A 72,089-nucleotide genomic window follows, 5' to 3' on the forward strand; every position below is an offset into this window, starting at 1 on the left:
TGGAGAAAAGGGGGGAGGGGGTGACACGCCCAGCAGGAGGAGTAGGTGGAGGCTGCAGCAGGAAAGACTGAGTGGAGGCAGGCATCTGATCGAACCTATTGAAAAAGAGATTCAGCTCATTTGCCCACTGCAGGTCCCCCCCAATCCGGGTCTTGGGTTGTCCGTGGCCTGAGATGGTCTTCAGGCCCCTCCAGATTCCCCTGGCGTTATTCTGCAGCAGCTGCTCCTCCATCCTCTTCCTGTCTGACCTTTTCCCCTCTCTGATCCTCCTACTCAGCTGGCGCTGCACAGTCTTCCGCTCCTCTATGTTGCCTGATGCAAAAGCCCTCCTCTTCTCCTTCAGGAGAGCTTTTATGTCTGGTGTGATCCAGGGTTTGTTGTTGGAGAAACACCTTACTGTCCTGGTGGGTATGGTGTTCTCCATGCAGAAATTTATATAGTCTGTAACAGTGTCCGTTAGACTACTAATGTCTTCCCCGTGAGCCTCGCTGAATACTTCCCACACAGTTGTGCTGAAGCAGTCCTTTAAGGCCTCCTCGGCCTCTCCAGACCATCTCTGAACCGTGCGGGTCACAGCTGGCTGCCTGCCAGACCAGAGGTTTGTACACCGACTGGAGAGCCACCAGGTTGTGATCAGCTTTGCCCAGCGGGGGCAGGGGCAGTGATGTGTATGCCTCCTTGGTGTTGGCATAGAAAAGGTCCAGTGTTTTATTGTCTCTGGTGTGGCAGGTGACATACTGTGTGAATGAAGGCTGAGAGGAGGAAGGGGAGGCATGATTGAAGTCACCAGAGATGAGTACCAGGGCATTTGGGTGCTGTGTTTGTAGCCTGCTCACTGCTGCAGTCAAGACATCACAGGCTGTGTCGCCGCTGGCAGCTGGTGGGACGTAGACGGTCACCGCGATCACATGACTAAACTCTCGCGGGATGTAGAATGGCCTCATGCCAACAGCTAGCAGCTCAATATCCCTGCTGCAAAGCTGCTCCTTAATCGTGATGTGCCCAGGATTACACCATCTATCGTTCACAAACACAGCCAGCCCTCCTCCTTTCCTCTTTCCACTCTGCAGCGTCCTGTCCGCGCGTATGATTTGGAAGCCGTCCAATTCTATGACCGTGTTCGGCGTTAGCGCTGTTAGCCACGACTCCGTGAATAGCATCAGGCTAGCCTCCCGGAAGTCCCTCTCGTGCCGGGTAAGCGCCGCTAGCTCGTCCATCTTGTTGGGGAGCGATCTAACATTCCCCATGATAACAGACGGGAGGACGGGATGGTATCGTCTCCTCCTTTCCCGGTGTTTAACCCCCGCACGAGATCCCCGTCTCTTCCTCCTCAGCTCACGGGGGATATCGGGTCTCGCTCCGGGAGCCAGCGCATGATTAGCACGGAGTGCCAACAGCTGATTCCGGCTGTAAACAATGGGGGCTCGGCTCCGAGCCAAGTCACCGGACACGATCGCGCAAAAAATAGCCATCAGCAGCAGCAAGAATACCGCAGTTTGGGTGTCCAGTGCTACGCAAGTTACGACTATCAACTATATGAAAAATATATGAGGTAGAGTAATATTAAAGAACAAAAACACACGAAAAGGCTCACCGATGAGCCGTAGCTACTGTAGCGGGCTGATGCTACCCTGTATTTACTTGGTATCGGCTCGATACCAAAATTCCCAGTATCACCCACCCCTACTGCGGTGGCATCACGCACGCTTTTTTGGGGGGGGAAGCGGACCGGGGCGGGGGGGGTGATAATTTTTATGATTAAGGGCGGGGGGTCGAGGCCAGAAGGAATGAATATAAGAGGTCTATGTGATATTACTAATACAATATTTTTAGTTGTTAGGAACTGCAACACGGACATAATACTCCTACAAGAAGCTCACTCAAGTAAGGAAGATGAACGGTTTTGGAAATCACAATGGCGTGATAATTTTTCTTTTCTCATGGCTAAAATCATTCTGGTGGTGTTGCAATATTGTTTAACAGATTTGAATGGGATATTTTGGAATCTATAATCTCAGAGGACGTACGTTTTATTCTTTTTGTTTTAAAAGTGGACAATTCGATCTTTATAATTGGTAATGTTTATGGTCCAAATAATATTCTCCAAAATCATTTCTCCAAGCTCTCTGTAACCCTGGACTCTTTAAGGTCTAAATATAATGTCTCTCTCATCGTTATAGGAGGTGATGCTTCTGATGATGAAAAGGACAGACACCCTCCACGATTCTCATCGCTATCAGGTTTCAAAACCGCAATGTTTATCAGTAATAATTTTCATCTGAATGGTGTATGGTGATTTATGAACCCAGACGGTATAGAGCAGGGGTGTCAAAGCCAAATGGATGGAGGGCCAGATAAAAAATTTTACGACAAGCCGAGGGCCGGACTGATTGGATCGGGTCCTTCGCGCCTGCTGATGATGTCACGCTTTATATTTCTGTAATATATTTATTTACCTTTATGTTTGTCACCCCCCTGGCTGTTGTGTTTTTATGTTCGGAGTTACTAAATAAAAAATAAAATAAAATACATTACTGCTACTTTTGCGAGGCAGCCTGTACGTTACTTCCGCTTATGACCCGAAAAGAAGCCGCTGCCCTTCTTGTGAAACAAGATCAGTGGAACGTTTGCGTTTGTCCTGCCAAACTGGAAACAATTTTATAGTTGACTCGGGCTGCAAGATTGTATGAACTGTACATAATTTGAAGTAAAACGGAGAGGATCATATGATTGGTATGATGTCTCCAGCTGACTCTATTTTAGAGAGGCAAGGTATGAATGTGGGTGATCTTGTCAGAAAACACAGGCCCATATTCCACTGGACACGTCTAATTATTGTGGTGTGCAACAACACAGACAAAGAATAACCTAGGAACATCATCCAATGCATATCCGTTAGTTAACAATATGCCTAAACATTACAATTCACTGTATTAAGCAATTAAACAGCCAAACAATACATACAATACACATTCACACGTTTCATCACTAGAATAGTAAGCATACTAGCCGAAATAACTCACTAGTGTTCATCAACGTGACATCACTCACAAGAACATATCTATCTATTATGTACAGCAGTTACCTGACACGACCCTAAATGATTAAACTCACCTTTTAACATTTACACACAATAACAAACGTGGTGAAACACAGGAAATCTGCAACTACTGAGTTTGCTGGCACGAACAAACTACTAGCTAGCTGTGTCGAAGGAGGAGAAAGAAAAGAAACCACGTCTCTCGCTATCGACACTTAGCGCTCGAGGAGCGTTCAATGCCTGCTCACAGTATGGGACATCTCAGCACTACTTCGAAACTCAATGAAAATATCAAATGTCAACAATTACTAATAATAAAACGTGAGATTTCTAACATGAAGTATTTCTTAATAAAGCGTGTTTTACTCCGAATAACGTTCCACCACAATCCGATTCTGAAAGCCACGAAAAGTGACGTGAAGTCTTGAGTCGGCATGTAGACGACCGATGGACGATCCTCGTAAAAGTAGCGTAGTAGTATAACAACAGCCAGGAGGTGGTAAACATAGATGCAAAGAAATATATTAGGGAAATAGTGTAGCATATTGGGTTATCTGTGTTGTGGTCGAATTTGTGTCTTTGTGTCCAAGTTGTGTTGTTTCCGAGGTTAATGAATGCATCTTGCGGCTCGCTTGATGGGAGGGTATGCGAGTGACAATAGCGGAGGAGAAAGAGGAGAGCATTCTCATGCCCCATTGTCTGACCATAAATTAATAACCCTAAAATTGAATGGACAAAGGAGTAAATCAAGCTTGAGAGGTTATTGGAAATTAAATCACAATTTGTTAGAAGATAAAAAATGTAAGGAAAATATAGCTCTACTTGCGAAAGTATTATTTGACGATAACGAGATGGATTCAATCCAAAAATGGAAATTCTTTCAATTTAAAGTGAGACAAGTAGCAATAAATAAAGTAAATAAATAAAAAAACAAAATTCCAAGAACTTGAACTCTTATCTTGTAATGAATGCATCACAGCCATTGATTTTGAAGTGTGATTTATCAGAAGAGGAATTAAAAACATTTAACAATCTCAAAGATGACTTTGATAAATTTTATGTAAATTTAGCAAAAGGAGCATTCATCAGGTCAAGGGTGAAATGGTTGGAAAATTGAGAAAAAAAATTCCAGTTACTTTTTTTGTCTTAGAGAAAAGAAATAGAAAGCGTAATAATATTACCTCTATTAATATCAATGGTGACGTAAAATCATATTCTAACATTATTTCAGATTATATTACCTAATTTCATAGCAATCTATATTCATCTAAATTTAATCAGGCTAAGAGTGAATCGTTTATAAACCACATTAAAGAGTTCACACCTAAAATTACTCAAAGTTTTAAGGATGCTTGTGATGCTGAGCTCTCATATCTAGAATTATCTGAAGCTGTACATTCATGGCCTTGAAGAAATCCCCTGGAAATTATGGTTTGACAGTGGAGTTTTATCTCTGCTACTGGGACCTGATTAAGGGTCATCTCTTATTTATGTTTAAATATTGTATTACAAGACAAGAGATGACGGCAACAATGAAACAAGGTTTATTAACCTTGATCCCCAAGCCTGGTAAAGACCATTTATTCATTGAAAATTGGAGACCCATTTCTCTTTTAAATGTAGATTATAAGATTATTGCACAGGTTTATGATAAACGTCTGAAAAATAATCTGGAAGAACAATTAAGTGAATGTCACAATGGCTTCATGGTTTAGCGTCATATTAGTTCTAATATTAGATTAGTGTTGGATCTAATTGATTATTCAGATTTTATAAACACAAATGCATTATTGCTTTTTCTCGATTTTTACAATGTGTTTGAATCAATAGAACATCCCTTTGTCATAAAAACCATGCAAGTTTTAGGTTTTGGAAATAGTTTCATCAACGTTATTGCCATGTTCTATCAAGACATAACTAGTTCCGTAATTTTATACCCTACAGTGTCTAAAAGATTTTCTGTATCAAGAGATGTACGCCAAGGCTGTCCTATTTCATGTTTTCTATTCATTATTGTTGCTGAACTGTTATCCTTAAACATTTGACAAAATTCCAATATTCATGGTTTAACTATCTTTGACAAGAATTAAAAAATTCTCAACTAGCAGATGATACAGTTTTATTTCTCAGGGATAAATCTCAAATTAAATCTGCGCTCCAAACTCCTCAAGAATTTTCTGATGCTTCTGGTCACAAACTTAATATCAACAAATGTGCGATATTATGTCTTTATAACACTGATGAGCAATATGTTTGATATTCCAGTCAAGCAAACTGTTAAATATTTTGGAATTCATATTTCAAAAAAAACTTCAAAGAGACAGCATCTAAATTTTTCTTCTAAAATGCAAAAAGCAAAATGAATTTTTAATATGTGGTTACAGAGAGACCTTTCAATATTTGGGAGAGTGTTACTCTCAAAAGCTGAAGGCGTGTCGAGATTCATTTATCCTGCTCTTTCGCTTTTTATCAATGATTCACTTTGTAAAGTCATGAACAACTTGTTTGTACAGTTTGTTTGGAAAAACAGACATCACCATCTCAAAAAAGAAATTCTTAAACTACAGAGAGCAGAAGGAGGGTTAGAAGTCCTAGATTTTTTTCATTCGAACTCTACCTTCAAAATCAAATGGCTTAAAAAATCCATGGAACAACCAACGTCACTCTGGAACTTTATTCCTCATAACATATTTAAAGCAGTTGGTGGTTTAAAATTCTTATTAAGTTGCATTTTTTCTATTATAAAATTACCACTTAAACTTTCAAAATTTCATCAACAGGCTTTACTAGCATGGAAATTATGCCATGTGCATAATCTTTCTCCTCATAAAGAAATAATTTGGAACAATTGTAACATTACCATAAATTTTAAAACTTTATATAATAAAGCCTGGATTGAAAAGGGTATAATTCATGTTTCAGATCTGTTTGAAAGTAATAGCAATATTTACACTTATGAAATTTTTTGGAAAACAAAATCCTTCCCAGTTAAGTACAAAGAGTTTAAGTCGATTGGAAATGCTCTTTCTCAGAGTATTCTTCAAATGATGAAATGTCATCTGTCATATCAACGTATAAAGACTCAAACTCTTATATTTAGTAAAAATTGCACAAATAAACATATTAGAAATACGCTTTGTAGCTATAATAAAATATCTCCACAAGGTAAATTCTACTGGAATACAGAATTAAATAACATAAAATGGCGTAGAACATGGTTATGTCCTCTTCAATTTTGCATCTCAAACTTCAGTTTAAAATACTGCACAACATTTATTCATCCATCCATCCATTATCTCCCGCTTATCCGAAGTCGGGTCACAGAGTCAGCAGCTTCAGCAGGGAAGCCCAGACTTCCCTCTCCCCAGCAACATCTTCCAGCTCTTCCGGAGGGATCCCAAGGCGTTTCAGGCAAGCCGGCAGGCATAGTCTCTTCTGGGTCGTTCCATCTTACCCTCACTCGTGAACAAGACCCCAAGATACTTGAACTCCTCCATTTGGGGCAGAATCCCATCCGGCCTGGAGAGGGCACGCCACCCTTTTCCGACTGAGGACTGCACAATATTTATACTTGCAATAATTCTCTTTCCAAATTCACAAATGTAGATGATAAATGTAACTTCTGTGGAAGTGAGTCAGAGACAATTCTGCATTAATTTGGTAATTGCCATGTGTCGTCAAAATTTTAATTGGAGAGATTTTGAAAGATATATATGTGAAAAAAATGGTCATACTATTGCAATTGCTGTAAAAGATATTGTTACAAGTTTTATAAATAATGACAGATCTTTGTCCTTTGTAATCAATCCTATCTTGCTACTTGGCAAGTTTTATTTACACAAGAGGAGGATATCCAAATCCCATCCAAATTATCAAGTATTCCTAACTCAGTTTCGACGATATGTAGATACCTTAAAATGAACGAAAAATAAGAAAAGTGTTTGTACATTAGAGTTCCTTCGTGAATTATCTAATGGATCTCGAATGAATGTTTATTGTGCCTTCCCTATAATTGTTATTTTTATTTTATTTTTTATTTTATTTTTTTATGTTGGTTGTCTGTGTGTGTTGCATTACATCTTTCAGTCATTAAAATATTCATTCAGTCGTTTCAATAAGTAATAAAATAATAAATAAATAATCTACCTCTGTGTTATCAAACACAAGCTGTTTTATTACCAAGAAGATACAAATTCAGTATCATAAAAATCAGTATAAATTCATAACTTTTTTGATAGTAAATGGTTTATAGATAATCCATCAAAATGTGATGATAATGTGGTCAATTGATGAGAAGAAAATAATAATTATCAGCATACACCTTAAATTTTATTCTGGATGGGATGTTTTTAACTCCAGCCACTGTTCATATTTTGCTTCTCCGTGAGTGTGTTACCTGTGTTCTCTGGGGCTCCAGGTTCCCTCTCCCTCCCTTTCCACTCCTCTCTCTCCTAGTGTTGACAACCATATGCAAATAAATTCGGAAGAGGTTTTGCGCATTTCTTTATAGTTACTGTGGGTAATAGACTCTCACCTGAACATGGTGCTTTTTTACAGAAAAAAATGTGAATGTCCATGCTGGTGCTGGGAGGATGACCACACACACGCAACAATTAAGCTAGGCTGATCATTGTTGCATTCGATCCAATGCAGCTAAAATGAGGAGTAATATCTGTTGATGATAACAAAGTCATGGTATTGGGTGGTTAAATAGTTGTTCAACATAACCACTGTATAACATACTCTCACTGTAATACACCGGAGCCTCCACAGACTCCACGGCTGTGCCGCATCAATTGCCAAGTGAAGGAGGAGGTGGGGTGGGGGTTGGGGGGGGGGGGGGGGGCGAATGCAGTGCTGGGAATCAAATTGACTGAACGTTGCGTTGTTCACATTTTTGTTTTGTTTTATTTTTTATCTAGCGTTTTTCATCATATTTAAGCATATCCTGTCATTTATTAGGAGAAAGAGAGTTTTAAAAATGCTATAATTTTTTGGGGTGCTTGGGTTGAATTTGGGGGTAGCACCCCCAAAAACGGGCTGGTTCTGCCCATGTTTTAAAGTTTCATTTTTATTTGTGTGTATCTGGAATTTCATTGTAAAATAAAAAATTTGTAAAACAATAAAATGATATTTAACTGTGAAAAAAAAAGTTAAGATTCGTAGTCGTAGAAATGAGAGTTGTATTCACAAAACAATACACTCACAGTTTTTATTCGTACTCACAAGAAAAGAAGTTAAACCCTCACAAATTTGATTCATACTCACAAGAAAAAAATTAAAACCCTCACAATTGTGATTCGTACTCTCAAGAAAAGAAGTCAAACTCTCACAATTTTGATTTGGACTCACAAATTATTACTATATTGTGATACAAATGTTAATCACGGTTATGCCTTTTTGACAGCTATCTTACTCCATATCCTGTCAGCGTCTTGTCGACCAATGAGAAGGATCCAACACCACACGGGGTGAGGGACGCGCAGTGGGTCTTCGTGATCCATATTGGTGACTTCAATCAAACTGCTATATCAACAGTTAGTCAAAAATGACTGACAATGCCCCTTGTTCTGTGTGGTTTTATATTTGATTTTATTTTTTTGGTTTGTTTTTTGTATTTGTACCTGTCAATTGATTGTAACACTGCGGTGCTTTATTTGTTTGTATTTGAGATTTGTTGAAACATGATAATAATAAAAATAAAAATATACCATAAAAACCCAGTAAAAAAAATGTGGTGAATCGACAAAGCATCTTGTCAGTACGTAAATAATTATTTCAACAACACTGACTGTATTATAAGCATTATATTCACATAATATGTGACCACCCACAGACACGCTCTGCCCACCAAAGAAAACTGGATGTAGTTCTGATGAATGGGATGTAAAAAATCAAAATCAAATCAACTTTTATTTGTTTAGCCCTAATCACAACATCAGTTATCTCAATTAAGGAGAAAACAAAACACGTTTTAAGGTGCAGTAGACCTACGCTGGATTTCGACCTACTTGAGCATTGTAGCACTTTTTTGCCCCTTGGGGATAATAAAGTTCACCATGACCTTGTTTTGACAGCATTCAGATTAAAAACAAGTGAAATTATCTGCCAGTACAGTAAGATAATTACACTTAGTAAGATTTCTTGAAATAAAAAAAAGTATCTTGGCTTTTGAAAACAGTGAAATGCCTTAAAATAAGTGGCGAAACACTCATTTCAAGCAGTATATTAGGTAAAATAAAGTTGAAACTAATGTATCATGTATGTTTTTGGAATGGGGGTAGCAGAGTACCCAGAGAAAACTCAACGCAGGCACAGGGAGAACATGCAAATTCCACGCAGGAGGGCCAGGGCTGGATTCAAACCCACAACTTTTTAACTGTGAGGCAGACGTGCTTACCACTTAGCATGCCACCCTGGAGCACATCACAACAAAAAGTGTCAATGAATTGTGTTGATGTTTGTACAACCAATTACTAGGAGGTTCTTGAAACAAGTTTTTACAGCTAAATGTTCTTTGAAAACATAAACTATAGCATCAAACTGAGACTTTGACAGTAATTTAGCTTATTTTGCATGTAAATGAAAGAATTTTAAGATCTACAAAACAAGTAAGAAATAAAAGACAATCTTAAAACAATATTTATAATCTTACAAATTCTGCTCTTGCATAGCATATTATTCTCAAAACAAGATCAAAAAATCTTTACGGCTTGATATTAGATTCTAAGTCTAGGTTAGGTAGCTGATTTTTGCAGTGAGGCCCAATCCACTCTCACCCAACAGAAAGCCCAGCGCACCCTTTTACACCGCAAGCCATAATGGATTACCTGACCCCTATCGAGGCCACACTAGAAACCATGTGACGGACCGGTCCACCTATCTGCCCATGTTGGACACCTGTTTTGCAGGTGATAAATGATAGACGGGAAACTTAAAAAATAGTCGGACTAAGCATAGACTGAAGCCCATTTTCCCCCCATTTATGTAATCGTCTATTCGACATCTATCTGTAATGTCCATCGACATTACAGCTGAACGTCACCTATGTGATTGAAGATGTCTGCCTGAAATGGTAAAATATTCTGTTTGTTTTTACTTTGTAATTCCCTTTTCATGTTAAATGGCTAGTCGTATTGCCTTATTCACATAGTGTCACTATAGTGTGTGTTTTTGTAATGTTCCCACAATGTTCAAAAGTAAATCATTTGAGAGTAGCCTACTGTATGACTGTATGTCTTCATTGAAAACAAGAATGTGAAACCTTGGTGTCAAATAGCCTTGTGTATAGAGCTGCCATAAAGTGTTCAGTAAGTGGGTAACGGCACAATGTCCTAGATATTAATTATTTAAATCAGACATTTAAAAAAAAGACATTCTCTTACTCAGGAATGCAATGTTATCCAATTCACACTTAGTTGACTGAAAATCACATTCCAAATTATATGTTTGGAGGACATGGTGTGCATTTTTAAGCCTGGGTCCAAATGACTACATATGCCGATCCTGTACATGCACATTAAACGTTTTTTAAAGTTGCTTTTCTGAAGAGCTTTGGCCATCATATGGTGAAGCTAAAACGTTATACAGTATAACTTCACTCTATTACTAACTCTCAATACGTGAACTGTATCTAAAAAACCTAGGCGTTTTGGAAACTTAATACTGGAGAACAGGCGTCTTCCTGCTGGAGTGACGTCGCCCTTGAGGTGAGGGGGTGTTCCCGTTCTCAGAACGGGGTATTTCCGTCAAACACGGGAACGCCCAATTGTGGCTGCAGTGATGACCACTTTGACATCATCATCATTTGATTGGCTGTATTAAATTCGTGAGCGGAAGTTTGTCATCCAGGGCGGGAAAATATCCTCGTCTTCCGCATGTAAAACATCAGCATCCAGTCTAAAGCTTTGTGGCGTATTTAAACCAATACATACTTTAGATAAAAATAAGACGTTTGACTAATTCAATCCGAAAACGGGATTTGAACAGCGTCGTTTACAGGTAAGCGAAATTGTGTGCGTATGAAATGTTAACATGAGGATAATGCTGATATGGTAAGCAACAGGCAAGTATGTTTTGTGATCGTTCCACTTAAAGTTGTATTTTTGGGGGGTCATTTTACAACTGTTCTTGAGCATAATATGTTATTAATTGCGTGAAGGGCAGCAGAGTGTAATTCTAAAAACTAAAAGGTAAATGGTTAATTGCAATGGTTATTTTGCCGTGACCGATTTAACTCCTCGAGCTCTATTTTGCCGTGAACGGCTGTGATTGGCCAATCGCCGGAGGGAGGACTACTCGGCCTGTCACGAATCTGCTATTTTCCCGTGATTCCAGTAGGTCGGCCGTGAATAGGTTATTTTAGCGTGGTGTGTATGCTGCCGGTGTGGGGGCCAGATATGATCGGGTGCATGATTGTATCGGTGGCCTCCGCGCGTGCTGATGGCGTCACGCTCTATAACGTATTTCTACAGTATATAATTCTTTGCCACAATGTTTGTTACTCATAGCTGTTGTATTTGTATATTCTGTGTTAATAATTCCCAAAAAATATATACAAAATTGCTTCGTGCCACATTGGGGAAACAGCTCCTACGTCACTAAAGCTTATGCCCCGAGAAGAAGCCGCTACCTGTTTAATGAAACGTTTGCGTTTCTCCTGCCGAACTGGCAACGATTTCGTGGTTGACTCAGGCTGCAAGATTCTATGTATATAATGTGAAGTATTTCTTAATAAAACCCGATTCCCAAAGCCACAAATTGACGTGACGTCCTCAGTGGGCACGTTTTATTTTATTTTTTTAATTCTTCAGAAAATCCACATACAAACCAAAAAGGCACATAATGATCTAGAAATTTGAACAGTTGAAACGGCAAATAAGAACATAAAATATATATTTTTTAAAATACAATCATTGGGCATGTTTTTTTTTTTTTTAATTCTTCAGAAAATCCACATACAGACGAATAAGGCACATAATGATCTAGAAATTTGAACAGTTGAAACGTTAAATAAGAACATAAAATATATAAACAAATACAAAATAAAATTAAGCAAGATAAATAAAAAGATAAATAAAAATGAGGGTCTCAGTCAAGAAGAGCAAAAAGGTCCATCAAAGAAAATAGTCTGGGCATTTTTGTTTGACATGTAATACAAGGATTTTTGTTTTTGAAGTCAGATCATTCCTCCAACTGTTGATGTGAGGCTTCACTTTGATGAATTTACACCTGTGGATATAATGTTTTGCAAGAGAAAACAAATTGTTCACCAAACATTCCAAGTCCTTCTTTAACTGAACTCCCAATTTAATGGACATCCAGTTTAAAGGGACACTTGGGTGATCTTAACATTGGCACTTATATAATAGGTTTGCATGTAAAAATGACATTAGTACTAAAATGCCCACCTCAAAAGACTCTGTAGTGATTTAAAGGCTTTTTTTTTGTGATTAGGTTTTCGACGAATTTCCCCGCCCAAAAAAGACTTATGTTATGTTTTCGGTCTCAGCGGTCTACGTCACGCGAGGAAGGCATGCGTGGTAATATTGCTCGCTTTGACAGTTCTGTTGTCTAAAACGGCGACCGATCGCCACCAAAATGCAAATGCACATTACTACTCTTGTCCACTTCAACCTGTGAAAGTATAAAAGTGTTCTGCACAAAGTTTGGATTTATTGACATAAAACGTGATCTCATCATGATCTCCGCATTGGAACATGCCATTTCGGCTGTTACCTTCCAAATTGGACGGCGTGTTGTAAGTCGAAAATCTGGGGCCATTCCTCATCCAAATAAATGTTCACGTCTCATTTCCACTTCAGTCTCTGTAAATATCCTGACAGGTGTTTAATGCCTCGCCCGTCCTAACCGTGATCAGCAACGAAGCAGTGTTTTTTTTTTTTTTTTTGGTTGTTTTTTTTTTTTTTTGGTTGTTTTTTTAAGCAAAGAAGCAGAAGTGAATTGTGAGGAGTAAAATCTGTTTATATAACAAGTTCCTTTATATAACAAGTTCCAGAAAAGAAGAACTTGCCGGTGATAGTCTGACAGTACAGGCAATTCATCATAATCAGAAAAAGAAAGTTAATTCCACCCATTTTCTGAAAAATTGCGTTTGCTATGGTAAACCAAAAGGAATCTTTGTGTCTAATCAATGCATTGAGCCATTTTAATTTTAGAACACCATTCATGACTGAGAAATCTATAGCATTTAAACCACCCTCTTCAACACTCTTAACCATATCAGCTCTTCTGATATAGTCACATTTGTATTTCCAGATGAATTTGAAGTTTATGCTATTTATGCATTTTGTCATTTTGCTGAACTTTCAAGTGAAAAAGCAGGATAGATAGCTCTTGAGACTTTCCATTTTAGACAGCAGCACCCTACCAAATATAGTAATATCCTATAATATATTTATCTACATTTTTGCAAATATTTTCTTTTTCTCTGAATTCATGGTCTTTGGTAATAACAATTCCCAAATATTTGACTTGAGTTTTAACAGCAATATTACATATGGCGGATGCCGGCTGATCAAGGTAAAACAATTCACATTTATCAATATTTAGTTTTAGGCCTGATGCTTTGGAAAATTGATTAATGGAAACTAATTCTTTGTCAATTTGCAATTCATTTTTTTTAAATAGTGGTGTATTATCCGCAAATTGACTAAGATATTTTTCTCCAAAATGTTTATTCCTTCAGTACCATTATTTTTTTGTCATAAAAGCCAGAATCTCTGCTACTAGGATAAATAATAAGGGCAAGCTGTTACAAGCCTGTCTAATACCCCTAGAAACTTGAAATCTTTGGCAGGTACTGTGTTCTAAAGTCATAGAACTGTTAATGTCCCTGTATAACATACCAATCAGGTTAGTACATTGCTGACCAAAACCAAAATAGTTCAGGGTACTTAAAATGAAGGGGTGCTCAACTGAGTCGAAAGTCTTGTAAAAGTCGAGAATGTGGAAAAGGAAGAGAATGAACCCCTCCTGTGACAATACATGACTGTAACCCACCAGATCTAAAACCAGTCGTATGTTGTTGTGAATTGAACGTGTGTTTCTTCAAAAAGCTGCCTTGCTTCATTCTCGCTGCTATACATCCAGAAAGCAGTTTATAATTGGTGTTAAGAAGTGTTATAGGTCTTAACTTATCTAATAATCTTTTATCTTTGTTGTGCTTGGGAATTAGTGTTATCAGACCTTGTTTCATACTAGGCATCCGTTCTTGTTTCGCTACGCATTCTAGTATTGCCTTAAACAGAAAACATCTGACATCTTTCCAGAAGAAATGGTAAATGTTGGCCGTGAGCCCATCTGAGCCAGGGGATTTGCTTAGAGGCAATCTCAAACTGACTGCATCTAGTTCCTCTATTTTCAAATTAGAATCACACATTTCTTTCACTGTAACGTCAATGATAGGTTGGAGATTTGGTCAAAGAAATTGGTTGAATCACCAGAAGAGTACGCAGATGAATAGAGCTTACTATAAAATGTAAAAACTTCTTTCTCAATACTTTTGTTGTCTTTGTATTCTCTTCCATTTATTAATAAGCTTGTTCTCGCCTTATATTCCTGTCTTCTTTTTCCAACCTGGTAAAATAATTTGAATTATTTTCTCCCTCCTCCATCCATTTTGATCTTGATCTTACAAAAGCACCCTGGGCTTTCTTCAGAAAGATGTTATCAAGTTTGGATTGAAGCAGCAATAATGTATCCTTTTCTTCATTTGTCAGATCAGGTTTGCTACAGCACTGACTGCTCTCCCAAAACAAATTGCTTTCTTCTTTTCTTTTTTCTCTATTTAATCTTTTGCTAGTTGTATAGAGAATTCTCTCACTTTGTATTTAACAAATTCCCACTTATTACAAAAACTAACTATACTGCTTTCATTTTCAATGTCCGTTATTTCTTTTATTTTGGAACAAAATTCTTCATTTTTTAGTAGGTTAGAATTAAATTTCCAGTAACTTTTGTTTTTGTTTTCCTTGTAAATTGAGCTCAGTTATTTTAATTATACAGTGATCAGTTAAAGGAGCCTTAGGAATCAAAGTTTCCGAAATAAATTCTTCAAGCTTACCTGAAAGAAGCCAGTAATCAATTCTTGATCTAGCAGTACCATCAGGTTTAAACCAAGAGTAGTGTTTCTTCCCATGGTTTTGATTTCTCCAAATGTCAACCAAGCTGTTATCGCTTAAAAAAATTTCCATGAGGGGATTAAAATGATGTGTTTCAAATTTGGAGGGCCAACCATCTTCCCAACTATCATCTGGAACCATATTCCATTCACCACCTATTAAATTCAGGTCCATTGGAAAATGTGTTTTAAGCTCTGTAATCACAACAGTAACACTGTCTAACAATTGTTTTGGGCCACAGATTTGTAACCATATATATTAGCCAGAATCAAAAAATGACTTTCGACTTCCAAAACTGCAATTAGCCAGTGACCTTCTAAATCTGCTCTGTGAGTGGTTATAACCCCTGGAAAACACCAGCTGACCTGTTACTATACAATGGCTAAACAAAATTCGGTCCCCCCACATATTAGTCCAAAAGTTCACATCGGTGTCAGAAGAATGCGTTTCTTGTAATAACAGACAGTTTGATTTCTGCCCTTTGCAAAATAGAAATAAAGCTTTCCTTTTAACAGGATCTCTTAGGCTAGGTTCACACCGCAGGTCTTAATGCTCAATTCGGATTTTTTCAAAAAAATATTTTTTTTTTTGGTGTAAGCGTTCATATTACATTATAAATGCGACCTCGGTCTTGTCTGCTGTATGAACACATGCGTCGTCAAAGTGGCCTGCATGCGCAGAAGAGACGACGTCACACCTGACGTTGTGTTTGCGGAAGTAAATGTGGTCCAGCGTGTCGGGGCTTTTATACAGTCAAGCGATTAGGTAGCAGCTAAATACAGTATTTGGGGGAAATTACACATAAATCGCTCCAGACCGGCCAAACTATGAAGAAAAAAAAAACGCAAGTTATAGTCCGGAAAATACGGCACACCATAAATACAGATACATCCATACAGACAATGAAGGGGCTTTGGGGCTTTTCTCAGCAATTTTTTAGTGATATAAAAAAAATAGATTAATTAGATCAATTATTTCCAGATCATAATTAATTAATCTCTCAATTTTTTTTAATCTATTGACAACCATAATTTTATTGTTGATAATTTTAACAGGAATCTAAAATCATCATTAGATTCAGCAGCTCTTCTAAAAGTCGAGATATCAAAAAGAAAATGCAGGAGTGCAGAGAGGAGGTGGAGAAAAAGTAAACTTACAGTGCACTATGAAATATTATGTGAACAACTCAAATTGTACAATAAAATATTCAAACAGGCAAGAACTTCCTATTTCTCAAACCTCATCACAGTTAATAAAAGCAACCCCAGATTTCTCTTCCCCGTCTTTGATCTCTTAACCAGCTCCAATTTTAAGAAGACCAACAGACTGTGAGGAGTTTGCAGACCACTTCAGAAGTAAAATCGATGACATAAGATCCAGTCTTTTAGCCCGTCAAAATGTAAGTTCTAATAAACTTGGACAGTCCTGAAGAAACACTGGAAAGTTTTGCCCTGGTTGATGCAAGGAAACTTGGTCGAGTTTTCTCCCAGGTAAGTCCAACAATCTGCCTTCTAAATCCAATTCCCACATCTCTTTTAAAGACATTTCATGGATTTTTTGGGGAACAGATTTTAAATATTGTCAATTGCGCTCTTCAGATGGGTGTCTTCACCACCCCTTCTGAAGCTGCGTCATCGGTCAGTAAATGAGGTACAGTTTGAAGCGCTTTGAGTTCCAAAGGTAGAAAAGCGCACAAGTGACAGCCCATCTACCATTTACCTTGGGAATAATATTGACATATAACCTTACGTGCACTGTATCCACAAAGAAACATGTACATTAATACAAAATATAAAACATTTTGGGGATTTAAAACATGTATTTTTAACACAAATGCATATTTATACTTGGTGGCAAGTAGTACAGTATAGTAGGTCTTACTTGAACTAGGGATGGGGCCGATCACGTGATTTTCAGCTGATACGGTATCGGGTGAGAAAGATCGGTTTTATTAATTTCTGAACATTTAAAGGTCACAAAACCACAAAATAATCCAAATGTGCAAATATCTTGCCAAATAGAGCAGTAGTAGGTTGGTTTTACAGTATATTCATTCACTCATTATCCACACCGCTTATCCTCACAAGGGTCGCGGGCGTGCTGGAGCCTATCCCAGCTGTCTTTGGGCAGTAGGCGGGGGACACCCTGAATTGGTTGCCAGCCAATCGCAGGGCACACAGAGACAAACATCCGCACTCACAATCACACCTAGGGGCAATTTAGACAGTCCAATCAACTTACCATGCATGTTTTTGGAATGTGGGAGGAAACCGGAGTACCCGGAGGAAACCCACGCAGGCACGGGGAGAACATGCAAACTCCACACAGGGAGGCCGGAGCCGGGATCGAACCCACGACCTCTGAATTGTGAGGCGGACGTGCTAACCAGTCGACCACCGTGCCGCCTTTAGAGTATATCACGGTTATTTATTTATTTATTTTTTGTAGCGATGTAATTAGTGTGACACATGCCCGTCTGAGACAGAGCGGAGGGTTTTTCTTCATAGGGACGAGAGAGAGACTGATAAGCGTTTTTCAGAGCTGATACAATACCTATTAGTAGTCAAGGAGGCTGATGACCGATATTTGTAGCCGATATAAATTTTCAGTAAAAAGGCAACAAAAATCTTTAAAAACATGAAAAAAATTTGAAACTGTTAACTTTGTTGAAACAACAAAAAATTGTTTTCCACAATAAATGAAGTCCTGCAAAATTTCATAATGTCAGAAATGTTCAACTATCAGATATGTTTGTTTTGATTTCATTACAGTTTTAAATTGATTCATTATCGGCCATCAGGTTTTTAAGAAAGGCCAATGGCGATATTCGTTAAAACGCCAAATTTTGGCGCAGATTAACGGTGCAGCCGATAATCAGTCTATCCCTAGTATGTATAGTTATTGACAGAGGGGGGTGCCGTTGAAAAATCTTGCCTAGAGCGCCACATTGGCTCAGGCTGTCTCTGAATTTGACACACAATTTTTCTTTTTTAAATGGCTTGAACAAATAGTGTAGTGTTTGCATTTAGTAATTGTTGTCTATGAAATTGATTGTTGTTGCTCAGATATGTTCTATGTTCTCTACCTTTTTCTTTTTCTAGTTTGATCGTCCTTTTATATGCAACAAGGAATCATGCAAGCATTTTTAAAAGGAACAACTGTTCAGACAACTAAACCCCTGAAAGACAAGTATGCTTCAGGTTCCAGCATTGAGAAGAAAGCCAAGTTTACACCATGGGTTGAAAAATAGTATGTATCAACTACATCATCAAATTTGTCAAATGTGCAGTATCTTCCTATCTAGTACCTTGCAGACTGATGTCTAAATCTCAGGATTTTTGGAACAGTGTTGTGAACATTTTAACAGCAGTACACAAAATGCTTAATGGATATTTTCTGGCTCTCCATTTTATTGTAGTCGGCCAAAGTGTGTTGACGAAGTCGCCTTTCAGGAAGAAGCCATAGCGGTACTCAAGAAGTCACTGGAAGGAGCAGATGTAAGTTTTTTGCTTTCATCATAACAAAGTAACTACTCATGCCCACTTGTTAAAGTGATATGCGGTGCTGATCAGAAAACACAAATGACATCCACTGTTGTTAGCACTGTACATTCGCACCTAAGCAGAATTTGATTCGGTGCATTGCTGTGCTTGATTACTATCAATAACAAGTGTAACATAATGTAAGACTATAAATTGTATCATCTAATTTAGTTATCAAAAGCAGAACAAAGCAGATCAGAGCAAATTTGATTTCATCATTGATCACAACTTCAAATATCAAATTTGTCACTAGGCCCGATGAGACTGCAAAGTTTGGTGAGTTTTCATGCATGTTTAGGGTAGCAAAAATGTGATCATTTGCGGAGAAAAAATAATAACTTGAGCTGCAAGCATAAAGGGCCCTCACAGCTCCGGAAATGAGGCAAAATGTGAAAGAAAATTCAAAATGGCTTACTTCCTTCAATTCGGTGTAAGGCTTCAGAGAGTTTTTGTTGGTCTTGGGCTGTTTCATGTGCATCCAACTTTTGCTAGATCTTGGTGACACGTATAACAAGGGCTACTTCGCTAAAATGTTTTAGGGGGGTGTTCTTGACTCATTTTCTAACAATCGCACAATAACCAAATAAAACAGTGATGCTGTTGCCTAGCCTGATATTTTTGCAAAGTTTTATGAGTTTTCCTGCAAATTTAGTTGTTTTCTTGGCGAATAGAGCGTTGCCATGATAATATTTTTTGTGAAAATTCACAAACTTCGCGTTGCACATCGTGAAGGCTAAAACACTCTTCCGAGCAAATATGATGGTTATCTGGTTAATTATTGGCAGAAAAACATAAAAAAATAAAACATACATTTCCTTTAGCCAATAGGTGGCAGTACCAGTACGCAAGTTCGTAAATGTCTTCAGGCCTAGATTCTCATCAAATGTGAGAAATCTTTAGAAGAAATTAACATGTGGATCAAGTTGCAGCAACTTTTGTAGTCAAGCTAACGCCAAACTGTAAAGTAAATTAAATATGGTGGACTTCCTATTAGGTTTAGCATATGACACAAAGAAGCTTTGTTGTAGTTTTCTGCATTAAAAATGTCTAGGGGGCGCTAGCAAGCCATCTTTTAAAGATTGTGTCTTGTTAGTTCAGGAATCGGGCCGAACTATGTTTGCAGGAGGCGTCAGGAGGAACGACGCACACATGGAGTATTATTGCGCACCTGTTTATTTGCCCCATGTTCAACAGGTCCCTATTAAAGGTTCCTACCTACACATGTGACCTCATACTACATCCCCCTTTCTGAAGAAGGAATCTTTCTCGGGAAGATGCATGCACACGCACAGGGATAGGTATCATACAGTGCCAGTAACCAAACTCAAAACAGTATTCTATCAATTAGCTAAGGAACACCTTTCAGCGTGTATACAATAACACAACAAATAAGCCTAATAAAAAAACCAATGAGTCAATTACTCATTCCTATATCTTCTATGAGGGATGGGGTAGACTGGCCAAACCCTCCAACTCAGTCTGAGGATTATTCTGCCCCATGCTCACTCAGCTTCACGTTCTTGCGTGTCTTGCGTGTGACCCACACCTGATCTCCCGGTCGGAGATGCGGCAGGTCATGTGCTCGGTGCCTGCGATCATAATTTTGACGCTGCATCTGTCTGTACCTCTGTTCTATAGTCTTCAAACGGCCCATGTCAGCAGACCTGGGACTGAGTTGAGATGAAATCTCAGGAACAGTTGTTATTCTCCTCCCCATGAGGAGTTCTGCGGGACTGTAGCCATTCGCCAGGGGAGCAGCACGGTAGGCCATGGGTGCAAGGTACGGGTCGTCAGATTTTTTTCAGAAGACCCTTAATGGTCCTCACCGCACGCTCTGCCTCCGTCAACCATAGCCCAGGGCCTCAATGGGAACTCAGTGGATATCAATGTTTCCTTAAGAGTCGTCCTCTCCCTGTCACACACATCACAGTCCCCGACTGTCCTAGCCAGATCTTTGCTGAGACCCGGCCACTACACCGACTGTTTTGCCCTTTCCCTGCATTTAGTAATTCCCAGATGGCCCTCGTGAAGCTTGGACAGCATGCCCTCGCAACACATGCTGGAATCACAATCCCACAACCACACAGCAGCAGTCCATTCTGGACCGTGAGCTCACTGAAAAACGGCAGATAGGGCTGGAATGTTCTGTCAATAGAAAATCTGTCAGGCCATCCCGCCAGGCAGAACCTCTTCAGCTGTAGAAGAATGGCATCTCTGTCTTGTATCTCCATTAGCCTCGTCTCTGTAGCAGGAAGACTCGCAATGACAGAAGAAACATACAAGTTGACCTCCTCTTCTTGCAACCTGTCCGACATGGTGCTGACAGGGGTCCAGGACAGCACATCTGCGGTTGCAATGTTCTTGCCAGCCACGTGAGAGATAGCATAGGAACACCTCATTAGTCTCATTCGAAGATGCTGAATGCGTGGCGGGAGCACATCAAGGCTCTTGGCTCCCAGCAGGGGAACTAGTGGCTTGTGGTCCGTTTCAATATGGAACTGTTTTCCTATGAGGAACTCTGCAAACCTCTCACAGGCCCATGTTGAGGCAAGCACCTCTTTTTCTCAATCTGGGCGTACCGCTGTTCGGTGCTGCTGAGGGCTCTCAAAGCATATGCCACTGGTTTCCAATTAGCGTCATGTTGCTTCTGGAGTAGTACACCGCCCAACCCGAATGTGTTTCAGCATTTGGGTCATATAATGCCATCCCTGGGGCCGTCGTCAAGTCCGCTTTGATGCTATCAAATGCCTGCTGCTGTTGTGGTCCCCAGACCCACATGTTGGACTTCCTAAGCAGGTCTCTGAGAGGATGTGTCTTCTCCACCAGGTGAGGCAGAAATTTACCAAGATGGTTTGTCATCCCCAGGAAACGTCTCACCTCACTGATGTTGCTCATCTCCGTCATAGCTTTTACAGCACTCATTTTCAGGGTCTGCACCGACCCCTGATGAGTCAATAATCTGTCCCAAGAACTTTATCCTGCTCTTTGTAACGCCCGCCTCCTGCAGACGTAACAGAGTCCTCCTCAGCCTCTCGTCATGCTCACTCTGGGTGGCTCCCTAGATAAGCACATCGTCCATTTGACACAAAACCCCATCCAGACCCTCCAAAATGCGTGACATGCGCTTCCGGAAGTGTTCTGATGCAGATGAGATTCCAAAGCACAGACTGTTGTAGCAATAGCGCCCAAATGGAGTGATGAACGTAGTCAACAAAGAAGATTCTTTGGACAGTGGAATCTGCCAAAATTCAGCGTTGGCATCCAACTTTGAAAACACCTTGGCGCCTGTCAACTAACCAAAGTGTGTTCGACTGAAGGAAGTGGGTGTTTTTCTCTCAAAACAGATTTATTTAATTGGGCACCACCACCATAGGCACACACCATTCCGTTGGCACATCCACTTTAGAGATGACTCCTTGCGCCTCCATACGCTTCAGCTCCTCTTTAACTTTTGGCAGGGGTGGGAGAGAGATAAGTCTGGGCGTCGAAAGAGAGAATGGCTGTGCTCCAGGCTTCAGTGCAATTTTGTACTCATTCTCCATTTTACCTAACCCACTGAAAAGCTTTGGAAATTCCCTTTTTACAGACTCCTTGGAGTCAAGGCTGATGTTCTCCACTCTAGTGACCATCTGCAGTCTCATTGCAGCCATCCCACCCAGCAGTGGTGTGCTCAGCCTAGGGCTGGGCTGATAATTCGATATTGATATGTATCGCGATTGACACGTGATCGATACTGATAGAAAATACCTTTTGATAAAACGTTCAATAGAAAAAAGGAAACAAACCCGATTGCAGCATGGTGCGTGACGTAGGCAGCGCGCTTCCGTCTCCAAACATGAAGAAGAAGCATTTAAACCAACAAGGAGAAGCTGTTAACTCAACGGGGCATGCTCGCGTGACCGGCGTCCGTGCGCTACGCTCGCGGGCCCGGCGGCCCTGCGCTACGCTTGCGGGCCCGGTGTCAGTGCGCTACGCTCACGGGCCCGACGTCCGTGCGCTACGCTGGCGGGCCCGTCGTCCGTGCGCCACGGTCGCAGGCCCGGTGTCCGTCCTTCATAATTTTTTTTCGTTCTGCACACTCTTGCATAATGTCCCTTTTTCTTGCAGTGATGACACGTTGCTTCTCTTGCTGGGCATTGTTGTAGACTGATGTCCCCTCGCATCACCGCACCGTTTGCATTGTGTCCGTTTGTCCTTTGGTGCTTTATTTTTTCTGTCCCTCCATACTGCCGCTGCGTTTTGTTTAGGCCGCGCCACGGTGCCGCGCTTGCACGCTGTCAAGTTGTGTGCTGGCGATGTCAACTTTAAAGTTAGACTTCAAGACTTCAACATTTCCTGTTGCTTCTTAACGAGCTCACTTTGACGAGCTCTGTTAATGGCTTTCTCCAGTGTTAATTCTGGGTCTAACTGCAGCTGTTCTGATAAACGTTTATCTCTCAAGCCAACTACAAATCTGTCTCTCACCATTTCGTCATGAAGAGCTCCATATCCACAATACTCCGCGAGACAATGTAGCGCCGTGTGAAAGCCATCAGCAGACTCACCCTCTTCTTGTTGCCACATATTAAACTTTGCCCTCTCGAAGATGACATTTCTGCGCGCCACGAAGTGGGCATCCAACTTTGCTTTGACTGTGTCGTAGTCACTCACTTCCACTGGGCTCAGGTGGAGGGAAACGAATATGTCCTCCGCTTCCTCCCCCATAGTGTAGATAAGCGTATTCACTTGATTGATCGTCCGCTTGCGTGTCCAAGCTATAACGGGCCCTCGCAACACTGGCCATATTGGGTTACTTGCACAAAGGACAATAAGCATAAAAAATGACAAAAAAGGCCTGATGTTTGTCCAAAGTTGCATGAGTTTTCGCCTAGGTTTAGACCGTCAAAAACAGCACAATTTTTCTTTGCAAATCACCGCATGCAACAAATGAAAAACACTTTCAATAACTTTTCATCTTAAGCATGTTTAGATGAAACACTCAGTTTGAAGACGATCGGATAAAATCTCTAGGATGAGTTTGTTCTAATATGACCTCTACGAAAGGCCAAAAATGTCGGGCAATTCCAAAATAAAGTAAAAATGGCGGAGTACCCGGAGAAAACACCACATGCACGGCGAGAACATGCAAACTCCACACAGGCAGGCCAGGGCCAGATTCGAACCCACGGCCTCTGCGCTGTGAGACGGACGTGCTAACCATTCGACCACCATGTCGCCCCGATAATCAACATGTATACTTAAATTTAAATTGTGGGCTCGAATAAGACCAATCATGGCTTCAGAAAACAGGTGAGCCGTGATTGGTCGTTGGTTACCTGAGCCCTGAGCAACTGTGATGTAATTTTCAGTCGACAGAATAGACAAAATGGCCGCCCCCTGATATGGCTAAAAACGGGTGGATTTTGCTATATTCCTTAAACGCAATATTAATCAGAATGTTGTTTCAACTTGGCCTGTATAGATAATATTCTTGAAAAAAAATGTTTGGGTTAACCTCTATGGAGGTAAATTTGGTGCAAAAGTAACTTGTACTTTGCACTTGTATAGGGAAATGTTAGAAATTTGTATTTGTAGAGAAAACAACTTGACGTGTGTGAAATACTTTTGTGTATTTGTAGAGAAAACAACTTGAAGTTGTGTGAAATAATTTTGTATCTGGAAAAAAAACTAAATGGGACGCTTTTTTTGGACCACCCTTTATGTATATGTATCGTATTTTCCAGACTATAAGCCGCACCTTTAAACCCTATTTAAAAAACAATGAAAAAAAACCCAACGTATATAAGCCGCACCAATGTTGAAAATTGATATATTTACTGCATTTACAGAACGATTTTGAACTGTAAATTTACATGTATGTACCTGAACAGATTATTTCCTAACAGTGCAACACAGTAACACGACAGCAAGTTTGCTGATTAAAACAGAACAGAACCAAGAGAAAATTAACAGTACTTATCTTCATTTCACTGTCCGCTGCCACTCCAGTTTGTCAGTTAACTTCCGCATACCACCTAAGTCATAACCTAGTGCATAGCGCCCTCGCCTGTTGTTCTCCGCAACCTGCAGTCACATCCTGTTAATGGCTATTGTATTGTATTGTATCGTGATTCCGGTTGGACCGCCCCTAGCGATGGAAGAAAAATCCACGGAATAGCCGCACCTTTATATAAGCTGCATGGTTCAAAACCTAGGAAAAAAGTAGCGGGTTATAGTCCGGAAAATACTGTATACAGTATATGTATACAGTACTGTAGCTTTGAAGAGTTGTACACTTCAAAAACTTATGCCATTATGCCTTTAATACTTGGATTGCAAATTTAGCTTCCAAACCTGCTCTTCTATGGTCCACCTGGAACAGGAAAGACCTCTACCATATTAGCTGCTGCGAGAGAACTTTATGGGTAAGTGGCATGTTTAATGTTGCTTGCAGGAGTAAACAGATATTGCAGTTAGTTGGATCTGAAAAACAACTCTTTTGTGTTGACTGCTGTTTTTATCCTGGTCTGTCTTCTCTCTCCTCTATCCAGTCCAGAGCTATACAAGCAGAGGGTGCTAGAGCTCAATGCTTCAGATGAAAGGGGCATTCAGGTCATTAGGGAGAAGGTCAAAAAATTTGCTCAGCTCACTGTTGCAGGGACTCGGCCAGAGTAAGGATGAATTCATGAATTTTTACAGATTGAATGTAAATGGAAACAAACTAAGCAAAACATATTTTTGCCCTTTCTCTCAACAACTACCTGTCTTTGAGCCTAAATTTCCCTTTGGAGTTCAACAAGCCTGATGTGTCCTGCCTTTGTAGTGGGAAGCCATGCCCTCCTTTTAAGATCATCATCCTGGATGAAGCTGACTCGATGACTGCACCAGCTCAGGCTGCGCTCAGAAGGACAATGGAAAAGGAGTCCCGCACCACACGTTTCTGTCTCATTTGTAACTACATCAGCAGGTGAGCACACCTTAATCACAGCCAAACAAAAACACAACATCCATTTTTATGTGTATGTCTGTATATTCCGTAGGATCATTGAGCCCTTAACTTCCAGATGTTCCAAGTTTCGTTTTAACCCTCTTGCTGACCAGGTACAAGAAAAGCGTCTGCTAGAGATCTGCGAGAAGGAGAAACTCAAATACACACTTGAGGTAATAGTAGCAACGCAAGACTGAGCAACCTGTAATGAATATAAGACCTCTACAAAGCCATTACCATCTCTAGTTTCACGAATAAAAAAATGAGACAAAGATGAATAATTGTACTTGAGCTTGTTCTACCTTTTGCCTGTTACGAATAATTGAAAAACTATTCCTCAGGGAGAACCTTTTTTTCTTTTTAAGCCTATTACAACCTGCTTACATAATTCAGCACAACCTTTGATGTTATTAAATACAGCACTCAAAGAGGGAGTTGGCTATTTTAAAACTACTAGGAAGATCTGAATGTAGCTTCACTTCACCATACCTGACTGCCCCCCGAGTCGCTGACCCAAGTCATGCCCCTCACTTGCATTATACAATACTAGGGCTCGGGGATATGACTGAAAAGTATATCAGGATATGTGTTTCTATTGGTCGATAGCGATGTATATTGATTTTTTTTTCTTTTTTTTTAATTATTGAAAATAATGACCTGAAGAAAAATACATTTAAGTTATTTTATTTTAACATAATACTTAACCTTTAATAAGAGGTCAATGTAACTATGAAAGAGAGAAATAAACTGGTCGATATGAAGATTAAGTAAAGTCCACTTTAAAGTCTAGAGCTGTGAGCAGCTATAGCGGGCTGCTTACAGGAACCCTGGCCAAATTGGGGTACTTGCAAGTCGGGGTACTTGCAAATCGGGGTACTTGTACATAGGACAATAAGCAGAAAAATTGTCTGTGTTTATGCCTAGTCTGATGTATGTCCAAAGGTGCATGAGTTTTTGCCTAGGTTTAGATGTCAAAAACAGCATAATTTGTCTTTGCAAATGGCTCATCACCACGGCAACAGCGTGCAACGTAATAAAAAACTTGCAATAACCTTTCATCTTTAGTGTTTAGGCGAAACACCTAAAGTTTGTAGACAATCGGATAAAATCTCTAGGAGTTTGTTGAAATATGACCTCTACAAAAAGGCCAAAAATGTCGGCCTATTCCAAAATTAAGTAAAAATGGCGGACTTACTGTAAGATTTAGCCTATGGCTTTACAATACTTTTTTGTAGGTCTTAAACTGTTACAGATGTCTTCAAATTGTCACAGACCTAGGTAAAATGTAGAACCGTGAATGCTTCCTTAAATATGTGTAGGGGGATCTATAGACATTTTTTTTTTTAAACAAGCACATGAAATCTCTCCAGATTTTATTTTTATGCCATGTCTGATGTGTGTGCAAAATCTTCCCGAGTTTTCGCACGGGTTTAGACACTCTAAAACGGCATCATTTTTCTTCATAATCATTGCATCGCCGTGGCAACAGCGTGCGATGAAATTAAGTTTTCCAAAAAATGTCATCATAAACATATTTAGATGAACCACAGGAAGTTTGGAAACGATCAGATAATGTCTCTAGTAGGAGTAAGTTCAAATATGACCTCTTAAAAGGTAAAACTTGGCGCAAAATTTCAAATAGTCAAAATGGGGGACTTCCTGTTAATTTTGCACATGACTCTAAAAAACATTGTTTAAAATCTTGGTCTTTAACATATGCCTGCCAGTTTTTACAGCTGTACGTGGAACCGGGAATGTTTGGTAAACAATTAGGTGGCGCTGTCAAGCCTTTTTAGGGAAAAAAAGCACAAGAAATCTCTCAATTATTTATTTTCATGGAAGGTCTGATGTGTTTGCAAAGTTTCATGAGTTTTCAAGGTTGACCGTAGGTCAAACTTACCGGGACTTTCCTTTGATGAAAACATCGAGGGGTTCTTGGGGACCCCGTTTTTGAGTACTTGAGTATGCCAACTTCAAAATATCAAATTTTTCGCCACGCCCAATGTGTGTGCAAAGTTTGGTGGGTTTTTGTTCAGGTTTAGTCCCTCAAAAATTTGAATCTTAATTGATTATAATAATAATAATAATTTCTACAAAAACAATAGGGTCCTTGCAGCTGTCGCTGCTCGGGCCCAAATAAGAATTTCTACGAAAACAATAGGGTCCTTGCAGCTTTTGCTGCTTGGGCCCTAACAATTAAAATTTCTACGAAAACAATAGGGTCCTTGCAGCTTTCGCTGCTTGGGCCCTAATAATAATTTATATGAAAACAATAGGGTCCTTGCAGCTTTCGCTGCTCGGGCCCTAATAAGAATTTCTACGAAAACAATAGGGTCCTTGCAGCTTTCGCTGCTCGGGCCCGAATAACAAATTCTACGAAAACAATAGGGTCCTTGCAGCTTCCGCTGCTCGGGCTGTAATAATAAGAATTTCTACGAAAACAATAGGGTCCTTGCAGCTTTCGCTGCTCTGGCCCTAATAAGAATTTCTACGAAAACAATAGGGTCCTTGCAGCTTTCGCTGCTCGGGCCCTAATAATGTGCTTAGAAGGGCTGAGAAATGTTTGAAAAACTGTCACAATCTAAGTTTTTCCTATCAGTCAATATTGATAATTATTGGCTTTGTTTTAAACCTTTTCTTTAAATATTAGTTAACTGTTTTTTGTACATCGTTATGTAGTGTAATGTGCAGTTTGTCCTCTATCAGTGCATTGTAAATTCTTATTTGCATTATGTCTACCCCAAAGCAGTTGTTGACACATATTAGCCTTCATTCAATGTTCATCCAATGTAAGTGAACGAATACTCTCTTGCAGTGCATACATCATCGTTGACCAACCATCTTAGGACTACTTTATCTTTTTAGCAGACTCATTATTGCCATAGTCCATTCATATTTTACTTGCTTGATTTTATCTTGAGTGGTTTAAAAGCTTCTTCCTCGTTGGTTTAAAAGCTGCTTCTTCTTTGGTTTAAACACTTTTTTGTCATGTTTGGAGGCGCAAGCGCGCTGCCTACATCACATCACGCACCATGCTGCGATCGGGTTTGTTTTTCTTTTTTTTCTATCATACCGTTTTATCGAAGGCATTTTCTATTGGTAGCGATCACGTGTCAATCGCGATACATATCTATATTGAATTATCGGCCAGGCCTATACAATAAAAACAATGTATTACAACGGCTAGAGCTGGAACAAAGCACTTTACATACAAACAACAAAATAACCAAAATACAACAAATGAAATCAATAAATTGACACAAAATACTGTATACAATAGACACCGGAAAAGATACGAAAATTTCAGATCTCAGGTCGGATCAAAAGCCACCGAATAGAAATGTGTCTTCAACCGGGTTTTAAAAGTGGACAGAGAGGGTGCTTGCCGAATAATAATAATAATAATAATAATAATAAGGCCATAATACACAAGTGTTGATCAATAAATTAACATAAAACTATATACAATTGACACCGAAAAGAGCAGCAAATTTCAGGTCTGATCAAAAGCCAGCGAATAGAAGTGTGTCTTCAACTGGGTTTTAAAAGTGGACAGAGAAGGAGCTTGCCTAACATCCAATGGGAGGTCATTCTAAAGGGAAGGACCAACAGCCAAAAAGGCGCGATCCCCCATGAGGCTCCGCTTAGTCCTCGGCACCTCGAGCAGCGCCTGGTCCGCAGACCTGAGGCTGTAGAAAGGTGCATAGAAATGGAGGAGCTTGGAGAGGTAGGCCGGGGCCAGGCCATTTAATGACTTATAAATTCCTGGGATTGAATGGCTGGACAAATGTGTCCTTGGCAGTGAATGAGTTAAAAGAGGAAATCAACCCAAACATATTTTTTTCAATAACATGTTCTATGCAGGCCCACTATTTGAAACAAGGCATTCTGATTAATACTGAGTTTGTGGAATATGAGTTAACAGAGCTGTGCAGCAACCCTCTGTCCCCGGTTTCCGTCCTGCATATTCAATCGACCCACGTGGTCCCGGCCCGACATTCGCCGGAGATAGCCAATCGGCCTCAATTACATAATCTTTACGTCACACGCAGGTGTTGCACGAGCAGACATGCAAACAAAGAAAAAATATCAAACAAAAACAACTGACACACACACGGACAGTGTTGTCATCGCTAAAATAAAAATATGAGACACGTGTCATTCTGTCTGTGGGACCGCAAGGTACACCACACCCTTTTATTTTTTATTGTTTCCTTGTTCGACCGCGTCAGGAATGCGGCACCTGCATGTGACGTGATATCGGTAAATTCCGTTCTCGACGCAAGTTGGCTGACTCCGACCGACTGGGACCACGTGGGCCGATTGAATATGCAGGACAGAAACCGGGAACAGAGGGTCGCTGCCCAGCTCTGTGAGTTAAGCAGCAAAATCAAGCCATCTCAGGGTGTAGGATCCCAAACAATAGATGGTCATGTCTTCAACTGATATTTTTTCTGCTTGTTTATTTAAAAAAAAACCTTCGTCACAGTAGCTCCCAACCACCGTTAAAGATTTTGCCGCTTCGGCGAGTGCTAAACAAAAAAAAAACAGACTGACGGTGGTTTTCACATGATTCTTGCGTCTTCTTCCTATTACTGTTTTTCACGTAATGAATTTGAAACATTGAATTATAGAGAATTAAAGTAATAGTGCAGTAATTTAGTTTAGAGCATTACTACAAATAATAATATATTCAAAATACCAACAGCAAAAATAATTTTGAAATTAGGTCATTCACACTCCCACCAAATTAAGAGTTTTCTGTAAATTACGAATAATTTTCATAACAGAAATGACATTCAATTGAACATGAAATAGCGTTTTTTGCTTAATAAAATTTTTATTATATTGTGTTGTTAACTTGTTACACATGTATTTTGTTAACATACTTGCACGTTTATACAGGACATGTACTGTAGTCGTTTCCCACATAAGGAAATTCCGTTACAAGGAAAGGTTGGGCAATGCAAATATGATTCCTTATCAATCAATCAATCAATCACATTTTATTTATATAGCACTTTTCATACATTACTAGAGGGTACTTACTGTACTTTCATTCGGTAGGCTTGAGGTTGCCTGTTCATGTCTCCATCTTTCCACCACAGGAATCTTAAGTGGTCCCGATCCTGTTCTGGGACGTAGAACTGATTAAACATTTTCTCTATATCGCACATGAGTGCTATAGAATGCTAAATCGCAGGAGCATGCCCGTGAGGTTGTTGATCATATCCGCCCTGGAAGGAGGTGTTAGTTCAGTCTTGTGCCACCACACTTCGCAGAGCAGTCAAACACAATACGCAGTTTATCTGTTTTTTTGGTGTGATATACGCCATGGTTGTGTATATATACCACTGTTCCCCTGGAGCTCCATTCTCTTCTACTTGCTCCACATCACCTCTCTCTATTATGCCCTTCATGTATGTTGTGTACAGTAATCCCTCGCTATCTCGAGCTTCAACTTTCGCGCCGTCAGTGCATTGCAGATTTTTCAGAAGCATTCGTGAGTGAGGATTACACACAAATGCAAATGATAGGGAAAAAAACTACTTCTTATTCACTTGGAAAGCAGTAGGTAGTTACAAAGTATGAAACAGTACTGTATATTATTAATTTAACCTAAATTACACTAACTTCTGAACACTAGACATTAGGGGGGGCAGAAGTTAAAGTAACATACATGCACAAAGTTAATAAAGAAGTAAATAAACAACATATTCAACATAAACTTACATTATCATGGACCCACAAACGGTTTAAGGAAGAGAATTGTAATTGTAAGGAGAATTACAATGAGTAGTACAGAGCGGAGTGGTCCCGACAAAATATCTGCACACTTATTCTCAACATGGATGTGTTGCCGAATACTGTGCCCTGATTGGTGGAGAGACGGTAATACGAATTATGATTGGTTGCTGGTTGCTAACGGCCACTTACAAGATTATATGGGAATAACACCTCAAGTTAAACAGCTAACAGAAATAGAGAACAAGTTTTCAAACACAATGTTACGACCTGCTCTGCTTGGGAAGGAGGGAAGTAACATAGACCAAGATGTTATTTGGTTGAAGGAGATTTAATTTAATTTCTTTAAGGTAGATGTAGGTTTTAGCATAAAACCTAAAGGTAGTCACAAAGTTCACACAGAGTTCACAAATCAATAGTGTCTCATACAAAATCACAAACTACCCAAAACACAAACGAGAGACACTAGTTAGTCAAAAGCGAGGCGAACTGCACTGCTAAGTTCCAGCCGCCCTGAGCAACCGAACAGAGACGCTTTTATGGTCCCAGCTGCAACAGGTGAAGGTTGATTGCTGATTAGGCAGTCCATCCAGAATGAGCAAGAAATCAGTCCACCAATAAGGAACGAGCAGGAAATCAGTCCATCAATGAGGAAAGAGCAGGAAACCAGTCCACCAATGAGGAACGAGCAAGAAACCAGTCCACCAATGAGGAATGAGCAGGAGACCAGTCCATCAATGAGGAACGAGCAGGAGACCAGTCCACCAATGAGGAACGAGCATGAGACCAGTCCACCAATGAGGAACGAACAGGGGACCAGTCCACCAATGAGGAACGAACAGGGGACCAGTCCACCAATGAGGAACGAACAGGGGACCAGTCCACCAATGAGGAACGAACAGGGGACCAGTCCACCAATGAGGAACGAACAGGGGACCAGTCCACCAATGAGGAACGAACAGGGGACCAGTCCACCAATGAGGAACGAACAGGGGACCAGTCCACCAATGAGGAACGAGCAGGGGACCAGTCCACCAATGAGGAACGAGCAGGGGACCAGTCCACCAATGAGGAACGAGCAGGGGACCAGTCCACCAATGAGGAACGAGCAGGGGACCAGTCCACCAATGAGGAACGAGCAGGGGACCAGTCCACCAATGAGGAACAGCAGGGGACCAGTCCAATGAGGAACGAGCAAGGGGACCAGTCCAATGAGGAACGAGCAAGGGGAACCAGTCCAACGAGGAACGAACAAGGGGACCAGCCCAACGAGGAACGAACAAGGGGACCAGCCCAACGAGGAACGAACAAGGGGACCAGTCCAACGAGGAACGAACAAGGGGACCAGTCCAACGAGGAACGAACAAGGGGACCAGTCCAACGAGGAACGAACAGAGGGACCAGTCCAACGAGGAAGGGGACCAGTCCAACGAGGAACGAGCAAGGGGACCAGTCCAACGATGCACACACACACGCACACACTCACACGAGTTAGACACTAAACGGGGGGGTAAAGGTGCCGGTACATGGGCACAATCCAAGAGCCGTAACACACAACTCAAAAGTATACCATAAAGTCAGAACCTTGTTAACAACAGGGGTGTATTTTAATACCCATATAAAGGTATTCCGTCGATTCCTTGCAAAGACAACAAACCGTACGCAGCAGCTTTGGATTTTGGAGAGGTGCGCGGCAAAGCGGCTGCATAGGTGTGGAGCGCTCCGCGAGAGCAATGAATTGGCCACCTCGTCACATTTTTGCTACGTGCCGCAGAGGTATAAACCAGGCTTGAGTGACGGCGAATTAACATTACATGCGCTATCTACGGTCGCGACCCGTTTTTGGTTTTTGGAAGGGGGGGTGTTTTTATTTTATTTTTATTTTTAAATTCTCTTGAAAACGTATTGGGCGGCCGCCTGTTTACTTGGGCGGCCCGCCCAAGTATTAACATGTGTGGGAAACATTGTATTGCCATGTTCGAGGACTACGGCCCCGAGGTCATCAAACAGCGCGCGGCTTACTGGGACGTGATGTCGAGGCTTTAACAACAAGGCTACAAACCGACGCTTCTGTATCCAGCGAGGCTGCGAATCTCAACCAAAGAGGGAAGCAAAAGGTTCTTCACCTATGTGGAGGATGTCAAAACCTTGCTGAAAGCACACTGCGATGACTCGTCGGAAACCTCCAATGGAGAATAGTGGTGACTTGTCATGGCAGCGGCTGTTCGGCTTCATACGTGGCTACCTCCGGTTGTTGCGTCGGCACGGCCTGCTCATGTTCGTAACTATTAAGTTGTACTGCGGGCGTATTTTCATTTCAATTACAGCATGGTGAATGTAAGACGTTATTAATTTTAACATTTTTCCAGCCAGTACGAGACCTGCTCGGATCGTTTGGAATAGGGACCCGGTTTCCCTGCTGTTTAGCAACTTCGTCACATGGCCACAAGCGCATGCCTGCCACGCATCCGCAACAGTATGCCAGCTGTGCGGGCAAATTATCTTGCACAGGATCGGGACTGGTCTCCAAATTTGTCTTACACACTGCATGATAAGATAAGATAAGAATGCTTTTATTGATCCCTCAGTGGGGAAATGTTCATTGTTACAGCAGCAAAGATATAGGTCACACAGGGACGGCGGCATAATGTAGCCATTAATGTATAACATTGACGGCAAACATTCAGGATCAAACCTATGTAAATATATGCAGTAACATGTGTATATACACATTTTTATACACACCAACATACATCTACATAAAAAGTATGAGGAACACTCATTTTGGCCTGTACATAGTACAGAGGAAAAATACTCTAAGTGACAGTGCTGCAGTGCTGTAGTGAAATGTAAGGAACAGCTTTGGATAAAAATAGAACTAGACTAACAGTAGTGGGGAATGTTGAGTATTGCACGGTATTACAGTAGTGGGTAGTATTGGGTATTGCACGATATGAGCTCAGGTGCAGGACTGCACAATTGCACTAATGTCCGCCAGTTTGTAGAGACTACACAATGTTCTTGTTAAAGAGTCTGACAGCAGCAGGCAAGAAGGAACGGCGGAATCTCTCCTTTGCACAGCGAGGGTGTAAAAGTCTGTCACTGAAGGTGCTGTGGAGTGCTGTTAGGGTGCCCTGGAGGGGGTGGTCCGGGTTGTCCAGCAGTGATGACAGCTTGGCCAACATCCTCCTGTCCCCCACCGAGTCCACAGAGTCCAGGTAGCTGCCCAGGATTTGATGTAATGTTTTCCAGTGCTGTCAGAGCTAATGCTAGCGAGCGCAGGGTCCGGGTTTTTAACCACCTCACTGTTAGTCAGTTCTCTGATGCCTTTGATCAGCTTTATGTTCCCTCTTCAAATACAGAGGAACTCAGCACTTGGTTCCATTCCTCTTGCCTTAATATTTTGGACTCTGTGGCTCCATTAATAAATATGCGTCAAAAAATTAGACCGGAGCCATGGTTTAATGAGAGCACTCGCACAGCTAAACAGGAATGCCGCAGAGCTGAACGCAGGTGGAGAAAAAACTGGCTGCAGGTCTCTTATCAAATCTTCAAGGACTGCTGGCATAGTTACCAGAGAAAGGTGAAGGAGTCCAAAAGAGACCACTTGTCATGTCTGATTCAGGCAAATCGCCAAAATCCATGTGCTCTATTTACAACAATTGCCTCTGTACTGAAGCCCCATCAACCAACGTGCATGGACTCATCCCCTGAAATGTGCGATAGATTGTTGCAGTTTTTCATTGACAAGGTTGCTACAGCTAGGGCTCTTGTCTCAAACGCCACATTTGACCCCTCTGGCCAAGTTCCTTGTTCTGCAGTGTTCGATTCCTTTGATTCCTTTTTGTCATTTTTGGAGGATGTGGTTTGCCATATGAAACCATCTGGCTTCCCTTATGACTCCATTCCTCCACATTTCTTTAAGGAGATTGTCCCGACAATTGGCGAATCTGTTTTGGCCATTATAAACAGCAGCCTGCATTCTGGTGTGGTCCCCCAACATTTTAAGCATGCTGTAGTGAAACCCCTGTTGAAAAAAATGACCTTGATCAAGCTGTGCCATCCAATTTTAGACCCATTTCCAAGCTGCTTTTTATGTCTAAAATTCTGGAAAAAGTGGTGCACTCACAGTTAAGGTCTTTCTTGGATGAACACAATGTTATGGAAGTTTTCCAGTCAGGCTTCAAGAAGATGCATAGCACAGAATCAGCCCTGCTACGTGTTTTTGCTACGCGTTTTTAATGACATTCTCCCGGCAAATGACACTGGAGACCACGCATGTCTCGTTTTGTTAGATTTGACTGCAGCTTTCGATAGAGTAGACAGTATTCTTTTGAATCGTTTGCAACACCAAGTGGGCATTAGTGGATGCACTCTAGAGTGGTTTGAATCCTATTTAGCTGGCAGGACTTTTTCTGTTAGCCTAGGTTCCCCTGAGTCTCGCTCTGCCCCTCCATTGTTTTGTGTTCCACGGGGTTCTATTTTGGGGTCATTGCTGTTCTCATTTTATTTGCTGCCCCTGGGTTCCATCCTTAGAAAACACAGTATTTCCTTCCACTTCTATGCGGACGACTGTCAAATCTATATCCCGCTGAACAAAAAAGATGCACTCTCCTTAAGACCTCTTTTGTCCTGCCTAGAGGACATCAAAGAATGGATGTCACTGAATTTCCTAAATTTCAATGAAAAGAAAACAGAAGTTATGGTGTTCGGTCCCAGTGGCTCGTCTACATCCCACCTTGTTGACCTGGACCCCCTGGCTTCATATATAAAGCCAGATCTCTTCTCAAACTTGGGTTTTAAAATGGACAAATGGTGATCTTAAATTGGACCAGCAAATCATCGCTGTTGTAAAGTCGAGCTTCTTTCACCTTAGAAAGCTGGCTAAGGTAAAGCCCCTCCTTAGAAACAGTCTTCCATGCCTTTGTTACATCTCGGCTAGATTACTGTAATGCACTTTATTTTGGAGTCAGCGCTCCTCCCTCAAATGTCTCCAGTTGGTCCAAAATGCTGCTGCCCGCCTACTAACTGGAGCTCAGGAGATGGAGCATATAACACCAATTCTGGCCTCCCTTCACTGGCTCCCAGTGCATTTCAGGGTTCGATTTAAGATTCTCCTATTCGTCTATAAATCATTAAATGGCCTGGCCCCGGTGTACCTCTCTGAGCTCCTACGCACCTTCCCGCAGCCTCAGGTCTGCGGACCAGGCGCAGCTCGAGGTGCCGAGGACCAAGCGGAGCCTCAGAGGGGATCGAGCCTTTTTGACTGCTGATCCTTCCCTTTGGAATGACCTCCCATGGGATGTTAGGCAAGCTCCCTCTCTGTCCACTTTTAAAACCCAGTTGAAGACTCACTTCTATTCGCTGGCTTTTGAACAGACCTGAAATTTTTGGCTCTTTTCCGGTGTCAATTGTATATAGTGTTTTATGTCAATTTATTGGTTTTATTTATTTATGGTTTTATTTATATCTTTAGTTATTAATACTTGTATGAATACATTATTGTATTGTTCGTAAAGTGCTTTGTTACAGCTCTAGCTGTTATGAAATGTGCCATATAAATAAAATTGTATTGTATTGTACAAAACACCTGAAGAACAGGGGTAACCAAACATAAAAACCAAAACAACACAAAAGCATTTTTGCCAATAATTAAATTACATAGATTGCACTTGGGCACCTCTCCCTAGCTGCAAACCGAGCAGCAAATGTGCGCAGCCTTAATTACGTTTGACTGCAGTGGGTGCACTCAGACATAGAAGAACAAGCATTCAGTTGGGTTCCTGCATTGTCTTGATGTAACAAATTTAACAGCCTGTGATAACAATGTACTGTATACATTAGGTCGGTTGTGGGATCAAGTTTTTCTGAATTTTATATTGTCATAACCACTGTTTTTATATTAAGTGTCAGTGAACTGTGAAGTATGAAGAATAATGAGTTATTTTGGGGTTTTGCCTATTACATGGAACATAAATGTACCTCCAAGATTTAGCCATGACATTTCCTGCGTGAACCAGTATACATTGAGTGTATGAAATGACGGGGATCTTACATCCATGGGTACCGTCAGGCTTCAAGCTCTTCGGCAATTGACCATTTTTTGCCCGTCCGGCCGCGACCCTCCACCCTTGACCTGGGTACCCTTCCAGTCGTGACCCCCCCCCCAGCCATATTCATAAACATTGTCGCCCCCATCGCAACATGTGAGACAGCAACGTGCGCTCAAGCGTGTTTGTATTTCCCGATTGTCACGTCACGTAACCCGCGCCTCCTACATGCAACTGGGGCATACCATTACAAGAGGGGTTGGGGGTCCTGGCCGGGGGGGGTGGGGGGCAATACCACAATCCCTATAATAGCAGTTGTCGCTCGCGCCGACGCGGGAGTAGAAAGAAGCCTGAAAATAAGGCTTTCACCGAGTAGGCTGAGATGAATTTTGGCCACCTTGTGAGCACGTTACACGCACAAGGGCCGATAGTGGGCCGGACTAAAATACACCTCCGGCCATGCTTAGTTAAGCCACATTTTAAAATTTGTTGCCCACCCGTTGTATTCCTGGCGGCAAATGTGTGGGTGCACGATTTATCTTTACATCCCGCTCCAATTGTAGAACTTCTCTGATAACTTTAGTCACAGCAGATAGGGAGCTGGAATTTGGCAGTTGCCAGCAATCCGAATGGTTGATTATGGATCCATCGCACCTGGCGTACGCTGCCTGGTTCTTGTAGGCCACGAGCTGCTAGCTTGGCCACAGTATTGGAACTTCTGAAGTTTTTTAGACATTCAGCTTATCATTATACGTGCCGCTAGGTCACTCATCTCTTTATGTTCTCTTAGTCATGTCCCGTGTTAGTACTGACGTACAGTATATTTGTCTATTTTTGATGAAAAATAATTTCTGATATGCAGAAGCTCTGAAAAATGCTTCCTACTCCATGGCTTGCTCACGAGCACCCACATTAGTTGCATGTTTGATATATATTTCAATAGGTTAAATTTCCATTACATTATCTATGGTTTATTTGACGTACTCAATCAGGCTACATCCCAATCCTCTATCTACAGCAACACCACCTGATTTTTTGTAATTTAATCTGCAATTCATATCCATTCAATTCCATTTCACTTACTTGACCCATTTTTGTGGAATCCTTAATGCAGCCCAGACACACCCAGATTCTATTTCCTGTGCCCCCACTTCTCCACATAATTTGAGTTTGAGCTCCCTGATTTATATTGTGTGTCAAATTATGCATGTATCGGCCATGCTATGATTTAACTTTTCTGTTCTTATTTGATGCGTGTTGTCCATCTAGAGTATATCAGCACTGGTGAAGGTGTCAGAGGGAGACCTGCGGAAAGCCATCACCTTCCTTCAGAGTGTTGCACGCCTCAATGTCAACAATGAGATTACAGAATTTGCTGTCATCGAAATAGCTGGGGTGAGATGTAATTTTGAGCTGTTCTTGCTCTTGTTGGTTCAGTGTAAGACAGAAAGCTCAACATTTATCAGCTGCAGGATGTAGAAAACACAATTTATCATCGGAAGTCAAGGAAATAATCCTTTTTCATGGTTAAACTATCATTATAAAACCTTCAGTAGGTTCAACTGTAACATATAGTGTTAGCCACAATATTAAAAAGTTCAAACTCTCTCTTTAAAATAATGCATTTCACTCTTTTGAAATAATGCATTTATACTAATGATGAATGAGAAGAAACCAACCAAAACCACTGCAAGCACATGGTTAAAACATAAAATTCTGATTCATAACCTTTTACGTTTTTGGCAGATCTGCTAAGCAAATGCCTTAGTGTGTTGCCCACTACTGTCAAGCACAGAGGGAAATATATTCTCCTTGGCCTTGAGGATTCAAGTTGTAGCAAGAGAGCAGCCTTTATTGTGTGAAGGCGAAGGCCATTCCTATATTGTAGGTGGCATGGCTCAGTGGTAGAGTAGCTGTTTCTCAACTGGAGGTTGTGGGTTCAATCCCCGGCCCTTCCTTGTTTCACTTTTTTTTCCTGACTTCCTTCTTTCATTGTTTCCAGGCTTCCTCTTATCTTGCTTCCCTTCAGCATTTTTTATATCATTCAAGGTCATTCAACTTCATTCCACTTTATTCAGTGTCATTCCAACACATTCTGCAGTTTTTATTCAGCGTCTTCGCCTTCACACGCAATTTCTCCAGAAATTGCATTCTCTAGTTTATTCAGTATTTGTTTTCATCCGTATTACCATTGCAGCCTTATCGGGGGCACATGCCAGTGCAAAGAACTGTTGGCTGGTCCCAAGCTCGGGTAAATGCAGAGGGTTGGGTCAGGAAGAGCATCAGTGTTAAAACCTTTCCCAATGATTATTAGCGTTCATCGTAAAAGGTCACGGCCCAGGTTGACAGCGACCACCATTACTGCCGTTAAACTACCACGTGCGACCCAGCACGTTGGGTCAAGATCTGTCATGTTGTGACAACTGGATGTTGGTTGGTGGAAACGCTTAAGGAAGCCTGTTTAAAATGATAGACAAGACCGAACTATATGCGATTAATATTTGGGCCGGCTTGATAAAAAGGCAAATAGATGGACGGTGGAAGGGCACCCAGGCCGCAGACGGAAGTTGAGGAATGGACCGGGAACTTTTTGTAAAATGCCCACCTCTGATGGACAGCATGGTGAAGCGCATTGATGATGCTGTTGCCACTACAGCAGCACTTGTCGCTCGCCAGACGGAGGCGGAAACGCGCATTTCCAATATAGATATAGATGATATAGTCGCAATAAAAAAGCGACTGGATCCTGACACAGTCGCGGATCCTGACACAGTCGCAGTTCCTGCTGATCACTTTTTAACAAACCAGGCCTACTCAAGTGTGTTGTTTTAACCAGTAAAATCGCTACTGGAATTGTGAGGCCACTTCGTCTCATAGACTAAAAAGGGGAGAGATTTGTATAAAATCTCACTGTTTCTAGAGAGGAAAATAGTGTGCTGTTATGCACAGTTAAATTTGAGTATAAAATGTTGATTAGATAAGTTATAAAATTTTGATTATGGCGACCTCACCGCCATTCGCCTCACAGTACAAAGGTCCTGTGTGGAGTCGCCCTGTGCCGGCTTGAGTTTTCTGTGGGTACTCTGGTTTCTTCCCACATTTCAAAAACATGCGTGGTAGGTTAATGGAACATTCTAAATTGCCCCTCGGTGTGATCGTGAGTGTGAATGGCTGACAACCAGTTCAGGGTGTACCCTGCCTGTAGACAGTTGGGATAGGCTCCAGCATGGCCGCAACCTTTTGTGAGCATAAGTGACTTGGATAGTGAATGCAAGGATGTTGTTTATCTAAAAATTAAAAACAGTTGGTCATTCATTAATAAGTGGACATTTTTTTGTCTCCTGTATTTCTTACCTTGCAAATAACTAAATGTATATTATTTTTAATCGAACACCCGATTGCTCGATAGAATTTTCAGTAGGATATCCGAATATCAAAATATCAAATGGCTGCACCTGGTATTTACATTGTCTACAGGTAGGCCTGTTACGATAACACATTTTTATATTTTCAAATATTACCACACCACATGAAATGACCGTATTTTCCGGACTATAAGTCGCTACTTTTTTCCCCTAGGTATGAACCATGTGGCTTATATAAAGGTGCAGCCATTCTGTGGATTTTTATTCCACCGCTAAGGGCACTTTAACTGGTATTACAATACAATACAATACAATTGCCATTAACAGGATGTGACTGCAGGTGGAGGAGTTCAACAGGCGAAGCGAGTTCTGTTTTATTAAGCAAAGTTACTACCGTGTTTAAAGGCACTGTTAGGAAAGAAAGGTACATACATGTACATTTACAGTTCAAAATCGTTCTGTAAATGCAGTGAATATAAAATTTTTCAACATAGGTGCGGCTTGTATAAAGGTGCGGTTTATATATAGTTTTTTCATTATATTTCTAAGAATAGAGTGTGTGCGTCTTATATAAAGGTGCAGTATATAGTCCGGAAAATACGGTATTTATTGTTATTAGTGTATTATTTCCTTCCTTTCCTCCTTCCTCCCTGAACATTTTTTTTTTTTTCTGTCAGGAACATTACGGCAGGACTGCGTGTAGTAGTGTTTTACTGTTTATATATTTAATATTAATGCTTCGAAGAATAAATCCCTCACAGAATCATTTACTTAGTAGTAGGGGTGGGAATCTGTGGGTACCTCAAGATTCGATCCGATTCAGAGGCCTACAATTCGATTCGATTCCAATGCATCACTACAATGGCTTACATTTTATAGTTAATCTAAAACACTAGTACCTTTGTTAAAACAATTGCAATACTCAAGGAAGAGCAAGGATTTATATTTCACACTTTTACTTTTATTAAAGTGGCAAGACAACCTTTTACGTGTGTCAACACACATTTCAAAAAGTGCCAAGGCAGCATTTGTTTTAACAAATGTCTGTAACTTCTCCGACAACAAAAAAATATAAAAACATATTTAAACGTAATCAGATTTAGCGTAACCTGTATTTTAATACTTCAAGTGCAATATGCATCATCTGATTGACATTACTGTGTAACTCAGTGTAGCGATTGTTTAGTATTAAATATTAATTTAATAAATGGACAGCGATTGGGGTTAATGCCTGCACTAACTCTAGCTAGGGGGCACCACGCCCGTTTTGGGTTGATTCTTTGGACAAAACAGACGAAAAAGTCCTCGTAATTCAGTCTTAATATATGAAGGCGCTACATTAAAAATATGTACTGTATTTTCGCGACCAAAAGGCGCAGCGTATTAAAAGGCGCATTCTCAGTTACGGGTGATATTTCTGTATTTAACACACACATAAGGTGCACCGTATTATTGGGCGCAGGCATGGTAAAACATACACACAGTAGCATGCTAACATATATTTTTAAAAAGGCAGCGGGAGCAAAACTGAGTTTTGCTGGCAAGCTCTCCATTAAACACGTCAGGTTCGCTTTCATCATTGTCTGAGTCAGTCTCGCTGCCGTGTGGCTCCTCAGAAACTTTGCAAAAGCTCGCACAACAATGCAAGCAGACACTTTAGCCCAAGCATCCACAATCCATTCACAATTTGTGGCGTAACTTGACCGGCGCTGCTTCCTAGTCTTTGTGAAGCTGTGTTCGCCATCCGTCATGCATCGCTCCCACGCCGCTTGCAACTTAACTTTGAACGCCCTATTTACACCGATGTCCAGTGGTTGGAGTTCCTTTGTTAAGCATCCGGGAATAATGGCAAACTTGGAGTTCATTTGCTTCACTTGGTTTTTCACAGCGGCTGTGAGATGGGCGCGCATGGAGTCACAGATTAACAGCGACGGTGACATGTGGAAAAAAACATCGTCAGCCACTCTCTCATTTTTTCCTCTTCCATCCAGCCGTTTTGATTGGCATTGATGATGACTCCGGCTGGAAACATCACCAACCTCGTCCATGTTGGTGATGTGGTTGGCCTGGATGCATTTGTCTGCAATCTTTTTACTAAAGTAGGAGCGGAAGATGGCCAGCTTTTCCTTGTAATCCGCCGGAAGTTGCTGCGCCACGGTGGTCCTTGCCCGGATGGATAGATGGCGCAGTTTCATAGAGACGCTTCTCCCGGCTGTTCTTTGATCATGAATCCATTGCTCGAGTTGGTCTTCCAAACTCCTAAATTTCAATTCATGACAAGTTAGGAGATTGGGACAGCCACCTCCCGATAGGAAGTGACCTATAAAAGATGACTTTTTATACATTCAACTTAATAGTATCTCAACTAACGTCTTGTGATAAAATAGATCATAATAAGATATTACTAAATATGCAAGGTCTGAACACCTCATTGTTTTTTAAAATTTGATTTTCATTGTGGGACAGCAATTTCAATCAATTCGGTAGAATGGCTTTTATACAGTATATTGGAGGCACGGCCCCAACCATGAATGGTATGATTCTTTTGGAATGTAAAATAACAGTGACAGTACTGTTGTAACACATAGCAAAAGGGAACATTCTGTAATATATAACTTAGTTATTACTGTTCCATTTGGCAAAAACCTTTGGATTATTTTGTCGCTTTGTGACCTTTTAGATGTTCAAAAAAAAGAATAAAACCAATCTTTTGCACCCAATATTGGATCAGCTGAATATCACATGATTTCCGACCACATGATCAAATTGGGACATCCCTAGTATTAACCATTCCAGAAACAAAACAATCTATTAATTTACCTCATTCACTGCCAAACATTTTCAGACCCTCTTTTACCCTAATGTTTGAAAAAATATATAAATAAATTCCTGGGAATAAATGACTGGACTGTGAAAAGACAAATAAATTAGTCAATGGCAGTGAATGAGTTAAGGCATCTGTTGCATAAATCTGACATTTTGTGGTCTGTTAAATTCATGAAGCACTGTAGATTCCAAAACTGTGCTAACAGAAATTTCAAGCAAAAATTGTTATACTGTGTTGCAGGTTGTTCCTACCAAGATGATCAATGATTTGCTTCAGGTCTGCTTTAAAGGAAGTTTTGAGAAACTAGAGTTTGCAGTAAGGGTAGGTTGTCTAATATGACTTAACCCATTAAGGCCTAAAGCGCCTGGCTCAACAGTTCCCCAAAACCTAAGGTCGTCTTTGGAATTACCCTTGAAAACCTGAAGTTTTCCCAGAAGTTCAACACCGACAAAATAATTAACATCTCAGCCACTGTAGCAGACAGAGGCATAATTCCCAAATAATTTCAGATCTGAGACAGGTGGCTTTCACACAGACCCGAATTTATTCATCTTTACTGTTTCAATTGAAGAGGTAAAAATAAACCGTAAGTGCAAGAGCGAAGCACTACTTTTCATTTTTTAAAAATCGAGTTGTAATTACCATCCTCTCTTCTGTTACAACGACATCGATATTGTCATTGTCGACAAGCATGTATCTTAACTATATATCACGTTCGACTGGTTCTACTGGTTCAAAGTCCACAATCGCGTCGTCTAGAGCTCCCGTGACCGCGTTGTCCGCCATTATCACTCAAAAGAATTACGGAACATCCTCTGCGGGCTCACATGTATATTCTGGTGCATTTCATTGGTTAGGAGACCGAGAATTAAATAATAAATAGAAAATGACGTATACGCTCTCCTGGCTTTAAGGGTAGAAAAACGCAACAGCGCTCCCGGCTCGAGTGGTACAAACACGGTTATACGCTCCTGTCCTTAATGGGTTAAGTCACACAAGAACTCACTTCACATCTTCTCATGTCAAATATTTTCTTTGTTAGGGCATGATGGATGAAGGCTACGCAGCCACACAGATCCTGAGTCAACTTCATGACTGTATCATTGAGCAGGACTTAAGTGACAAGCACAAGTCTGTCATCACTGAAAAAATGGCGGTAGGATACCTGATGCCCTTTTATGACATGATAAAAGTGAAGCGATTTATTCCTTATTGTTATTGGTCTTGCTCAACCAGTCAGGATTAGCTTTTGTGCTGATTCAAGGAATTTTTATTTTATTTTCATGCCAACGCATTGCCACATGATATGGTACGAAATACAATATCCAGGGTCACAGGTTAGTAGCTCAGTGAGTGTGTGACTTGGGCGTCATCACACTTCCACCAATCGGGAACCGCATAGCCAACAAGGGACATTTTTTAGGTTGGAATCAAAGAAAGGAAAAAAAACAATTGACTGATTAATACTACTGTCCTAAGATAATTACTACTACTCTTCCTCTCTTACTAATGTCAAAGAGGGGATGTGTGTCGCAGCATGGATGAAAAGTAAAATAAGCAAAATTAATATTTAAATTTACAATCCTAGTATATTGTTACTCAAAAGCAATTTGTTTTGAAAGAAGTCTTTCATATCCCTAACACAGAATAAGAGGGTACAGAAAATTATTTAGTTGGGTTGCTTTATCAACCATCATTGTGTTTGGTCCATTTCAGGTGGTGGACAAATGCCTGTCTGATGGGGCTGATGAATACCTGCAGCTGCTCAGTCTATGTTCAGCAATCCTGCCGCACCCTAGATCAACTTAGTGTAACGCTACCAAACAGAATCTTTGAACATTCACCTAGCAAGACCAATACAGTGCTGAATCCCACTCAGTTATGTCGATGAGTGGCTGGAATGAATTACACAGATACAGTAATGTTTGTCCGCACTCAATTCCTTGCGGAGCCCCTTAGGTGACAGGAAGAAAAAAAACTCAACTTTGCGTTCCCTCGCAAAGATTGCGAGAACACAATCTTTGTGAGGAAACATTTTTTTTTGGAATGAGCATTTATGTACTTCTTGGTCAGTTTGGTGACTGTAACCTCCAATTCGCCTCTGTTTGACAAATGGCAGTATGCCGAAGACGGATAGAATCATGAAGGACATGGAACGGCTGGTTTTAAATTCACTCTAAAATAAAATAAAATAGGTCGTAAGATGACCCGGAAGTACATAAACGCTCATTAAAAATTTTGTTTCCCTTGCAAAAAAAACAACAACATTGTGTTATCTCACAACGATTGCATTCCCTCGAAAAGATTTGCCTTCCCTTGTAAAGTTTTTTGCGAGGGAACTTTTTTTTTCTTTCTCCATGCCAGTTTAGGGGCTCTGTAATTCCACACTGTAGAATGAGTTTTTTTTTTTCATCACCGATTGATGTCTTTATTTCTTTGCTGAAACAAAATTTAAATGTTCATACTTGATTTGTGCAAATACTGTTTTTGTTTTCATTGTTTGGAGGAGGCAGTGTACCCCAGATTTGAAAACAATAAAGAAAATAAAAAAAGTAAATTCAAGGTTCAAACTGTAACCATCTTAAAACTATTAACTATGTTTTAGTTGTTTTAACAATTGAGAGGTTAAAAAAAAAGTCAGTATGTATTATGTGAAAAACCATGAAACATTTTCTTAATTGACATGAGATCTATAGAATGGTTGTGTAGTCTTATTCTGAACCGTTCTTGGAATCAAAGTCAATAGCAGTATCAACCAAACTGTGCCCTGTGCCTGGAAATCACAACACCTCACCAATCCTCTCATAGCCGACCAGGAAAAAGAACCCCAATGCTTGAGTGAGAATATCTCTAGTCAGTTAGATGCTGAAGGCAAACATAGTCAGAGCCTGCTTTACTTTAGAGGTAAAACCTTGAGCCCGGTCGGGCCCAAAATTATTACGTTCTGGTTGCGCCCGGGCTCCTCTCTCGTTGACTTTTTTAAAAAATGAGTGTCTATTTATTAGGGCTGTCAAACGATTAAAAATTTTAATTGAGGGAATCACAGCTTAAAAAATAATTTATCGTAATTCATTGCAATTCAAACTATCTCCAAAATATGTGATATTCTTCTAGAAATTGTTGGAATGGAAAGATAAGACACAAGACGGATATATACATTCAACATACTATTCATATGTAATGTATTTTTTTATTACAACAACAAATCCCCACGAGATGAAAATTAACATTTTTAAATTAAAATTAACATTCTTTCTGTAGTAGACAGTATTTTTATTCACTACAAAAATGCAAAAGGGCCTCAGAACAGTGACAAATATTTCAAATGTGTGCAAACAAAGTGTGTGTGTGGGTGTAATGTGCACATTTATATGCGGCCCTTGTAATATTTTTAGTTTGTTTTCCGGGTGGTCCCTGAAATGCACACAAATGTGATTGGCTCATATGTTGTGCTGTAGGACGTCGTGTGTTCCTCCTTTAAATTGACTTTATTAACACAAAATAAGACAGCCTCTTCCTCTCTACTCATCCTCCATCGCTGAGGCAAACCAATGTATTCACATTTTTGAGATTTAAAGCTGCCCGCTTCTTTATACTCCCAGAGGCGACACACGTCCCCTCCGCTGCTCACTATGAACTTCTGAGTGGGATTATGCATCGGTGGTCATTCTGAGCATGCGTTAAATAATGCAATCATCTATAAAACTATAATTCCCGCCCGTAAATTTGACAGCACTGATATTTATATAAGGAACTGTGGCGTAACAGTATGGACGTACGACTATGAGATCCGAGAGCGTAGGTTTGATTCCCGTTGCCCACACTTATTTATAAATGTAATATTTTTAAAAATAAATTTAAGTGAGCTACGGTGCCAGAACACCCTTTCCCCGGGTCGACAAGGGAAGTCAAAGCACCGGATCGTGTATGTGGTATGTGGTATTTCTCCGCGTGATTAGGCAAGTGTGCATCAAGGTCTCTCTTTCGCTCTCTTTCTCTGGCCTCATATTCTGTGTTTCCACCTTCAGTAACAATTAAAGGAAGTGGTTATCAAACTGAATCTAGCTAGCACATTTTATACTTTGTAAAATACGTGGTATGAGCGACCAGGCTTTGCCTGTCACTCTCCAGCTTTGAGAAACATCCATCTACAACACCTGCTCAGTTCCCTGCGTGCGTCAGCTGTATCTTCTCCTCCTGTCCCTTCACTTTCTGGACCGTACACACTGACAGACAAAAGCATAGTCGGAAGCTTTAGGGCACCGCAACAAGAAGCAGTGACATCTGTTTCACGAGCCATTTCTGATTGAAGTCTGTAATAACCAAATACACGGCCCGGCACACGCGCGCACTTTTACGCAGCGCTCAATGCCAGATGTTCAAGAGGATGAGACCTTAGGCCTGAACTCCTGCACAATACGCACTTTACACCGAGATGACCGCCCTGGACCACCTACCTCAGCAGGTCTGACTTCTGCAAACAGCAGCTGGTCCAGAAGCATGTATGGATGGATTCATCCATGCGTGCGGTCTCCAGCAGAGGACTTTTAAAGACTAAAGTGACTACAGTGAACCTGTTGCGCTCTGGTGGTTTTTGCATGCCATTGCTTTAGGTTCCAGCTGCTCTCTCACTCTCCCGTCGCCCTCTCTGCCAGGGAGGGGCTAAAAGTTCTGTTGTCTAAAAAGGTGACCGATCGCCACCAAAATGCAGATGCACATTACTACATCTTGTCCACTTCAACCTGTGAAAGTATAAGTGTTCTGCACAATAGTTTGGATTTATTGACATAAAACGAGATCTCATCATGATCACCTCCACAAAATCAAAAATACCATGGCGATTGCTCCTCCACTTTTACAAGCTGAAGCGGACAAGAGCATGAATGCGCACACGAACCCCGACTGGTTATATTTCGGACATTTAGCGATGCTAAACTCGTGTATCGGGAGGGAGAGAGACGGCGGCTTGCAGCAGCAGCAGCAGGCAGATTGGAGCTTTACGCCAGCTTCCCTCCCCGGCTACAGGTAGGATTGGGATGGCTAATAGCAACAACTACCTTCAGGCCATGAAAACAAAAGGCGTTAGCACAACAACGTTTACTCCTTACTGTCTGCCCAGCGTTTGAAGGTGAAGATGAGCCTGTGTCTTCATGTCGTCGCAGTCGCGTGTGGTGTCCCTGCTTGCTTGCAGCCGCCACCTTCTGGCCCGAGTGAAGCGGCGTGAGACTGACGAAAGCCCTCATCGAACAGCGAACAAAAATTTCTAGCGAGGCTGACTGCACAGCCGAGTGTGGCCGCATTGGAACGTGCCATTTCGGGCTGTTACTTCCAAATTGGACGGCGCGTTGTAAGTCGAAAATCTGGGGCCATTCCTCATCCAAATAAATGTGCACGTCTCAATTCCACTTAAGTATCTCTAAATATCCTGACTGTTGTTTAATGTCTCACCTGTCCTAACCGTGATCAGCAAAGAAGCAGTGTTTTTTGGGTTTTTTTTAAGCAAAGAAGCAGTGTGCGCTGGTTCCAGCCTATGTACCTATGCTGACTTCCACATTTCCTCATTCCTTTTTAATCCTTTTGATATGTTGAAGTGGGCATTAGTAGAGATGCCCACATAAATTTTGGTGCCAATTGATCACCGTTTTTGGACGTTATAAGCAATGAAAGTACGATGATTTCCAACGGAGAGTTTGTAATCGGTCCCTACAGTGACTCCGACCGAACACGCTAGGGGGCCCTTCTGCTCATTAACAAGGGGCGTTATTCATGGAGTCACTTATTTCCTAATTTATCCCAACTTTATTGATAAAATAAAAAATGACTACTCTTCATTTTCCTGATCAAAAAATATATAAAATGAACTTGTTAGTGAAAACGTGGCCATCCCGGCCCCACCGTCCCTTTAATGCAGGGGTGTCAAACTCATTTCACATTGTGGGCCACATACAGCCTCGGCAGATGTCAAGTGGGCCGGACCATTAAAATTATACCATACTCTGCTATAGATAACCAAAATATCATGTATTTCCTCTGTTTTGGTGTAAAGAAGCACAAGAACATTTGGAAAATGTTGAAATTTAATGAACATTCCTTTTAAAAAACATTTCATGAAACACCTTAGATTTCCTTTGTGCAATTTACTTTTATCATTCACATATATGCATTGCAACTGATCCTACTGATTGTACAATGGCACAAAACTTTAACAAGTAATTAGTATTGAAAAATATAGTGATGCACTTTAAATGAGATTTTTATTAAATGAGATTTATAAAGAAAGGAATTTTTAAACAATGTTGTCTTCTACTCTGATCAAAACATAAAAAATGAATCATTAGTATTAGTAATTAATTACGTGTGTTTTATGCATTTTTTCACATTTAAATGATCCTGCGGGCCTGATCAAACCTCCTTGGGGGCCGGATCAGGCCTGCGGGCCGTATGTTTGACACCCCTGGTTTAATGAGAGGACTCATGCAGCTAAACAAGAATGCTGCAAAGCTGAACACAAGTGGAAGAGATCAAATCCCAAAAGACTGCTGGCTTTGTTTCCAAAGAGTCCAAAAGGGAACGCTTGTCAAGTCTTTTTCGGGCAAACCAGAGGATAGTGCACTATTATGCAGTTGCTTTGTGTTATCTACATCATTCTGTCCAAAGCTTCACATGCACATGCCAAAAAAACAAAAAAGGGATCGGCCGGATTGCCATCTGTAACACTATATGGCCCCCAAATAAATGTTTCTACATATGATGGTAAAAGGATTCACCTTGTTGCTGTTAAACTTGGTTGTTCGCACAAGTTGACCCATCATTCACATTTATCCCTCTGAGTTTTTGGCTTCGGGAAACGAATAAAGAATGCATCCTTCATTGTAGGCGAGGCGGAAAATTATACCTCTCACATTGTTTGACGTGACTATCTCACCAAGTCTTTTTCTGAAACTTGACCGCTCACGGAGCGTCAAAATTGTTTTTATTTGAATGGGACGCTCCACTGAGGAGTTTAATTCGTGCATTTAACGACACCGACATGACCCCGACTACTTCTTGGAATGAGAGCTAGTAGCCTACTGTAGCTAGCACATTGCAGTGCAGTTAGTGCTAGCCCCTTTTTCCACTGCAAGCAGAAGTCTGATCTCTGCAGCGGGTCCACTTGTTGGACACGTGTCTGTAAGTTTCACTGTCTGCCGATGTCATTCTACCTGCATTTAATCCTGTCCTCCAAAACCATACCACTACTGCTGCGATGCCAGGTGCCTGTCCTGCCCGTGGCTGTTATCCTGGTGGCACGGAGTGCTAACAGCTGATTCCGGCTGTAAACAATGGGGGCTCGGTTCCGAGCCAAGTCGCCGGAAAAAATAGCCATCAGCAACAGCAAGAATACCGCAGTTTGGGTGTCCATTGCTACGCAAGTTACGACTATCAACTATATGAAAAAGGTATGAGGTAGAGTAATATTTTCTCTCTTTTTATTGTTCTTCGGTGTCCCAGATTACAAAGGTGTTCCAGCTCTAAGGGAAAGGGGAGCGAAAGCAGCTGGAACACTATGAACTTGATTTGTCTATGTGTGTGTGTGTGCGCGTGAGCCATTAACATACATATGTGAAAGCAAAGCACACCAAGCAAGTTGGCCTAATGATAAAAATCAAACACATGAATAATAAAATGCATTATTATTCTTACACACCTCTATATCCTGTTTCTTGTGAAGTCCCCCCCTCCCCCCAACTTGGCCCACATGTCACTACAACCCTCAGTTAATAGTTTCCCTAGTCAGTCTATCTCAGACAGTTCCACACATAGTTTTAAATCTGAAAACAAAGGCAATCAGGTGATTGCCCACCCACCCATCTACATCCCACCCAGTTATCCTCACACCGGCTTCCAGCAAGTTCATTTACCACTGCCACTCAGTAAACTCCATCTCATCAGTCCCAGTACCAAGAAATTTCCCATCGCACTAAACAGCATGTTAACCCAGCCAACCTCCGAATATTACCCAAATCCTCCCAACCCACCAGAATTCCCAGCATGAAACTCACCCTGTTCAACAGCCGGTCTCCAAACAGTAAAGGTCTCATCCTCCAGGAATTCATCATGGACAACAACCTGGATTTTCTCTGTCTCACTGAAACCTTGCAAAAACCTCTGGAATACTTCAATCTCAGGATACTCAGACATGGATAAACCACGCACTGAATCCCGTGGTGGTGGAATTGCTGTTATTCACAGACAACACATAAGAACCACCCTCATCACCATCCAAGCCCCTTCTTCCTTTGAACACCTGTCCTTCAGACTCTCTGATCCTAAACCCCTGATCACCTCAATCATCTATTGGCCCCCCAAACCGAACCCATCTTTTCTCTCTGACCTGTCTAAATTTCTCACCCAACTTTGTTCCACTTAACCTTCCATCATTCTTCTTGGGGACGTCAATATCCACATTGACACTCTGACTGCAAATTCACCACTGAATTCCTAGACATACTTAACTGCTTCAACTTCACTCAACACATCAACTTCCCCACCCACAATTATGGACACATCCTGGACCTGGTCTGCACGACTGGAATCACCATCAACCACCTCTCCAGCTCCGACCTCACCATCTCTGACCATCTAGCTATTATCCTGATAGTTTTTTAAGAATATGTCAATTTTAGTTTAAGTAAACACAAAAACTACAGATAACAATTGTACAAACAGCCTGCAGGTAGCAAAAAAATATTATTTATCTTTCACCTCAACTCTTTTCTTAGTTAGAGGTAATTTATATAACTGACTAAATCTCCTAGTTCGATGATTTATTTAGTTTAGATAGTTTAGTTATGTTAGACCGGTCTATAACTATCTAAATTGAGGTTAATTCACTTTTGTTCAATTATCTTCCTGCGTTAACTCTTTGTTTTTCTCTTCTCTCAAGTGAGAGTATTAATTATACAATTGAAAACCACCCAAAAATACAGAGTAACATACATGTATATATCTAAACCACAACAATGTCAATTCAGATGTGAAAATACAAAATATGACAATTATATTCAGAGTTCCCTGTGTTCCAATATTTCTATTAAGAGTTTTATGTGTTTCGATACTCCTACCACTCAGGCAGAAAGTTCACCAATGAGTCCGTCCTCGTGCGACGGGTCCTCCAGCACGATAAAGAAGAACTCTTTTAGAATCGAAGTCCGTGGGTCTGGCTCGCCATCTGGAATCCTTGCAGTCTGTGTGTGTGCAGTTCCCTCACGCACACTTAAAGGCCTCCTCGATCCAAACTTCCAACGCAAAGTTTAGTAAGGCAAAAAAAAACTGACCAGCACAACAGGTCACAAGTAAAATAAATAAATATATTCATATAAATCAAATTAATAAAATTGTGCGCTTATACCGAGCTACGATGCTAACACTTAGCCAACATCCACACATGGAGCATAACAAGAGAGCTACGGCAAGATAACTCCAAACTCACCAAAACGGTCTCAGATCGACCAAATAAGTCGCCGACCAAGTAAAATACCTTCAAGTCTCCAAAGGTATTTATGTATTTGTTCGTATTTATTTCGCTTTTCGTCTTCTCCGCTCCGTGCGTGTGGCTGATACAAGACCACCGGCAGGCACGGCAAGTTTTGTTAAAGGGACAGTACACCATTTTGCATAGATGCATTGATGCAGTCAAATTGTCTTTTTTTTCCATATTATTTTAATTACTTTTTCAATAGATTATTAGATTTGAGCCGTTTTAATTTATTCAAGCATTTTAATGGCTTTTAGTATTCATCTTTATCTTTTTTTATGTGGGTTACACCCTCCCCACTTTACCCAATGCATGTCCCTGTGCATTGTTTACATAACCTATACAGTCAGAATCTCATGTTGTTCTGGAGTGCTAGATTCTAAAAGAGAGTCTGTGATTACTTCAGTCAAAGTCTGAAATAAAGACTGAACTACTGTAACTAAGGGGTTTCCTAGCTTAGGGTAGGTCAATCGTTTGGCAGTCTGTCTTTCTCTGTTAGATCTTCTAAGACATTCTCGCTCTACTGCAGTTTCAGTTTGATCAACAGCAGATGCATCCTCACTCTTCCCTAGAGTAGTTTGAGTTGGAGGAAGATTCAGGTCTTCTTTAGGTAGTTTTTCAGGTATGACTGGTGGATGAGCCGTTCTCCTCTGGACCAGGTAAGTTACTATCCTCTGAATCAGGTGAAATTCTCTTACTAGGTAAGTTATCCTCTCCAGGACATTCAGCAGATAAATTGGAGTAACAGCTCTCCACTGAAGCAACTTCACGGTTGGTTTCATTGGATCCTGCATTATCTCGCTTAGCAGGAGGCAACATCCCAAGCGGTGCTGGTTCAGTTCTCTCCGGGATATGTTTCAGAGGTTCAGGAATGTGGGTGAAACTTGAGATTTCTACTCCTACATTTCTGTAGGCACCGCTATCATATTCCTCAGTGTCTGACTGGGGATCGTTCTCCTCAGCTTCATCAGAGCTGTTGTCTTGTGGATGTTGACAGTTCTTGGTCGCTTAGCCAGTTCTGTTGTTTTGGTCTCATGTTCAGCTGGGACTATGGGGAGAAACCCACACGGCAGCAGAAGGTCACAATGAAGGGTTCTTTGCGGACCGTCTCCAGTTGCAGGTTTCACAACGTACACTGGAATGTCCCCATATTTTTTCAGGACGACATAGATGTCTGACTCCTGATCAAGACTGTCACCTTCTCTCAAGGTTGAGTCAACCACATGCTTGCGATCCGTTACTTTCTTTGCATTTTCTGCAGCAACTTGGTAACTTGCTTCGAGATGAGATTTCAGGTTCTGGACATACTGGGAATGTGTTCCTGGTTGGTGGTGAACTGGCAATCCAAAGGCTAAGTCAACTGGCACCCTGGGCTGTCGCCCAAACATCAACTCATAAGGGGCATAACTAGTCACATCATTCTTAGTACAGTTGTAGGCGTGGACTAATTTGACATAGTCACGCCAGTGACTCTTTTTGTAATTCTCAAGGGTCCCCAACATGTTAAGTAGAGTCCTGTTGAAACGTTCAACGGGGTTCCCTCTTGGATGATAAGGAGTGGTCCTTACTTTTTGAGTATTAATCAGTTCACATAGCTCTTTTATTGTTCGGGATTCAAAGTCGAGACCTTGTAGCCACTCGGGAATGCCGTAATGTACAATGAAGTGATCCCACAAGGATTTAGCTACAATCCGAGCTTTTTGGTTCGGGGTTGGGATGGCCAAGCATACTTTGTAACATGGTCAGTGATTACCAGATATTCTTTTTGTTGCTTGAGTCTGGTTCCACTGTGAGAAAGTCAATGCATACAAGCTCAAGCGGTCTTGTGGCTGCGATATTAACAAGAGGAGCAGCTTTCTCAGGTAAGGACTTTCGACGTATGCAGCGGTTGCAGGTTTTAATTTTGCTCTCCACATCGACTGACATCTTGGGCCAATAGAACCGTGCTCTGACTAGGTTCATTGTACGCTCACTCCCATATGACCAATGTCATCATGTAGGCTCTGTAAGACCATGGGTCTGAGCTCCTGTGGTAGTACAAGTTGGTAGGACAACTGTGCACATTCTTGTCTTTTTCTGTACAGTATGCCATCCAATAACTCCAGCCGATTCCATTCCCTTAGCATTAGGCAGAGATCAGGGAGTTCCTTCCTCAAAGAAGGTAAAGGTTTTTCTCCAGTCTCCATCTGGTTTATCACTTCCCGGATACCTGTGTCAGCTCTTTGCTTTTCCATCAGCTCTGCAGCTGTGAGGTGGGGAATGACAGATGAATCGCCAAGGTGGTCTTCTTCTCGAAAGCAGGTTGGTAATGCCACTGGATGGTATGCAAGTGACATGACTAAACTGGTAACAGGTAATGTCTTTGATGGCTCACCGCCAACCAAGTAATGAACCAAGTGTTTTTCACAGACGGCTTTGACTGTACTCTCAACCATCAAGGTTGACTGGTCATCCTCAGACAGGTGTCCTTGCACAAATTGTCGTATTCTTTCTCCCTCTTTACGTGATGCAAAGTCGTCAGTCAGACTACTGTGTGGGCGCCTGGAAAGTCCATCCGCATCTTGGTTTTGTTTCCCTGCTCTGTATTGTAATTGAAAGTCAAATGTTGACAAAGCAGCTAGCTTGTGGCGTCGAGCTTAGCAGAGGTGAGGATGTAAGTTAATGAGTTACTATCGGTGACAATGAGGAATGGGCTCCCATACAAATAGTCTTGAAACTTCTCTGTTCCTGCCCATTTAAGGGCAAGGAATTCCAATTTGTGGCCCGGGTATCTAGCCTCACATTGCGATAAGCCACGGCTTGCATAAGCGATGACGTGTTTCTGTCCTTGCTGTTCCTGGTATAAGGCAGTGCCTAGGCCCACAGTGCTCGCATCTGTATGGAGGATGTAAGGCAACTTGGGATCTGCAAAGCCCAAGACAGGGGTAGTTGTCAACTTGTCAATGCTTTCAAATGCTTCTTGACATTCTATAGTCCATCTGTCTCCAAAGACATATTGGGGTTGTGATACTTCTTTTATTCATTTTAAATCTGGCGTGCTTCCATAGTGGCATGTATCCAGCAGTGAGTGCATTCAGGGGTCTCACAATCTTTGAGTTGTCTTCTATGAACCGGCGGTAATAACCGCAAAACCCCAAGAAGGTTCTCAGCTCTTTCAGGTTGTTTGGTTTCGGCCAGGTTTTTAGGGCGGCGATCTTGTCAGGGTCTGTATGGATTCTTCTTTCAGATACAACATGACCTAAGTACTTAACAGACGTCAAAGAACCTACACTTTTCTGGGGACAATTTCAGGCCATATAGTCTGTTGAGCACATTCAGCAGTCATTCTTCATGTTTCTCCAGTGTTGAGGAGAAAACAATCAGGTCATCAATGAAAACAAGGGCTTGCTTAAGGTTTATTTCTCCCATGCAACGTTTCATAAGTCTTTGAAATGTGCTAGGGGCATTGGTTACCCCTTGTGGCATCTTGTTAAACTCGAGGAACCCAAGTGGGCAGACAAACCAGTTTTGTGTTTGTCGGATTCTTCCATCTCAATTTGGTAAAAACCAGACTTGAAGTTCTAGAACAGAAAACCATCTGGACCCGTGTAATGGTGAAAAAGACTCCTCCAAGTTTGGCGGGGCATATGAGTCTTTTACTGTTTGGAGGTTGAGCTTTCGATAGTCGATACAGAGTCTGACGTCACCATTCTTTTTCCTAACAACTACGATCGGCGAGGAGAAAGGGGACTCAGATTCTCTGATGATTTCGGCATCGAGGAGTTCCTGGAGATGCTTACGCATAGCTTGAATGTCCTGCGGATGAATTGGTCTTGCTTTGTGCTTGAATGGTCTCTCATCACTCAGTTGTATGTGATGTTTTATTTTATCGGTGCGTCCAAAGTCGAGATTCTGCTGTGCGAACACATCTGGCATAGAATTTAGTTTTTCAGTTATACATTCTTTCCAGTCATTTGGAATTGGAGATTTACCAAAATTGAAAAATGTCTTTGGTTTTTGGTCAGATTTTGTTGGGGCATCTGGGTTGCTAGCAGTCATAGGCTGAACACTTTGGATAGCATTCACTTCAGCTATCACACTCTTTGGGAAGATTGTGATGTCATGATTTGATTCATTTTTAAGGATCACTGGTATGCAGCGAGGAAATTGAGGCGGGAGACTAGCTAACCCATTTGTCACTATGATGCCACCTGGTAAGGAGGAGGTTCTTGGAGGTTCCACCAGCACCCACTTGCCAGTATCTGGTATTCTGCAAGTGACTGATCCGCCTACTACTTTGGTCTGACCAGGCCCGATGGTCTCAGGACACTTGCTAGACAATTAACAAGTGCAAGGCTGCAGTCTTGCTGCCCATGTCTCATTTCAAGGGTTTTGAGGACAACTTTGTACCCATAGGGAAGTGACTGGAAGTTCTGAGGTGTGCCACTTGAATACAACTCATAGAGGATGTCAAGAGTGTTGATGCCTATTAAGACTGACGATGAGGTTGAATGCATGTCAGGCACAATCAGGGCTAAAGTAGGCACTTGAATTTCCAGACCAAGGGCACACTTGGGAAATGTGATGTCTACCTCAATATACCCCAAATATAGGACATCTTGGCCATTAGCAGCTTGAACTTCAAGCAAATCATTCAAATGACAGATTCTCGTCGTAGAATGACTTCGGAATTGTAGTCACCTGCGAACCAGAGTCTAAAAGGCTGTTACAGTCTTTCCCTCCTAAAGCCACTTCTGCTGTAGTTTTGGCACCAACGAGCCCTTTAGGAATGGCCACAGCATGTCTCTTTGGATGCGAGCATGCTGGTGAGGTTCGCAGTTTATTTTCGGGACGTTTTGTCTGCATCTCAGCCACCATTTGTCCCTCATTGGTGACTGAGATTAGTTTAAAGGATCAGATAATGTTCAGGTATTTTCCGCTTCCCATTCCAACTGTTTGTCAGTGAGCAGTTTCCTTTTTGAGGCAACAAGAGAAGGGTCAGCTTCACATTGTGTTCTTATGTGCCCATCTTCGCCACATCTGAAACAATACCAAGGTCTCGGTTTGTTTTTGGGATTACTGTTTGCATCGCGGGCGGCACGGTGGTCGACTGGTTAGCACGTCCGCCTCACAGTTCAGAGGTCGTGGGTTCGATCCCGGCTCCAGCCTCCCTGTGTGGAGTTTGCATGTTCTCCCCGTGCCTGCGTGGGTTTTCTCCGGGCACTCCGGTTTCCTCCCACATTCCAAAAACATGCATGGTAAGTTGATTGGATACTCTAAATTGCCCCTAGGTGTGATTGTGAGTGCGGATGTTTGTGTCTGTGTGCCCTGCGATTGACTGGCAACCAGTTCAGGGTGTCCCCTGCCTACTGCCTAAAGACAGCTGGGATAGGCTCCAGCACGCCCCGTGACCCTTGTGAGGAGTAGCGGTACAGATAATGGATGGATGGATGTTTGCATCGCGGCTGTTAGGCGGCGTTCGTTGTGATGTCACATTCTCATCTGAAGGCTTGACAGCAGCTTTTCGGGTATGTCGTTTCTTTGAGCGAACTTTGTTGTCTTTTTGTGTAATTCGTAGGAGTTGGGATTGCAAATCAGCAATTTGTTTTTTGAGGTCTTACATTTCATAATTAGGTTCATTGTGTCTTTCATCTGATGTTGTGCATTCTTCAACGCATTGGACACAAGCACCCTGGAACTGTGAAGACACCTTCTGCTTTGAAGCACCAAAATACTGTTTCATGCGACAAGCTTTGGAGTCACGTTTGTCCTCTTCGGTTCGAAGCAGCAAAAGCAGCTCAGCAAAGGTAGGTGGGCTTTGTTTCTTTTGTTCCAGCTTCAGTTCAGATATCAGGGTGTTATTCCAACAGCCTCTGGAAAATTGTTTCAGGAGCTGGCTGTCCATGTCGGTTGCTTTTACACCGCCTCTCCTGAGGGTGGTGCATCACTTTCAGTCTTTGAAGACAGGCTGAGGATTTTTCACCATGGTTTTGTAGCGTGTTCAGACATTTGGCATACAGATCATCCGCATCTTCAACTGTGCCAAATGCTGAATCTAGAATGTCCAAATACGTTGATGGTGATGAATTTGGGGCTAAATGTTTCACTATGTCTACAGCCGGTGACAAAAAGCTGTCAAGTATCTTTCTTGATTTGTATAGATCGGGCTGTTGTGTGTCTCCAAGCAAGAGATCTGCATTAGAGCGCCATGTTTCATAATCCACTTCGTTGTTCGGACGGGGACTGCGTCCAGAGAAGGGTCTAAGTCTCAATGAAAGATGAGCTTGTGTCGCAGAGTCTTCATGTTTAACTATATGTTCAATAACAACCTTCTGCATGTTGGGCGGATAAACATCAGTGAGGGTCAAAATAGGTTGTGCCTTTTTTGAAGGGAATTGTTCAGATGATGCTGGGTCACCTTCTGGAATGTGACCATGTGGGGAGAGAGCGCTGGGCTGAGGGCTCACCTGTGCCGCGATCTCAGAAGCATGTTCCTGAACATCTTCGGGAAGGTCTGTGTTTGTGCTTTCCTCTTGCTCCTCTGGATCATCTTGGCTAACTGTCTCACTAATGCGGGAGAGCTCTACTCTAAGCACATCTGTAAAATCTTTGCCACTCTGCTTTGCAATTTCTTTCAGCTCCGTAAGGTACATGTCTATTGCTGACTGGCTTACGGCAGGAGTATAGATGCTTGCTAATGCTTTGATATGGTAGGTAATATTTGTCTGAGTCTTGCTAGAAAGCTTATATGGCAGTGAGGGTGAAAGTGTCTGTACAGCTGTGTCAAAAGTATACTCTACAATAGTCAGTAGGCCTGATTCAGAATGGGATAGGTCAATTGATATTGTTCTTTGAATTGAACCAGATTGTGTAAGAAAGTCATAAACTTCTTCATCTTTCTCTGTGCCCATTAAGATACTAATTAGAAGTGAGTTTGGGATTTTAACGTTTTTTGACTGAATTACCTCCGTCACTGATTTGGCAAAAATAATGCTATTTGGTCTCTGGTTGCAAATTTCTGTGTGTTGGCCACTCCTGGCTGGCTCGCCAATTTTTGTAGCAGAGTTATTACAAACACATATTCAATACTACGCTACTGGGTCAGTACTAGGTTCTAATAGAGTGGGGTAACATAAAGTTGAGCCAGAGACCAGATCGTTTTTAAGAATATGTCAATTTTAGTTGAAGTAAACACAAAAAACACAGATAACAATTGTACAAACAGCCTGCAGGTGGCAAAAAAATATTATTTATCTTTCACCTCAACTCTTTTCTTAGTTAGAGGTAATTTATGTAACTCACTAAATCTCCTATATAACTATCTAAATTGAGGTTAATTCGCTTTTGTTCAATTATCTTCCTGAGTTAACTCTTTGTTTTTCTCTTCTCTCAAGTGAGAGGATTAATTATACAATTGAAAACCCAAAAATACAGTGTAACATACATGTATATATCCAAACCACAACAATGTCGATTCAGATGTGAAAATACAAAATATGACAATTATATTCAGAGTTCCCTGTGTTCCAATATTTCTATTAAGAGTTTTATGTGTTCCGATACTCCTACCACTCAGGCAGAAAGTTCACCAATGAGTCCGTCCTCGTGCGGCGAGTCCTCCAGCACGATAAAGAAGAACTCTTTTAGAATCGAAGTCCGTGGGTCTGGCTCGTCATCTGGAATCCTTGCAGTCTGTGTGTGCGCAGCTCCCTCAGGCACATGCAAAGGCCTCCTCGATCCAAACTTCCAACGCGAAGTTTAGTAAGGCAAAAAAAACTGACCTGCACAACAGCTCACAAGTAAAATAAATAAATATATTCATATAAATCAAATGAATAAAATTGCGCTTAACACACGTCATCTCCACCGAGCTACAATGCTAACACTTGGCCAACATCCACACATGGAGCATAACAAGAGAGCTACGGCAAGATAACTCCAAACTCACCAAAACGGTCTCAGATCGACCAAATTAGTCCTTTGTTGGTTATAAGTCCTAACCAAGTGAATAGAGGTGTGAATGTGTATGGGATTTGAGAGAATGTTTAAGGGACGGGCCCTCAGGAAAGAAAACCTGATTTGGGGACCGACAAGCCCTCTTCAGCACTGGGGAGGCAATGGTTTGTGGGACTGATCAACCCATGATCCCATTGCATCCCCAGGTACTGATTTTCAATATTGCTGTGAGAAAATAAAAAAAACAAAACATCTTTGACCCACCAAATTCATCCAACAAGTAAATGAATAATTCCACCTCACAGTTCAGAGGTCGTGGGTTCGATCCCGGCTCCAGCCTCCCTGTGTGGAGTTTGCATGTTCTCCCCGTGCCTGCATGGGTTTTCTCCAGGTACTCCGGTTTCCTCCCACATTCCAAAAACATGCATGGTAAGTTGATTGGACTCTCTAAATTGCTCCTAGGTGTGATTGTGAGTGCGGATGTTTGTCTCTGTGTGCCCTGCGATTGGCTGGCAACCAATTCAGGGTGTCCCCGGCCTACTGCCCGAAGACAGCTGGGATAAGCTCCAGCACACCCCGTGACCCTTGTTAGGATAAGCGGTATCGATAATGGATGGATGGATGGATTGTAAATGGACAAATGACAAGACAGGTGTTGATTAACCAGAAAATTGACTATTGAATTATTGCCTCCCAATTGGAGTGGAGTATGTGGGTGAGAGTCATTATTAACGTTTAAAATTTGATTGAGATCCCAAATGATAGTTGCTGGAGGATGTAGAATGTCCTCGTTAAGGGTTAGACATTGTCCATAACAGTCTGAGCAGTGTTTTACCTTGATTTCACGTCACATGAATGTTCGACATTTTTGAAAATATCAAAGCGTAATTGAGGAAATGGTGTTGACATAGTTGCTAAGACAATTTTAACAAAAGTGGTGGAGTTTGAATTATAATACAGATATATTGAGAAAATTATCATTTTGTTGTGAACATTTTTTGGGGGAAAGTGGACTGTTTTATATGACACGGTCAAAGATAGAAATCGCCTAAAATAAATTTTCTAGTAATTAAATAATTCTCTGTCCAATTCAATAAAATTTGATTAGTTCATGACCTGTTACGATACTTTTCAGACATCAATGGATGAACGAAAACATTAAGGAAATACTGATAACTAAAATAATTTTTGTGAATAGAAAATAAACAGGAGTTAAAAATATGGCAAGGCAAAGCAGTATAAACTTATCTAGTCCTACCCCTTATGTGAGCTTCAACTTTTGCTGTAATATTTAGTACAGTATTAAAGAATAAATAAGTACATAAAAATAAGCAAACTGTGATTACTACAATTATACATTACCTTCTAAAGATGTGGTTATAAATTAAAAAGCTATAACTGTTATGAATATTACCAGTAATTCTAAAACAGCTTTTGGATATATAACATTCTAATTTACAAAATCTATCTTTATGAGACATTGTATATTAGAACAAAAGCTCTTTGTGCGTGTATCGTGAACCTTGAAATTTAAGTTGTCCCTTTAGCTTAAAGTTCCCCTCCCTTTCAGTAAACATTTCCTGTATATTTTCCGGTAGTAAAGTATCTTTAACTTTGTAGGTCATTTGGACAGTTTTGAATTCAGTTTATTAGTCTGAGCATTACAATGGTGATGCTTGATAATAGGAAAGGACTACTTGTTAAATATTCATTATTTCTATAAATAATCATCTTATCTTAAATATGTCCAGAGGCGTAGTGCTAGGCATTTTTTGTGGATGCTGGTGTGTTCCTTGCATTAGGGCCTTGGTCGTCAGGAGTACCAATCGTGCGGTGGGCAGTCGTGGGGAAGGGCACCTGCCCTACCAGGCTGCCCTGTGGGAGGGGCATATCGTCATGCCTGTCCCGGAAGTTCCAAGGCCGGAGGACTTCAACGAGGAGAACGACATCGTTAGGGTCCACGATAACTGATTTAACATATGGGTTGATTTTGCTTGCTCATGTCCTTCAAAGCTCGCATCGGGTACACAAATAAATAACACGCACCCAGTCCATTACAGGTCACATATTTTGGTTATATAGTTTAGAAATTTTCCACATGCTGCACCACACAAAGTGATCCCTGAAGTTAATGGCAATTAAGGGGTAGGTCCGAGGGGGGGCGGACCCTGATACATTATGGCCTTGTAGGGGATCACGCGCACATATATGTTAAGGTACACCAACAGGGGGTGGGACGAACTGACCTTCAGGCCAGTTCAAAACAGGGATGAACATTTTTCAGAAAAGCTCAAGTTTTAGCTGAGTGATCCATAAGGTAACTTAGATGGGGTTGTTAGACTAGGCCTCTTTGGCATATATGTTTAGATAGGTGACTTGAGCCGGGCCGATATCTTGCTGTGACCTTTCGCTTGCTTTTACTGCCTTCCCTTCTCTATGACACTCTTGCCACACTTAGTAGATGATTTCATTAGGACAATGGAGTCCCACATAGTCTCATTTGCTAGGCAGAGTCGCCCCACGTTGGACGGCCAAGAGTAGGGATCCTGGGGGAGGGGGTTAGACCTTCTCCTGCAACCTTGCAGAGGATACTCCACAGATGCATCCTGATCTTACAGGCATCAGACAATAGTCAAAGTCTGGGTCGACCCCACTTTTTGTGGGGCCGTGAAGGGGAGTTGGATTTTTCTACATTTAATTTTTTTGCGACTATTACAAATTACAAACTATGTCGGCCTCAGTAAATGAGGCCGTGATGGGGGCTGAAGGATTTGTCCAATATTAGCATCAGGCTGGTAATTACTGACTCTAGATGGATGGCTGAATATTAACCATATGTTAATCATACGGTAATTGCATTACACATTTATGGTCATAATACACAATTAGCTAAATATCTTTACACATAAGCAGTTATAAAAATCAATAGAAAGAAGAAATAAAACAATGTGTGTCTTGTATAACACACACACCAACAGGCCTTCACATCAATGCACGCATACAACTTTGTCTAATGCAATGGAATGTGGCTTTGAGAGATATCTGACGGAGCTACAAGTCCTTGTGACCAAGGATGTCTCCAGGCCAGATGACCTGGTCCTTGAAGTGATTAACCATAGATGGAGAAGATCAGAACCAACATTTTTGATTAGATTTATCTGACAGCACGAACACTATATATGTGGGGGTTGCGTCTTACACAGCCCCCTTTTCTCACTTGCGAGGTAAGAAAGGAAGCCCAGATCTGACTTATTCCTGTATTTCAGAGATTAAAAGAAATGTACTAGCAAATTCAATCAACTTGTGTGAGTCTTGTTTTACATTGGACGCTTTCTTGAAAGATTAAACGAACATTCATTGGAAAATGGTTGTGGTTTGTGAACTAACAATTGAGCTTACATCCCAAGTGAGTGACCAGATGAAATTTTCCAACACCTTCATGATAGATTAAACGAACACGCATTGCCAAATAGTTGTTTTTTGCGAACTAATAATTGAGCTTACATCCCAAGTGAGTGACCTGCTGAAATTTCCAACAGTCTACTGCACAGGTGTCAAGCTCCGGTCCTGGAGGGCCACTTTCCTGCATGTTTTCCAATTCTCCATGCTGCAACACAACTGTTTCAAAAAACAGGATGGTATCAGGCTCCTTCAGAGCCTGCTGATGAGCTGATCATTTGAATCAGGTATGTTTCATCATGGAGAGATGGGAAACAAGCAGGAAGGTGGTCCTTGAGGACCTGAGTTTGACACCTATGGTCAACTGCCTCATTTTTTATGATAGTGATTTTCATCTACTCTGGGATGTTTTGAAGAGTGATCAGATGAATTGCAATTAATTTTAAAGTCCTTCCATGAAAACAAACTTTATTTAACTTCAAGGAGAGAGGTTGCTCACTCACAATTTTGCCTAAGAACACAGCCATGAATAAAGAATGGTACCAAAATATCCTCTGACAGCAACTTCTCACAACTATCCAAGAACAGTTTAGTGAAGAGCAATATATTTTCCAACATAATGGAGCACCTTCCCAGATAGCAGTCAGTTATGGGCCAATTCCGGCTGTCTTCCGCGAGTGTCGGCTGACAGACAGATGAATTGTGTATGCGCCAGACCCGGTCCAGACGAGAATGCCTCATGCTAATAATCCTCTAGTGAAGGTGGACTGGGCCAATGATTTTTATACAGTCCATGACCCATTACCGCAATGTTACTTTTGGCCCACAGGGTTTTCTGAGTGTGCAATACACAAGATGCCGTTGTCGGGTCAGAACAGTTGAACAACGAACAGACGCTGGCGCGCAGGCGCCACTTTTTAAAAGAAAATCCAATGGCGGCATATGGAAGATTTCATCGACTGCATTACATGAAGTCAATTTCTACTTTCTATTCATGGGTATGCGTTTGCACATTGCTTTTCAATAGCATGTCATAAATGTTTCCCATACAAATGTTTCCACATCATATGAGAGGTAAAGCTTCCTTTAATAGTTTGTGTCAGACTTTTGACCATGGATAGAAGGACTGTGAGAAAGCGGGCTGTAAAAAAAAAAGTCCGCTTCTTGTGGCTTCCTTTCAGGGTGAAAATGAGACGGTGCATGAGGAACATCATTCTGGAGCTGAGCCTCATCCGAATATGAAAAGCTTAATGAGTTGAATGACTTCAATTTTTGGAAATTGGAATGGTGTAAATGTGAAATGTTGAATGTGCCATTAAGAATGAATGGGATTTTTTGGGGTGAAAGACGGGAAATATTAGGGGAACCCTAAATGTTAGGGGCGAAAAAAATACAAAGTATATTTACATTTTGGGCAATAATTTGAAATTTGAACGGGTGAATCGGATGAAATATGTGGAAGGAGTTACAGTTTGAATGTGCCATTGGAAATGGATGGGGGTTTTTGGGGGTGCAAAAGGTTGAATTTTGGGGTAACTGTAAATGTTAGAGGTGTAAACAAAAAGTTGAAAAGCTTAATGAGTTGAATGACTTGATTTTTTGGAAACCGGAATGGTGTAAATGTGAAATGTTGAATGTGCCATTAATAATAAATGCGATTTTTTGGGGTGCAAAAGGTTGAATTTTGGGGGAACCGTAAATATTAGGGGTGAAAAAAATACAAGGTGTGATGACATGAAATTGTGGAATAATTTCAAATTCGAACGGGGTGAATCAGATGAAGTATGTGGAAGTAGTTACAATTTGAATGTGCCATTAGAAATGAATGGTTTTTTTTGGGGTGCAAAAGTTTGAATTTTGGGGGAACCGCTAATGTTAGTGGTGAAAACAAAAAGGAGCAGCAATGGCATGAATTTTTGGAATGGTTTAAAGTTTGAACGGGGTGAATTAGATGAATTATATGGAAGTAGCGGAACACAAAAAAGTGGGAGGAATAAGATTAATAATAACAATAATAATATTAATAATATTAATAAAGTACTACAATAACATATGTGTAGCTAGAGAATGCAATTTCTGGAGAAATTGTGCGTGAAGGCGAAGGAAGCTGAAAAGAAACTGCGGAATGCATTGGAATGAAGTTGAATGAAGTTGAATAAAGTTGAATGATACTGAAAAAAGCTGAATGATACTGAATGATGCTGAATAAAGTTGAATGGTACTGAATAAAGTTGAATGACACTGAATAAAGTTGAATGAAGAGGAATGAAGTTAAATGAACTCTAAGAAAAATATTGGAATGAGCAGGGAATTCATTTATTGGAAATGAATGGGTTTTTGGGGGGTGAAAAAAGTATAATTTGTAAATCTTAGGGGCAAAAAAATGCAAGTTTTGATGGCATGAATTTTTTGAATAATTTGAAATTTGAACGGGTTGAATCGGTCAAAGTATGTAGAAGTAGTTACAGTTTGAATGTGCCATTGGAAATGAATGGGTTTTTTGGGGGGTGAAAAAGGTTGAATTTTGGGGGAACCGTAAATGTAAGGGGTGAAAAAAGGAGCAGCCATGGCATGAATTTTTGGAATAGTTTAAAGTTTGAACGGGGTGAATCGGATGAAGTATGTGGAATTTGCGGCACGCCAAAGTTTTGGAGTTCCAAAAAACAAGCAATATCATAGTAATACTAGAGAATGCAATTTCTGGAGAAATTGCGTGTGAAGGCGAAAGAAGCTGAAAAGAAACTGCGGAATGCGTTGGAATGAAGTTGAATAAAGTGGAATAAAGTTGAATGATACTGAATAAGTTGAATGACACTGAATGAAGTTGAATACAGTGGAATGAAGTTGAACGTAATTGAATAAAGTTGAATGATACTGAATAAAGTTGAATGATACTGAATATAGTTAAATAATACTGAATAAAGTTGAATAAAGTGGGATGAAGTTGAATGAACTCTGAAAAATTGTGGAAAATTTTGGAAAAAGGGGGAATCGATTCAACGCTGCCTGCACACAACTCAGCGTGTGTAGCACTAGACCATCAAGGACCTAACTGGAAGGCTGTAAAATTGAAATGTTGAATTTGGCGGCAGGACTGAATGGCGAATTTAATGTTTTTTTTAAGGTTGAATAATTTGAATTTTTAGGAAGTATGAATTGCAGGTGTGTTGAAAAGCTTAACCAATGTGACTTGAATGAAGTCGAATGAAGTTGAATGAACATGAATGAAGTTTAATAATACTGAGTGAAGTGTAATGTAATGAAATTGAATGATCTTGAAGATGTACAATGGCCTGGACTGAGGACATAATAAACAGAAGGGGAGGAAGAAAAGAGGAAGGAACGAAACACTTCACTTCTGGGTCACTTGGGTCACTTCTGGGTGACTTCCGGGTCACTTGGGAAACTTCCGTGACACTTCCAGGTCATTTGGATCACTTCTGGATCATTTCCAGGTAATTTCGGTCACTTCCGGTCCATTCCCGGGTCATTTGAATCACTTCTGGTCCATTTCCGGGTCATTTGGGTCACTTCTGGTGCATTTCCGGGTCGTTTGGGTCGCTTCGAGTCCATTTCTGGGTTGTTTGAGTCACTTGCGTTGCATTTCCAGGTCATTTTGACCACTTCCTGTCAATTTCCGGGTCATTTTTGTCACTTCCGGTCTATTTCTGGGTCATTTATGTCACTTCCGGTCAATTTCTGGGTCATTTATGTCACTTCCGGTCAATTTCTGGGTCATTTGGGTCACTTCCGGTCCATTTCCGGGTCATTTGGGTCACTTCCGGTCCATTTCCGGGTCATTTTTCCTAATTCTGGTCCATTTCTGGATCATTTGGACCACTTCCGGCTCATTTCTGGGTCATTTGGACCACTTCCGGTTCATGTATGGGTCACTTGGACCACTTCCGGTCCATTTCCTGGTCATTTGGACCATTTCTGGTCCATTTCTTGGTCATTCGTGCCACTTCTGGTCCATTTTCGGGTCATTTGGGCCACTTCCAGTCCATTTCCGGGTCATTTGAGTCACTTCCGGTCCATTTCCGGGTGGTTTGGGTCACTTCCGGTTCATTTCCGGGTAATTTGGGTCACTTCCGGGTCATTTAGACCACTTCCGGCCCATTTCTGGGTCATTTGGACCACTTCCGGTTAATGTATGGATCACTTGGACCACTTCCGGTCCATTTCCTGGTCATTTGGACCACATCCGGTCCATTTCCTGGTCATTTGGACCATTTCTGGTCCATTTCTTGGTCATTCGTGCCACTTCCAGTCCATTTCTGGCTCATTTGGGCCACTGCCGGTCCATTTCCGGGGTCATATGAGTCACTTCCAGTCCATTTCCGGGTCATTTGGGTAACTTCCGGTCCATTTCCAGGTCATTTGGGTCACTTCCTGTTCATTCCCGGGTCATTTGGGGTCACTTCCTGTTGAATATGGGTCACTACCTGTTGATTTTGGGTCCTCCCTCCCCTGGAACACGAGTGAGACCTCGAGATGAGTATCCCCAGTCTAGCTAATGTCCCTGACCAAGATGGCCGCCGCGCTGTGAAGACCTGAGGGTGAGTATCCCCAGTCTCGCTAATGTCCCTGACCAAGATGGCCGCCACACTGGGGAGACCTTGGGGTGAGTATGCATAGCTAATGTCCCTGACCAAGATGGCCGCCGCACTGGGGAGACCTCGGGGTGAGTATCCCCAGTCTAGCTAATGTCCCTGACCAAGATGGCCGCCGCATTGGGGAGACCTCGGGGTGAGTATCCCCAGTCTAGCTAATGTCCCTGACCAAGATGGCCGCCGCACTGGGGAGACCTCGGGGTGAGTATCCCCAGTCGAGCTAATGTCCCTGACCAAGATGACCGCCGCACCGGGGAGACCTTGGGGTGATTATCCCCAATCTAGCTAATGTCCCTGACCAAGATGGCCGCCGCACTGGGGAGACCTCGGTATGAGTAGCCCCAGTATAGCTAATGTCTCTGCCCAACATGGCCGTTGCACTGGGGAAAACTCAGGGTGAGTAAGCTGAATGTGAGCTGAATGAGTTGAATGACTCGGAATGGATCGGAATGGTGTAAATGTGAAATGTTGAATATGCCATGAAGGATGAATGGGATTTTTGGGGGTGAAAAATGGGAAATATTGGGGTTACCCCACCAAGTGTTAGGGGTGAAAAAAAATAAAAGTTGTGACGGCATGACTTTTTGGAATAATTTGAAATTTGAACGGGCTAAATCGGATGATGTATGTGGAAGTAGTTACAGTTTGAATGTGCCATTGGAAATGAATGGGTTTTTTGGGGGTGAAAAAGGTTTAATTTTGGGGGAACCGTAAATGTTAGGGGTGAAAACAAATAGGAAGAGGCATGGCATGAATTTTTGGAATAGTTTAAAGTTTGAACGGGGTGAATCGGATGAAGGATGTGGAAGTTTTGGAGTGGCAAAAAAGGAGCAATATCATCACTAGAGAATGCAATTTCTGGTGAAATTGCGTGTGAAGGCGAAGGAAGCTGAATGAAAACTACGGAATGCGTTGGAATAAAGTTGAATGAAGTTGAATGTAGTTGAATGAAGTTGTTGATACTGAATTAAGTTTAATGATACCGAATGAAGTTGAATGAAGTTGAATGATTCTGAATTAAATGGAATGGAGTTGAATGAAATTGAATGAAAAGGAAATAATTGAAATGAAGTGGAAATAAGTGGGATGAAGTTGATTTGAATGAAGTTGAATGTAGTTGAATGATACTGAATTAAGTTGAATGATACTGAATTAAGTGGAATGAAAATGAATGAAAAGTTGTGAATTGAATTGAAGTAAAATTAAGTGGAATGAAGTTAATGATACTGAATGAAGTTGAATGATACTGAATGAAGTTGAATTAAGTGGAATGAAGTTGAATAAAGTGGAATGATACTGAATCAAGTTGAATCATACTGAATGAAGTTGAATCATACTGAATGAAGTTGAATGACCTCTATGAAAAACTGTGGAATTCGTTGAAATGATACAGAATGAAGTTGAATGACCTCAAATTATAGAGAATAGCCTCGAATGAGGAGGACATACAAAATAAGAAGGGAAGAAAAGACTTCCGGTCCATTTCCGGGTCATTTGGGTCACTTCCGGTCCATTTCCAGGTCATTTGGGTCACTTCCTGTTCATTCCCGGGTCATTTGGGGTCACTTCCGGGTCATTTGGACCACTCCCGGTCCATTCTCTAGTCATTTGGACCACTTCCGATTAATTTGTGGGTCCTTAGGGTCACTTCCGGTCCATTTCCGAGTCATTTGGGTCACTTATGGTTCATTTCCGGGTCATTTGGGTTACTTCCGGTCCATTTCCCTGTCATTTGGGTCACTTCCAGTCCATTTCCGGGTCACTTGGGTAGTTTACGGTTCATTTCCGGGTCATTTAGACCACTTCCGGTCCATTTGGGTAACTTCCGTTCCATTTCTGAGTCATTTGGGTCACTTCCAGTCCATTTCTAGGTCATTTGGGCCACTCCTGATTAATTTCCGGGTCATTTGGGTCCCTTCTGATCCATTTCCGGGTCATTTGGGTCACTTCCGGTCCATTTCTGGGCCATTTAGGGTCACTTCGTGTTGATTTTGGGTCCTCCCCCAAGATGGCCGCCGCATTGGAGAGACCTCAGGGTGAGTATCCCCAGTCTACCTTATGTCCCTGCCTGCCCGAGATGGCCGTCGCACTGGGGAGACATCTGGGTAAGTATCCCCAGTCTAGCGAATGCCCCTGACCAAGGTGGCCGCCGCACCGGGGAGACCTCGGGGCGAGTATCCCCAGTCTAGCTAATGTCCCTGACCAAGATGGCCGCCGCACCGGGGAGACCTCGGGCGAGTATCCCCAGTCTAGCTAATGTCCCTGACCAAGATGGCCGCCGCACTTGGGAGACCTCAGGAGGAGTATCCCTAGTCTAGCTAATCTCCATGACTAAGGTGGCCGCCGCACCGGGGAGACCTCGGGGCGAGTATCCCCAGTCTAGCTAATGTCCCTGACCAAGATGGCCGCCGCACTGGGGAGACCTCGGGGCGAGTATCCCCAGTCTAGCTAATGTCCCTGACCAAGATGGCCGCCGCACTGGGGAGACCTCGGGGCGTGTATCCCCAGTCTAGCTAATGTCTCTGTCCAAGATGGCCGCCGCACTTGGGAGACCTCGGGAGGAGTATCCCCAGTCTAGCTAATATCTCTGTCCAAGATGGCCGCCGCACTTGGGAGACCTCGGGGCGGGGCGAGTATCCCCAGTCTAGCTAATGGCCCTGTCCAAGATGGCCGCCGCACTGGGGAGACCTCGGGGCGAGTATCCCCAGTCTAGCTAATGTCCCTGACCAAGATGGCCGCCGCACTGGGGAGACCTCGGGGCAAGTATCCCCAGTCGAGCTAATGTCCCTGGCCAAGATGGCCGCCGCACTGTGGAGACCTCAGGGTGAGTATCCCCAGTCTAGCTAATGTCCCTGGCCAAGATGGCCGCCGCACTGTGGAGACCTCGGGGTGAGTATCCCCAGTCTAGCTAATGTCCCTGTCCAAGATGGCCGCCGCACTGGGGAG

General features: G+C 41.5%; 1 protein-coding gene across 1 annotated transcript; it reads left to right on the plus strand.

Annotated features, from left to right (window-relative positions):
* Positions 1-10,856: 10,856 nt before the first annotated feature.
* Positions 10,857-46,723, plus strand: rfc4 (replication factor C (activator 1) 4). The gene is made up of 11 exons (XM_086048145.1): positions 10,857-11,041; positions 18,285-18,432; positions 18,602-18,680; positions 25,050-25,129; positions 25,256-25,375; positions 25,528-25,671; positions 25,745-25,865; positions 38,757-38,882; positions 43,920-44,000; positions 44,722-44,835; positions 45,396-46,723. Exons 2-11 carry the CDS (start codon positions 18,302-18,304, stop codon positions 45,486-45,488), a joined length of 1,089 nt encoding a protein of 362 aa, XP_085904271.1. The 5' UTR covers positions 10,857-11,041; positions 18,285-18,301; the 3' UTR covers positions 45,489-46,723.
* The last annotated feature ends 25,366 nt before the right edge of the window (positions 46,724-72,089 follow it).

The sequence above is a fragment of the Filicampus tigris genome, chromosome 12 (genome assembly GCF_054856515.1).
Source record: "Filicampus tigris isolate MCC_2025a chromosome 12, RoL_Ftig_1.0, whole genome shotgun sequence".
Lineage (NCBI taxonomy): Eukaryota > Metazoa > Chordata > Actinopteri > Syngnathiformes > Syngnathidae > Filicampus > Filicampus tigris.

Bases quoted from the DNA above. Each gene is read 5' to 3' on its own strand.
- rfc4 (XM_086048145.1), top strand. From the start codon at position 18,302: ATGCAACAAGGAATCATGCAAGCATTTTTAAAAGGAACAACTGTTCAG. The intron at 25,672-25,744 runs GTGAGCACACCT...TATATTCCGTAG, and splicing joins ATTTGTAACTACATCAGCAG to GATCATTGAGCCCTTAACTT. The intron at 44,836-45,395 runs GTAGGATACCTG...GGTCCATTTCAG, and splicing joins TCATCACTGAAAAAATGGCG to GTGGTGGACAAATGCCTGTC.